This window comes from Micropterus dolomieu, linkage group LG13 (assembly GCF_021292245.1).
Source record: "Micropterus dolomieu isolate WLL.071019.BEF.003 ecotype Adirondacks linkage group LG13, ASM2129224v1, whole genome shotgun sequence".
NCBI classification, from domain to species: domain Eukaryota; kingdom Metazoa; phylum Chordata; class Actinopteri; order Centrarchiformes; family Centrarchidae; genus Micropterus; species Micropterus dolomieu.
In genome coordinates this window covers 13001234-13064613 of record NC_060162.1, presented here as the reverse complement: position 1 = coordinate 13064613, position 63380 = coordinate 13001234, and the positions used below count along the sequence as shown (strand labels likewise).

At 38.7% G+C, this 63380-nt stretch overlaps 2 protein-coding genes across 7 annotated transcripts in view; both read left to right on the top strand.

The window, feature by feature from the left end:
• Window positions 1-7448: 7448 nt before the first annotated feature.
• znf618 (zinc finger protein 618) lies at window positions 7449-46545 on the top strand. 5 transcript variants are annotated; one of them, XM_046066401.1, is made up of 15 exons: window positions 7449-7533; window positions 21474-21759; window positions 23839-23916; window positions 24234-24278; window positions 29259-29348; window positions 29891-29971; window positions 30481-30570; window positions 30910-30999; window positions 31269-31358; window positions 32509-32586; window positions 33875-33919; window positions 34615-34692; window positions 35669-35866; window positions 39272-40371; window positions 40816-46545. In XM_046066401.1, exons 2-15 carry the CDS (start codon window positions 21501-21503, stop codon window positions 41362-41364), a joined length of 2871 nt encoding a protein of 956 aa, XP_045922357.1. In that variant the 5' UTR covers window positions 7449-7533; window positions 21474-21500; the 3' UTR covers window positions 41365-46545. The 5 variants fall into 5 exon arrangements, with proteins under 5 accessions (XP_045922357.1, XP_045922356.1, XP_045922355.1 ...); XM_046066400.1 differs by having other exon boundaries at window positions 21474-21813; window positions 31269-31346; XM_046066399.1 differs by having other exon boundaries at window positions 21474-21813.
• A 14033-nt stretch (window positions 46546-60578) lies between these two features.
• The window catches only part of pappaa (pregnancy-associated plasma protein A, pappalysin 1a), a 108387-nt gene continuing 105585 nt past the window's right edge, over window positions 60579-63380 (top strand). For both annotated transcript variants that reach the window (XM_046067052.1, XM_046067051.1), the window contains exon 1: window positions 60579-61643. In XM_046067052.1, the coding sequence (XP_045923008.1) occupies window positions 61253-61643 (391 nt within the window). In that variant the 5' untranslated portion in view covers window positions 60579-61252. The remainder of the gene's footprint in view (window positions 61644-63380) is intronic.

Below are 63380 nucleotides of genomic sequence, written 5' to 3'. Positions count from 1 at the left end.
ACACACACACACACACACACACACACACACACACACACACACACACACTAAGCAGTGGATTTTAAAATACAAAGTGGCAGTGAGTCTTACAAGAAATGGTAAAATACACATTATGTAAAACGATCATCTAAATGTCTGAACCATATTGGTTCAGCATTCTCCTACTTTTTAGCCAGTTGACTATTTTAGTCCAGACCATAATATCTGAACAACCTATGGATGGATTGCCGTGTAATTTTGTTCAGACATTCATGGTTCCCTGACAATGAATCCTAATTTAACCAATTTAACTTTGGTGATCCAGTCGAAAATGCACTGCAGAAGACAAAAGCAATGGAGAGTGTGGAGAACTGGAGAAGATTGCTGTAGATCCATTCTGACAGTAAAGAGTGTTGTGTTTGAGCCCTTCTCAACTTTCAAAATCAAACTATCATTTCAGTGACATGTGTACATTTCTTTTGCAAGGTTACTAAGGTTGTTTAGAAAAACCAAACTAATTCTAACAGAGTTTTTAGACATTAAATAAGTTATAATATTTCTTTAAATTGTACACAGAGTGGGGATGGTGCATAGATAAGATGCTTGCCTGTGGTGTGGGAGACCTGCGTTCGATTCCCACTGTGAGACGTCCACCATTGTCTCCCTGAGAAAGACACTTAACCCCTAGTTGTTCCAGAGGCGTGCAACCTTTCACATGTATACCAATTGTAAGTTGCTTTGGATAAAAGCGCCAGCTAAATGAATAAATGTAAATTTCACTGGGTGCCTGGTTACACATATCTTCTTCATGATTTGAAAAATATAAATACATTGCATGTAGCCTCTGATATTTTCCATTCCTTGATGATGATTTTAGGTTGCGGCCTTGACTCTACAGTGACCAAACCTAAAAACAACATCTAAGTGCAGAAAGTGGATGACTATAATTAGCTTTGGAAAGGGCACTGCTGTAATCAGATACATTTTGTCATTGTGGCCAGCAGAGGTTTACTGTACAATCATTGTGTGTTTTATTCTTAGCCTCTTCCTTGACTTCTCATGCATATGAAAGCATTGGAGGTTCAGACAGTTCATACTACCCTGTCATAACAATAATTAAATTACTCACTACTCTTTCCCTAATAAGGTGCTCACAATGTAAATGTAGAGATGCTGTTAAAGCAATTATGGGCTTTTTTTTTGCCGCCATGTGCTCTTGTCATGGTTTGAAATCATGTAAGGAACAAAACAGCCAGGAGCCTTTGATTACCTGCAGGTTGAGGACCTACATTAACAAGATCATTCATCTCAAAATAGGCAAAGTGCTAGTCATGTATTGTGGGGTCTGTTTTTGTTACAGCAAAACAGGTTAAAATTACACTTACACATTAATACACAGTAGCACAGATTACAGGTGTAGGATTTATGTGTTACATCAATGAAAAAGGTATAATTTAAACAAGGATGAAATTAAGCACGGTCAGATAAAAACCAACACATTCAACTCCATAATCAAGAGCAATCATGATTAAAGTTGACTGTTTGTTCACATATAAACAAAACATTACTCTACAGCAGTGGTTCTCAAACTTCTTCTGTCGTGCCCCCTTTCAGAAGCCAAAAAAAGTTCATGCCCTCCCACCCCAACAAAAGCGGATTCAGTTTTTACCAATACAACAATACAGGTGATTGAAATAAACAAGATTCAGGGTAGTAAAATAGCATCGGAGCACTTTTTTTTTGTGTGTTGACATATAAATCATATTTATGCAACTTTAGGTCCGCTCTACATACTCAACGCCCCACCGGGAGGGGCCGCCCCCAGTTTAAGAACCACTGCTCTACACTGACCAAACCGAAAAAAGACTGTTAATATCAACAGGCCATATTTCTACAATATGCCTTAAAATGTTTAATGTTAAAACATTGTGTGACCTGTGTAACATGAACATGAAGTAATGGATACATGAAAACTTTGGAGCTGTAATACACTGGAAGGTTTATTTTTTCTTTTGTGTTTGACAGAGCTAGCTACTTTCCAATTCAGTCTTCATGCAAAGCTTACCTTAACATGCCACTGCATGTCTACATACTTGACACCATTATGTGAAATATATGTTGATCCCCTATTATCTGACTCTGTGTGAGATGGCAAACAAGCATATTTTCCAAAACAACTGCTCCTTTAAAAATGTTAGACTAAAGTGTAACCCAGCTTGTTTTTTTGTTTTTTTAAATCAGTCACCTTAGAAAAACAAAAATATTCTACTTTTGGTTTGGGGTCAGCATTAGAATTGAACAGGTTTCCTGATCTTAAATAACACACTGCACGTGGATATAAAAGGCCTTTGACTGGCTTTTGACAAACACCTGCAATTACCGGTGGCAACACAATGAACAACAGCCAGAATGCTTACCTGCTTTTACTAGTCTGCGGTCAGCCAACAACTACTGTTTTCTTGTACCAGAAATATAAACTTGGTACTTAGTGTTTTAACTGACAACAGTGATTGGATCATTCTGTTTACTGATCATGTTGGTGTTATATAAATGTCAACACTGTCATCATACAGTGCTTTAGCTTAAAAGAGACCATCTGCTGTATTTGTGAATGGATGTCAACATACCCTAACAACTGTAAATGCTGTGAAAGGACAGTGTCGAGCCCCCCCTTGTGCGGTTTGTGTGTTTTCATGGGTTGTGCATACATTACTGCACACAAAGTAAACAGTATTTCCATTTCAAGGCCATAATACTTCTTTTGCCAACTCAATATTGAAGGAACTTTTCTTTTTTCATGGAAGGCATTTTGACATGCCACAGCAGGAAAAAGCATGTTATGGGCTGGTATTTCTGAGCATCCACACGGAGACAATAACAACTTCTGGCTGGCAGTCTTTGTGACAATGTGTTGGGCAGGCAGGTGACGTGTGAAGGGCAGGCGGTAGAGATGCAGGTTAAACGTTGAACAAGGCAGACCGACTGAGTTCTCTCTTTGGGATCAAAAAATAAGCACAAGCAAAACCAGGCAACAAGAGCTACTTCATAGGATGTGATTCAGAAGTTGGCCATAGTGTGAGTACCACTCATGTGAAGAGACAGTCAGGCGAGGAATGGAGTGAAGAGCTGGGGTTTAAATACTACAAGGCATTGATTGCTGGATGATTGTAGGATGAGCCAGTCTGTGATTGGTCAGCCAGGGAGGAGAGATTAACGCGCCACACCCAGACAACACACACCCATACAGAGAAGCCAGACAGATGACAGACAAAAAACACAATGGAGAAACACTAGGGGCTGAGAGGGTGGCACTGCAGATCATGACAAATAATGAATTCCATATAGCTGCTTTGCTTTCAGGGGCTATATAGCGTATGCTTGCTCAGTGTCATGCTGTCATGGCTTACTACATTATAGAAAGGAGCCATCATTAATGCTATTAATAACACCTGTGCTGTTCCTACTATAATAAAATGTCTGCTGGGAAAAAGGCCTGTTGCAACCAATGGTAAATAAAGCTATTAATAAATAGTATTCAGTATACTTATAAATTGATTTCGAAATTATTTTGAATTTAGAATACCATAGCTCACCTTGAACCTGTTTATGTCTACCCGTACATTGCACACATACTTTACTGACCCTGTTTTTTCCAATATGGAAGTTATGTTGGAAACTATAGCCATAGCCACAATGGGAGTCAGTAAGAGACTGCTGTTTGTTGATCAGGTTTGTCCATTATACGTCCTTAAAGTGAGACTGTATAATTTTTGCTGAACAGCGGCCGCTGTAGCCTCAAGTTGCAGGTTCTGGTGAAGTATCAGTCTAATGTTTGCTAACATTAGCTAACATTAGCTTAACAGCACTATGCTTCTGGTGATACCTGAGTGTATTGAAATAAATAAGGGTGAGTTTCATTGCTTATGCATTCAACTTTTAATTTGTAAGTGCAAGATTGAGTTATTTCTCCTTTCAAAAGTTGCATAGTCTTACTTTAAGAGTCATGCGGAGCTATACGTGAATGAAGCTTTATACATCTTGAGATGAAGAGAATATATTGCAGTATGATGTTGACATCACACACACATACAAAAAAATAAATAAATGCAAGTTTCAGTACCTTTCATGGAGCAGTGGCAGTATATAGCATACAAAAGTAAAGTACCTAATCTGGTCATCTTTTGACAACAATTCTTTCAGTGGCACAAAAGCACATTTTCTGTAAGTTCATGTTCTCTTTTTCTGGGTTATTTTTTGTACATATTATGGAAGACCTACATTGTGATAACATTAGTGTAGGGGAAGTGTCTCCTATTTTTTTTAATGCAGAGCTCTTGAGATGCAGCAAAGGTCTGGCTGCTCTCAAGCCCAAGTAGGTCACTGAGAGAAAATAGCATCCTTGTTGTCAGCCCCACTCACCTGTTGGTTCTTCTGCCACTTTTTTCCACTGCCAATTTTTCTTAAAAAAGTAGGCTGAGAGGAGGTCAGGCCAACCTTGAGCCATTTAACGGTTTTAGCTAATTTAAAATGCAGCAACCCCTGTCTTGACTGGGACCAAAAATGTGATCATGTCGCCCATATCATCCAGCATTATTCTAACATCCATGAAGAATTTGAATTGCTTCAGTGTCAAGACACTTTGCTCCACACCTATGAGGTTAACCGGTCACTAAAGAGTTCAACAAGAGATTATGCTTTCCCTGAAAATGCTGGACTCTCCTAACTACGATATTAGGAAACAATTTTCCTTCGGCACCTCCGTCATGCTGATATTTACTTAACAGCCCCACCTATAAATCAACAAACTCGCATTCAACAAATCAAAAGTCCAAGCAGCAGGGGGAGAAAGAGAGCAAAAAGTGAGCAGGTTCTAATATACAGATGCAGTGCACTCACTGGCCACTGCACAGCAGCAAAGCAAGTGACTATTTACTGGTATGCTGGTGCTCTCTGCTGGACAGAAACGATAACTACAACAAAGAGGGGAGTAAGGATTCATTCAGTGTAAAAGTCAGAACAAAAGATAGACATTGAGTGCAGAACATAAACACTTGTATATGATTTGCACTAAATCACACCAACACCAGTTACTAATTTTCAAGCACATCTGGGATGAAATAAGCATACAAAGCAACTCTGTATATCTGATGAAAACTATTCCATCCATATAACTAGAGGAAAGTATATTGAATACGTATGGTTATTTTTTAATTTTATATAAAATTGTGCTACTTGGATACTAGAAACCATCTCTCAACAGTCCGAGACACCACTTTAGGAGATGGAACAAATACTCACATCTAACTCTAATGACCACAACAACTATCGTTCAACAGTTGGAGCACCAACAAAATAGTGGTATCCATCACCTTCACAATGACCCCACAGAGGTTAAATACCAGGGACTCCCTGCCAGTCTGAAGAACAGAACTGAAGATGCTTCTTGGATCAGAGGCGAAATGTCCTCAAGTATATTCAGTCAGGTCTAGTTCATTTAATCCTCCTTGGATAACTGTGACCTGGATGACTGAATCTTCACAGACAGGCTTTATGTTTAGAGATGTTATTAACGTTATCCCAAGTTGCTAGTGCAGCAAACTTTCCTCTAGGAAATTTTGCTGCATTCATTTGACCCCCTATACCCTCATATTCCCTCCAGGGCCTGCTGCAGAGAAGCATCAGCAAGAACTTCATGGTTCCGTTTTTGCCAAGAAAATTACTTTAAATTGACTTTCCAGATACAGGTGTGTTTAACCTGAAAAGACTTGTTACACCTTCAATTTATTATGTCACTTCTAAAAACAACTAGTGCAAAAGATTTAGTTGTGTCATAATAAACCTTTTTATAACACAACTTATTTACTGTTATTGTATATATAATCTGCATTGTGAGGATTTGTTTTCACCTTGATATTGGCCATGATTGATATAAGTCTTTTTTTCCTGTCATGAATGTCAAAACTTTCCCAAATGATAGATAGATAGATAGATAGATAGATAGATAGATAGATAGATAGATAGATAGATTAAATTATGTTGAATTAATGTATTACACATATGTAGATGTATTTCTATTTTGCAGTTTGCAGATTTAAGTGCCAATTATCGTGGCTCTAACTTATTGTGGACTTCACTAACTTTCTAATAAATACACACCATAATTACTAACTCACTAATTAACTAATTACAAATTAATTACTTGATTAACTGGATAAATGAATGATTGATTAAAACATTAATTTAGAGACTCATTAATCTATTAATTCTTCAAATGAATGAACATCGCTTATGAGAGGTTTGCACAGACTTCCTTTAGATCACTGAATGATGAAACTAATTCAGTGGAGAATAAAAGGCTTGAGAAAGCACAAAATAGCTTTAATGTCTTTATGTTTATTTATTTCTGCTCATGGAAACTGTTGATATATTGCATCTGAGATGTTGTTATAGTAACTAATATATTATTTTATTATTATAATTGTTGTTGTCTGCATGTTTATTTATATTATTGTCAAGTCTAAATAATTCAACCCACATTTACAGCCTATACCTGCACAATAAATGTATTAGAATAGTTAATTATATTGTATTATTATTTGACAAGCCGAAGCTGGTTCTTTAAACATTCTGGCACAAAAACTTTTTTCTATAAATAAAAACTAAACTATTTCAAAAGAAAAAAAGGTTGTTAATTCTCAGAGTAGAGGTTTGAAATCAAAATTTGTTGGCCAACAAAACCTTGCTCTTGGTAAGTCATAGACTGTATATAAAAAGTATGAGTATGAGGTCAGAATGAGGAAAACAGCAGTAAACAGCAAGAACATCAGTGGTTTTAGGGAATTAGTTGACACTTATGTTTTGGCAAAACCCTGGCAAGAATGTCAGTTGTGGTTTAACTGTGCACACATTTATAAGAAGAATTAGAGACTTTTCTTGAACAAATAAGCTTGATCAGAAGCTGTTATCTGAATAAAAAAGTTCCATGTCTGAATAGTGTAGAGCTGCAGCAAGAGTCTGCCATTATTATATCTTCAGTTCACATGAGAATTTTTTCCTCCCCGTAATTTCAGTCTCTATTTTCCCCGAGTAACTTCATAGTCGGCCAACCCCTTTTCTGTGCTCTTCCCAGACTTTTTTCCTTTTTCTTTCTTTTTTTCATGTAGGCTAATATACAGGCCGGCGCTGCAATTTCGGAATCTGCCCTTGTATATGGCGGACGAAATTTCCACAGGAGGAACCGCAACACAAACCGTCTGTGCAAGGCAGAAACGGAGAGCCTGCACGGACTAAGTGAACCTCGGCAAATTCATGAATCATTACGCCATTACTCTTTACTAAAATGTAACGTAGCGTGTCGCGGATGGGGGAAAAACCCGCTGTGGTGAATTTTTTTTTTTAACATTTGGAATTTCTCATAACTAATTCACAATTTTTTTCGGGGGGGGGGGGGGGGGGGGGGGGGGGGGGAGAAGCAGTTGTGCAGTCACCTCTGGTCGTAGCGGAAAGATTTCTGGAGCGGGAGCCTGTTTCGCATGAGCTGCATCGTTTTTGGAGGTATGTCAGACCACTGTTTTCTTTTTTTCTGATTTAGAAATCCTAAATTTGAGAAATTTCAGTAGCGGATGTTAAGTTTCAATCCCCTCTGCTTAACAAACGAGACCTGGCAGTCTTCTTACACTGCCACTAAACCAGGTGCAGGCTTTGAAGCCATCCGAAATAGACCTAATCTGTTGATGTTTTTTTGGACTGAATTTTCGTAATGAAGTTTCCGTGTAACTGCTGACTAGTCGTGTGTGCACCTAGTTTGTTCTCATATACACTGCCTAGGTGGGAACACAGTGTTTATTCCGATAGAGCAGCAAGGGGACCAGGCGATAGTGGCAACATGAAGGACGACGAGGGGAGGAACAATCTGAAACACAAAAACCTCCTGCAGCCATGTTTTGTGAATTTTCCAGCAAATTTGAGCAGGGCTCCGGAGTTGCTTCCTCTGAAACTCTCACAACACTAACGTCACTTTTGGTTGTATTTGACGGCTTGGTATTCATTGTAGATGGACAAGACAAGCAAAAAAAACAACGTGTCCTCATGTCAAAATACATGTCGAATTGTATATTTAGAAAGATAGAGGTTTTTAAATCTGGGTGTTATTGGCGCCACCTGTAGGCAGTCATTTTGAGAAATTAAAAAAATTGTAATGAGACTAGTTTTGAGACTTATTTTTGTTTAAATTGAATGTTATTTTGTGCTAATGGGGACACCGGGGACACGTGTTCAGATGCTTTTGGAATGAATAGACACCATCCGGAAATTATTGTCACAAATGAAAATGGAAAAGTATCTTGTGCCTTTCATGCTAATTAATGCAAAGTGACCTTTCACTGTGCAAGTTAATTGTGTTCCTCCTTTTGGTTTTAATAATGATGAATATTCTGGACTTTAATTATTTTGCTAAAGGTTTAAGCAGTTATTAAAAAAACTGCATGTCACTTGAGAAGTCTTTTTAAAGTGCCTGGGAGATGAAGATTAAAAAAAAAAGACAAATCTGCTAAATCCATGCTCTATGCTTTTTTTAGTCCAGCATACACATTAACTGTAATTTTCCTGTTTTTCCTTGCTTGTTTGTGTATGACCGTGTACTTGCGTGTTATGACAGATATACAGACATGGAACAATTTGGACTTTTATTTCTAGAGATTGGAAATACGTAAGCGGAAAATAACTATCCAGAGTGAAAATGAACAGCACTGGAAGAAGAAAGAGCATGTCAGCATAATTTGAGGGCAGGAAAAACAATCACAACCAGTGCCTCCACTGTTTATATTAATCCTGCAGACGCCAAACAGTTTCCCATCTTGCATGGCTTGCTTTTATTTTAATGTAAGGGAAACTGCGGAGGCCATTTTGCTGTGGGTAATTTTAATGCTGACCTTCAAATCTGTATAAATTCAAAGAGCTGGTGGAAATTGTTTGGTTGGTATGCAAAATCTGGGTGTAAATTCTGACCTTTGCTTGGAAAGTCTAATCAAAATGCAGGAGTTTCAGTTAAAGGACGGAACCGAAGAGAGGCAACCAGTGTCATGAGTTTAATAGGATTGGATCACCCTGTGAGTGATGGGAATGTTTATATGTAGAATACCTCAAGGATCAAGTAATAAGTTATAAAGCTCTCAGGAATAATGCTGCAGTGTTGAAATGAAAAACACCTTAAACCCTGATATGGTTAATGGGAACTGTATTTCGGGAGTGTTCTCATTTTAAGTGAGGTAACAGGAATGCTGGTCTGTCTGTACTTTAATGAACAAAAGCTTTGTTTCACTGAGGATATTCAGAAGGAATAGTTTGGATGGTGAGGTGAAACTTGTCCCTCCAGGCACTGATAAACCCAAGATGGTGAGGGATCATTTCACAGCCTGTGGGTTAGAGTGTTTTAAACATACTTGCTGCTCTAATTGTCATTAACTTAGTACAGAGGTTTTGTTTTCCATTTAAAGGGTAAACAGTTTCTGTCTTTGATGGCATGCCAGTTCTTTTCCATTAATGCACAATTACAGATTCATGATTTGTGCTTAGATGTGTCAAACATACATCCTTTTTTAAACCTAGCAAACATCTTATGTTCCGCCATTGTCTAAGTGGCATGTTGAAAATGTCGGAAAATGGCTTCACTTAAATTAGTCCCTGGAGAATTGGCTTTTGAGGGGATGGGGCTGCTGCATTAAAAAAAATTCTGTGCATTCTGTGCATATTTTCCCTGCGTCTTCCTTTTTAAAAGTGAACCTTATTGGTTTCATGAATAATGCATAAGGACGTTCAATTGCCGCAGCAATGAAAATTAGGCCTGTTTACGTGCAGTGGTTATGTACACAGAAGCTTCTTTTTTTCCTTGACCATTTTCTGAAGGTAGAGCAGAGCCTGAGTAGCTTTTCTGAAAATACAAATTTTCAGCAAAGCAAATCTCATTTCTTTGAGTGAAAATGGGAGGGGTGAAACTCCCACGGGTTTAATGAATCCATAAATCACAATAGTGCCAGGTTTGCTGTGCCTGCATCAGTGTGCAGTGTAATTTTGATTTTCATCAAAAATTTAATCTGCCAGCCTACAAGGGTTTAGCAGCAGACCGGATGCCGCCCTGAATTTCTAATTTTAGGGCCCTGATCTTTCAGGATTTATTTTTGTATAATTCAAGTCTGCTTTTCAATATCTCTTGTTATTAAATTTTAATTCGTGGCATTAACATATAGATTGAAAAGGTTTTTATGGGGGTTTTGAGTGTATGCTGATGGAATTTTACTAGACGACACACTTTCTTTTTCCAGAGCATCCCGTGTGTGTGAGGTGGGGTGGGGTGGGGGTTTATCCATTTCTCTGCATTATTGCTTTTTGAAATCATTGGTCATACACCATTTTGGAAGGCATTTATTACAGAGGACAGGAAAATGTGCATTTGATTAAAGAAACAGGGAAAGCAAAGCATTAAGTGTGAAACAGGTTTTGGTCAACCCTTGCTCCTCGTCACTGACGAGGCTTTGGATAATACAAACATGCAGTGAAAGCAGTGATTGAAGTGACCCCCTCAATCCTCCCATTTTAACTGATTCCTATTTTTAATCCCTCCAGAGTGGAAACATTTTCCTGGTCCTTAAACAAATTTGTATTTTATATGGAATCTCTCTTCCAGTCTACTTAACATGCAGAGCACTGATTTTTTTTTTTTTTGGCAGTGCAAGGTACAATTCAAAGAAAGAATAATCTCTCTAAGTTAGAAGCACAAGATTTTTTTCCATTTTTTTGCTTTAACCAAGCACAGTGATTGATTTACTTCATTATTGTGCAGCGGCAGATACAGTACTGCCCAAATATAGGCCAATTATTTTAAGTACCTCAACAAAGTGCTGAATTCTGAACAGAGGTATGTCCTAGAGATGTTTTTCTTGTATGCCTAACCTCTTTATTCTGTAACCCTAGATACATTTAGTACAGTGATGTATTATATATTGTTAATATTCATGCATTGACATTTTAAAACACAGCTGGGCCAATTCACAAAGAGAAAAGTAGTTGACAAATTGACATAAATCTTACTTCTGCCTATTATGGTGACACTATCTATAGATCCTTGATATGCAAATAGTATTTGAAGATTTAATTTAACTATATTTTCTGGTCTTGTGGTATTGTTTATCTCTATTGGCCTTTTTGTTCCATTGGATTAGGCTTTATTTGCAAGGAACATCAAAGAAACGTACATCTGGTTTAGATTTCCATTCTGCATCATGCTGTAGGTTTCAGTATATCAGACTATGAAAGAACGGAAGGCCAGGTGGGTAAAGTAGCATTTTGACTTTTTTGACTAATCAGAGAAGAACAGGCCACAGCAGTCATGTCATATATTCATGGTGTGCATTCAGAATGTTACACTGGAAATAATACATTGTTGACTTAGGGATTGATCTAATTCATATGCATATTTTCTTTCCATTATTTAATTTAACTGCAGATGATAAGTCAGTTAATGTTCGTTTAAGAAGACAAGGACATGCATTGCCTTGTTACCCTCACAGAAGAAATTGTCCGATCAATAAGGAGCCAATCAATAGCGGCCAATATCCATTGCAAATTACTGTAAAAAAAACAAACAAACAAAACAGTGTCATAAAATAGGCAAACCATAGAATTGTCACTCCAAAGTTGATTTCATTGCTTAACCCATCATGGCTGCTTGATCTCCTTCCACACACAGAATTGAGGTGGCCTTGTGGAACGCTGTGGGAGATGTGTCCATGTGGGAATCCAGTCCACCAACTCTATCCTGTCAGCTACAGAATAGGCTGGTAGTGCTCACTGAGCGCTGGGGACCTTTTTGTTAGCGTGTTATGAGCAAATGGTGCTTGGAGAAAATTTCCTGTTCGTTTTCTAAAGAAAAGCAGACTTTATCGAGATAAGGGAGATACTTGAATGTAATGAACGATGGTGGAACAAGGACTCTGGTATGGAGAATATTTTTGATCATAATTGAAATTAAAACTCAGATATAGGAATAATCAGGCCATAACTAAACTTAACAACAAAAAGGAAATTGAAAATGCACATTTAAAATGTAAAATTGAACTAGGGTTGGGCCGATAGACGCTGCAGACAACACAATGTTGAGCCGCCATCGTGATTGTAGGAACTGCTAGACTCAAATGCTGATTTTTCGGTCACTATTGCCGCATGTTCAGTATGTTCTGCCGCATATCCCAGTGAAATTTGGAGTGAACCTGATTTGTACCTGTAGAGATCAGAGAACTCTTTTGGCCAATCAAAGGAAATCTGTTGTTTTTTTCAACCCAGTTGGGCGCGTGGCCGCGCTCACTTCTGTATGATGAAAGCTACAGTAGCTTGGAAAATAGTGACATGAGGCACTGAATTGGATGAATTTACCTTTTATCAGTGTTGAGTAATGGGAAACGTTCATTCTGAAGGAATGAGTTATGCCGCATTCAGACCAACCGTGAATTTTCGCCGGTTGGTCTGGACGCTTTCCTCGCTGCAAGTGTTCACACACAACGCGAGAAGGCGATTTTAATGCGATAACGTGAATAAACACAACTCGCCATTACTACAACTGTATGAACCCAAAGTAAAAATTTTGCTGTGATTAAATAGCAATAAACGGATTAAACTGATGCAGAAATAACTACATGATGCAGATTTGTTAAACATATGAATTCACGCTTTGTCAGGTCTGCTAGCAAGACAGCAGGACAACAACTTCTAAAATGTTTGTTTTCTGAATGGAGTTCGGATCGATCAGGGCTATGCTATGCTAACTTGGTCACACTAAAGTACAATGATAGCTGGAATAAAGTTACAGACACATGTTTTCTGAACTCACCAGGTAGTTCAACCTCCTCGCTTTCTTTTCTCCAAGTAATGTCCAGTTTAGTCAGTTTTGTATATAAATATGAAGTCCTAGTCCGACAGAGCTAATGACGCTAACAACAACACTGGAACCGGATGTGCACGGAAGCTCCAGTGAAGATAAATCAACGTTGAAATCTCCAAAACTAAAGTAAAAAGCTAATTTAATAAAAGCAGTTAACTCCGAGCTCCTCCCGCGAGCAAACTGCATAGTTGTCCGAGAAGAATCCGACTGACTACGGGTGTTTATTTCTCCAATGGTTGCAGCGCGGCTGCCGAGATGTTTAGAGGGGAAATGTTCCTTAACTTTAGCAAAGGCCCCCAAACAAAGATTTTTTTTTTTAAGGGATCATAAACCAAATAATTGGGAACCCCTGGTTTAATTTTTTAAAATGTGTTGTATTTTAAAAGTTATATGTTTTGTTTTTTTTTAAAAGTAGAAACTTTCTGTCAAAATAAATTTAGTGGAGTAAAGACTACAATATTTCTCTGAAAATGTAGTGGAGTAGAAGTAACATAATGGATATACCACATAATTTTAATTAAGTACAGTTCTTGATTAAATCTACTTAGTTTCTTTCTAAGTAAAGTAGTATTATAGAGGAATATATTAGTATGTTTGAGTAGTGGGTTAGCGGCCGCTTTTACTTGGTTTCTTGTGTTGAAATGAGTTTGAAAGTGAGAAATGTTAAAGGTGAAGTCCAACAACGTGACCAATGATAAACCATTATATAAAGTGAACAACGACACAGCAAGTAATGTAACTAAGGTTAGCGAAGTTGTAGGTTAGCAAACTGTGGCTGCAGCTGCTGCTGCAAAGCGAACTTGCAGAGATGACAAACGGATCCAAACAGCTGTACTCACAACTCCTGCTACTGTAGCAAACATCACAACAACAGCATGTCTTGGCAAACTAGAAAGTAGTCATTTAATGTTACCTGACACACAAATTATGGCTGTTACAGTGTTGTGGGGTGGGGTGTGGGCCACTTTGTTTTCAATTTGCTGGGTACAAACACCAGATTTTTTTTCCAGCGAGATGTTTGCTAAATGTGACAAAAAGACATTGGATTAGAATTGCGTACACCATCCTTAAATAGTAGGAACCAATCACCGATTGGTATCGGATGAGCTGATCCTAATGATGTTAAATTGGTGATTGGTGCCAGACCAAAAAAATTCTCCAAAATGACCTTTGGATCGCATAATAAGTGACATGATCAATGCATCTCCATTTAGTGTTAACAATGCATCAAAGTTATGACTCACCATATTTGTGCTGTTTTCATTTGTTTTGGCTGGAATGTAAGCTGACAGAAGGCCTTTACCCAATCATTCATAAAAGAACAATGATGACACATTGCTTTTTGTATGCATGGGGGATTAGTCTTGTCACGGTAGAACATTTTCATACCAGTGTAAGCTCTGTCAGAACACCACCAAATACCGGTGTTGTCGACTTTGAAATTGCATCCCTTAGGCTACGTTTTGAAAAAAGGCTGAGCCAGAGAAGCCTGGCTTTACTGTATTTTTCGTGACTGTTGAGTTTGCACAGAAACATTATTAAAACATGGCCAGTGACTTTTAAAATAGTGTTAAAAAACCACAGTCTAGATGCTGTACTTAAGCTTTTCAGTTTAGACTCTATAGGTCTAGTAAAAGTGGAAAACAGGTCTCACAAAAGTTTAATATTCCATATACCTTGAGTAAACTTGCAGAGAGAAGCTGGCTCAAGGCTGAACCTAAACTTCTGCCATACTGGAGAAGTTTGACAAATTCACTCCCTTAATCTGTAATTACATCATTCCTTTCTCCACGAGTCAGTTAAATGTAATCCCTTTCACTCGCAGGTGCTATTTGTTTTTGTGAATATCATTTTTGTTTTCACAGAGGCTTTAATTATAAATGGTGCTGCATGTCTGTAGAAAGGCTCATGGAATTAACTGGATTTTTACTGAAAGTTACATGACAGTAAGGACGTGTGGAATTACATTGATGTAGTATTGTGGACTGGATAACACCAGTGATAGTTCCCACTGCAACAAACCTTTTAAGGATAATTTTTTAGATATTTTTAGAGATGAACATCAGCAAAGCCTAGCTTTTATTATAGGTATGTTCTGCAACACAATGCTTCACTGATATTATTAAAACAGAGATGGGTACATGTACTGTTTGGACATCAATCCACTAGAAATAAAACATTTATGAGCATTTTTCTTGCCTTATATCCACAATTTATATAAAATATGAAAACAGTTATGCCAATGTGTTGCTCATTGGATCGTTTGCTTTTTCAGCCAAGAAACCACTGAAACAATCAATTTTCTGCTACAGCATTTCATACCAGAAATAGTCAGCTCGATCAAGTGGGCGGAGTCAAAGTTCTGGACCCAGGCCACTGATTTCTAGCTTTAGATAAAGAAAAAATTATATTTTCATAGATATTGTCTTTTGGTACACAGGAGTAACACAGGAACACTTTAAACTGGTGGTATATACCTGCTGCTCCAGTATGGAGACCCAGAGTGTTAAATATTGAATACAAAAACAAGACATTATGATTGGTTGTTGCTTTGGTCCATAAATAGGCTGCATATATAGTTAGATTAGACATTTTTGTGTTTCATAGTTCAACTTAAATATGTTTTTGTTTTATTTGTTTATACAGTACTTGCATATTATTGGGACTGCAACTAACGAGTATTTTAATTATTGGGTGATTGGGTCTATAAAACATCAAATAAATGAGAAAAATGTTTCCCAATAATTAAATTCAAAGTGAAGGTCATATTTGACTGTGTAAAATAGCCTGCACATTTCTATTATATATTCTTATTTCCTTGTCTGCTGTTTTCAGTTTGTTAATTTTCTTAATTGAATTTATTTATTTATTTATGACATTTATAATGTCAACAAAACAATATTCTGCACATCATAAAGGTAGATTTTATGGCAGAGCTGTTTTATTGAATTTCATTAGATTCTACAGGTGTACTTAATAAAGTGGCCACTGAATGTACATGGGGCCTAATAGCGTTCTGCCCTTTTCATGTAGTTTTAGCTACTTTGAGATGTAAAAAGACTTTGATCAATGCTCATACCAATGACATACCAGTCACACCAACTATGATTCAGAAAAGACATTGTATACCTTCACTAGGTTTTGTCGATTTGATGTTCACCAAAGCTATATGCATCAGCATCTCTTCACCTAACCAATTCTGTTGTGCAAGTCTGATCTGCTCACAAGAAAGAGTTTTAAAGAATGTTTAAATGTAGATTTTAACTTTTCTAACCATGATTGGAAATTCAACTCATCTATACTGAGCTGCTGCCAGTAACTTAAAACTTCCTGTGGCTGTTTTTTTAACAGCTTGAATAGTGACCAATTTGTCTGTAAACTGTAACTGTAAAATGTAATACATTACTTTGTATTTTTCTACTAGTGAAATATGGCCTGTGTGAAAATGTTTCATGCTGGTGTTATGTCCTTCCCAGAACAATAGCCCTGCTATTTCTTACACTGACTAACTTTTTTTCACGAGGAGCACCGTAGCCCCTAACTGAAAATTTTAGTGGCACAGGCAGAACATTTAGGGGCGCACACCTTAAATCAACCTGCAACCCAATTTTTCACATTTTCCACATTTTAACTGTGTAACTGATAAATTCTTTGGTAATTAATACAGAAACTACAATGTGCTGTTTCATTATACTTACAGTCATATTTTAATTGAATGGACGCAAATGCACATACTGAAAGTGGCGATACCATTTCATTTGTGTATCTGTCTCTGCATATTTTATGTTTTTAGATGCTCTTGTGCTTCATAAAGGTGTCGTGTTTAAACTGTGTAGTGCCAGTTGCCTCAGCAAACTTGGTTTTCCCTGCCCGTAGTGGACCACATCTAGTGTAGTAGAGACAGTTCATGTTGTTTGTGTTTTTGGTAAATCGAAGCCATGTAAACTCTCAGCCAGGTGTAGATTGGCACAATAATTCAGGCCAGGAATTTGGCTCTATCCCAGGCCACCCTGTTCACGCAAACCACCAGACCGCTAATGTTGTAGACTAACCCTATCTGCTGGTGTAACAGGTACCAAACTAGGTATAGATTTTGTTACTATGTTCATCTGGGAAGAAAGTTATCCTCGTTACAAAATACAAACATTTAGGACTGACCATTAAAGTAGCCTATCTGAACAGAGTTTTCAAGGTGGCTATGAGTGCACCCAAGAAATAACCAACACCAATCATAGCACATACAAATGTACAAGGCTAGACACAAAAAACGATTAGCCTACACTTTTGAAAATGATAATGACATATAGCCCTCAGAGAACATTTAGCTACGACAAAGGAAAGTAAGTCCAAAAAGCACTCCTATAGCCTACAGAAGTTCACTATCCGTTAAGCAAACAGCAGAAAATAAACAAATCTATCTCTCAATTTCTACTATAGATATTTTAATGTTTTCTATTGGCTATAAAGAAAATACAGTAGTAGGTACAGACAGAGATTAAGCAGCACTCAGAAGCCGTTGCCATGGTTTAGTATAGGCTTTTAATGTAATGCAGACACATGCATCACATATATGAAAATTTAAAGATCTGTGGCTTTAAGTTGTAGATATGAATCTCTGTTTAAAGCTGTACGAACCTGGTTTATACACTAGGGTAGTTAGTATTGAACAGCTTACTGGTTAATTTCTGTAGTGAAGTACGGTAGTTGGGGAAACACTTTCTCATTTCAACAACAGTATTTATTTTCTTAAACAGTGTTAAAAATGCCTAACAAGGTCCCATAGATAACCTATCAATATAAACACAGCTTATTGGCTAGTATCTGCTCACAATTTCAGGCTATTGGCAGTGTAAATCGAATTACACAGGTTTCTGCAGTTGCTGTACACCTTATACTACTGGTGAAACCAGTCACTGTGGCAAGACTAATGGGAAGGGAAATTGAAAAACCTGAAATGAAAATCCTTTAAAATGAGATGAGGAAAAAAACAAATGCTTAAGAAATACTCTGCATTGAAAATGGAAAATTGAAAAGGAAAGCCTCTTCAATGAAACTAAAACTAAAAAATGAAAAATGCTATGAAAATACTCTAATAAAAGTGCAAATGGCAATGTTTGCCATTAAATAGATGCTTTACCATGATATTTTACCCCAGGGAATGAATCCTGGCTTTGGTGAAAACAAATCAGAAATCAGATTTCCCCTTGTTCATTAGAAGATACAAAAACTGACTAAACTTACATGAAATATGCTGTAGATTTTTATGGTACACATAATTTACAACATAAAACCTACCTTAAAATCCAAAAAGACATGTTCAAGCTTATTCCATATAAAGGTTGTAGAATGTATTAGGAAATCAACTGAATTGAAAACCTTAAAGGTTTTATCTCACCATTATCCAATTCATGGGCCTGTTTGCTGAGGCTTCTCAGAGATGTCATATAGGTAGGTAGGTTTATTGTAACAATATAACAAGTTATAGAGTGAAATTGTGTTTTGTAACTCCCATCTGTTACATAGCAGACAATATACATTAATACAGAATCAATCATAAAAAATGGTAAACAGAAATAAACTATATTCAGTGGAGCGGTGCCTAGGATGAATTAGAGTTTAGGAGTTTGATAGCTTGGGGGAAAAAGCTGCTCTGCAGTTTGGTGGTGTGGCAGCAGAAACTATCTATATCTCTTCCCAGAAGGCAGCATGGTGAACAGGCTGTGGCCGTGGTAGGTACTGTCCTGAAGTATCCTTTGGGCTCTGCGTTGGCACCTCACCGATACCACTGATGGTCGGGAGATGGGTACCAATGATCTTCTGTGCAATTTTAATCACCGACTGCAGAGCCCTTCGGTCCTGGGCCGTGCACATCCCATGCCAGTTAGTGATGTAGTGTAGTCAGGATGCTTTCTATTGCTCCTCTGTAAAAGCTGTCAAGAACTAGGCGTGGGAATTTGGCCTTCATAAGTTTCCTCAAGAAATACTGTCGTTTCTGAGCTTTCTTCACCAGTGTGGAGATGTGAGATGACCATGTTAGGTTGTCTGTGATGTTGATTCCCAGGAACCTGAAACAGTTCACCTGCTCCACCTCAGCACCACTGATGTAAACAGGAGTGTGTGTCTTTATCTCCTTCTTCCTAAAATCAACGATCAGTCCTTGGTGAACAGTAGGCTGTTCTCTGAGCACCACTCCACAAGATTATGAATTTCCTCCCGATATGAAGTCTCATCGTTGTTTGAAATCTGGATGATGATTGTGGTGTCATCCACAAACTTCACAACAGAGTTCTCTCCATTGTTTTACTCAAGGTGAGTGAGGGCTGAGTGGAGGGCAGTAGGGGTGGGAATCACCAGAGGCCCCACGATACGATATTATTACGATATTTATGTTGCGATTCGATTTTATTGCGATTTTAAATATATTGAGATATATTGCAATTTATTCTTCAATTAACTTCCAATTAGGTCCCTAAAGTCAAACTTTGTCAACATCTGTTTATCTCAGTTTGTTCATATCACTTTTTCAGTCCTCTATATGTTCCTGTTAAGTTTTCTAGTGGACTAAAAAAGCAATAGATTTTATTATTCCAGTACCAAAATGTTAAAAGTCCCATCTGCAACTTATATAATAAAATTTCGATACTTGACGTCTGTGTATCGATACAGTATTGCCATGGCAAATATCACGATACTATGCTGTATCGATTTTTTCCCCCCACCCCTAGAGGGCAGTGGAGATGGCATCCTCTGTGGATCTGTTGGTTCTGAAAACAAACTGGTGAGGGTCCAGGCTGGCTGGGATGTTCTTTATGTGCTGAAGACCCAGTTTCTCAAAGCATTTCATCAGAATGGGGGTGAGAGCCACAGGGCGGTAGTCATTCAGGCTAGACACTGCAGACTTTTTAGGTTCAGGAATGATGGTGGCTGTCTTGAAGCAGGTGGGAACCCTCTCCTGAGACAGTGAGATGTTTAAAATTTGAGTAACAACATCAACTAGCTGATTGGCACAGGTTTTTAGTACACTGCCAGGAATGTTATCAGGCCCAGCTGATTTAGTCATATTCACTCTCAGCAGGACGCTTCTCACATCTGCTGTGGATACTGACAGTGGCTGGTCCTCTGGAGGTGGAGTAGACTTTACAGCTGACTCCTTGTTGAGGAGATCAAAGCGAGCATAAATGGTGTTAAGTTCATCTGGTAATGTGGCCTCACACATGATGGGAGCTCCTGCTTTTGTAGCCTTTGATGTTTTTGATGACCTGCCACATATCTTTGGTGGTGTTGGTGTTGAAGTCTCTGTCCAGTCTCTGCTTTGCCTCCTTGATGGCAGCTTTCAGTCTCGCTCTGGCGGTGCTGTAAGCTTCTCTATCACCCGACCGAATAGGCACTTTTTTTGCCTCTGGATAGAGCCCTCACCTCTCCATTCATCCAGGCCTTCTGATTGAGGAATGATTTTATCATTTTAGTGATCACCACATCATCAACACATTTGCTGATATATGATGTCACTGATAATGTATATACCTAAAGGATGATGTGGCTCTCCTGGGTGGTGGCCTCTCTGAACACACTCCAATCTGTGCTCCCAAAACGGTCCTGTAGAGCTGCTGTAGATTCATCTGTCCACACTATCCACACACATCCAAAGAAAGGTGCATTTGGGCTATGAAAAGGTTTGTTGTTGCTGTATTGGTGTGCTATTATTAGAAGACCAATTTTCCCTCTTTCCGTAATATCAGTCATTCTGGCATAACTCTGTTTTGCTTGGTTGCATTTTGAGCACATTCTCTTGACAAGGCCTTTTATAGCCTTGTGCTGAAGTGGCAAGTTGTGTAATTTGGATATTTCTGAAATTAGAGCATTTGGTTCCACAAAGCTGTGAATTTATGTCATCAAAGGTCACTTATGAACAGTTAAGCCACTCTGTCATGGCTATCAAGAAAATGTTGTCAGTTCTTTTCTGTCTTCAAAATTACACCGCCACAGATATATTGGTGGTGGCTGCTGTGCATTTTGAGCTTGCACATCTCTTGACCTTATTTAGAAAAAGAGGGGTGGTTGTCTCACAATTTGATTTTTATTTTTTTTAAGACTTTCAGTAGTTGTCAGATGCAGGCTATTTAATTCAGTATATTTATATAGCGCCAATTCATAACAGAAGTAATCTCATTGCACTTTTCATATAGTCTAGATCTTACTCTTTGTAATATTACTTACAGAGATCCAACAATTCCCACCACGAGCAAACACTTGGCAACAATGGCAAGTCAAAACTCCTTTTTAACAGGCAGAAACCTTGAGCAGAACTCAGGGTGGACGACCAACCTAAGTCACCCTCAACCTTGGTACATATGTTTGTATCTATATAGTAACATAGCTGATATGTTTTTTTCTTGGATATTGGTTGTGATGTCGTGATTGTTTCAAAACAACACATCTGTTTGACCTGACAGCGCTGATATTCACTGATGCTGTGTTGTGTGATGCCAAATCAAGACTTCAAATTGTTACAGGACAGTACAGTAAAGTCTCTGTCTCTCTGTTGCTTGTTCCCCTGGTACAGAAGCACAGGCTCAGAGGAGGTGGAGTCATGAGTGCACAAGAGACACCCAATCCTGGGAAGGAGCAGGCAGACGGTGGGAGTACAGCCACAGATGGCCCCTCACCAACTTTTGCCCCAAAGTCCAAGAGTACTAGTCCACCACCTGTCACAGTAAAGAAAGAGCCTGGGACCTCGGAGACGAGTAATGGGAAAGTGGGTGATACCAACCCTGCTGAGATCTGTGTTGTCATTGGAGGAAATGATGGAGGAGCAAGTGGAGTTGGATCCCGTAGAGCTCAGCCCGAGGGTATGTTTGCCCTTGGTACTCCTCCTCCAACGAAGAGCACAGACTCATGCATAGGTGTGTGACTATACATATGGATATACATGTGCATTTACTGACTGCAGTCATGTCTGGTATCTCTTGAGCCTGACCTTGCTTCCTGACAAAACAACACAAACAAAACTGCACAGCATGTAAACATGGCATCAAATTCAGCAGCAATGTCTCTTCTCAGACACCATGTTTTGATTACTCAGGATAATCCACAATTTTTATTGAAGCTACTTTCTACAGATGAAATGGTCCATATAGAAAGTACTGACAGTGTGTTGTTGCCGTTTAATTTTTTAAATGTAATTTTCCAATCCTGTGAGCACAATTGAAATTCCATTCACCTACATTTTATGTAGTATTTATTATTGGAGTGGCAGCTGAAATCTGTAAGATCTTAAAACCTGGGTGAACAAAACCAAGACACTCTGCATGGCTAGAGGCTGTACCATGAGGGGTAAATAAGAAACTATTTATTTTTTTATTTGAGTGAGCTGGGCCTTTTTCAAGGAGGTACTCTTTGTTCATGTTTGAGTCTGCTATCTGCTTATTTGCAAACATGAAGCGCTTACAAGTACATTTACTCAAGTACTGTACTTAAGAACAAATTTGACGTACTTGTACTATATGAGTAATTCTATTTTATATGTAGCTTGATACTTAAACTCCACACCATCACAGTGGCAAATATTGCACTTTTTATTCCTCTACATTAGTTTGATAGCTATAGTTACTAGTTACTTTACTAACATTTTTTCATTCCCTTCCTGTCCAGTGAAAACCATATATCTCCAGATAAGGTGATTTTGAATATGAGTGTTTCTGATAAACGGTTATGTGTTCCTTTAATAGGTTAAGAAACTTATCCTACTTCTTAAGTTAAATAAACTACAGTTTTTCAAAAACCCCTTGGCTGGAAAATGCATTGTCACAAAGCTGAAAACAGGCCTGTTTTCTGAGCTCATGAAAAGTTGACTTTTTTGAGGTACATTGTTCTCACGGGACAGTGAAGCTATGATGTATTGCTGTAGATTAAACTACCCAACAGTATATAAAGTAGTTAAAATTAGCAAGCCTTAAACAACTACAGCAGTAAAGTGCATCACACACATTAATGCAGCAATAATATTAATCCCACATCAGCACAAATAATATTAAGACTGACAGGGATCACTTTCCTGCATAATGAGTTTTTTTTTTTTTTTACCTTTGATACTGTTCAGTATATTTTGCTGTTAATACTTCAGTGTTTTTACTTCAGTAAGGCTTTCAATAATACTACTTTCATGGAGGTTATAATGTTTATAATATTTAGAGTACCCTTTTATATAAATAAGGGGGAAAATATTTGAAAGACCTCTCAATGTAATGCAATATAATTCAACAGTACCACGAATTACAGCCTCCAAAATGGCCCTTCCTTTAAAACAAAATTCAAATAAACATTATAGCCTTTACCGCAATGGTTTTAGTAAGAAATGTCCTATAACCAAGAATTTGATCAAAATTGTATTGGGTTTTCAAGTTGTACCTGAGAACAATCATTTCTGTGTTTCATAATCTTAATGGAGCTCACATGCAGCACAGTAAACATGGAGCACAATAAATATGCAGAACCCTAGACAAAGGCTTGGAAGTGGAAGCTGGCTTTATATAGCTGACACAGACCAGTTAGAAATACCTTGATTGGTCGTGATACCAATCTTGACTCCTGACATTCATATTATTATTTCAATCAATTACCCAAATTTGTAGGGAATTGTCTCTTTTTAGGCAACACATTTTTATGATGTAGAAAACATTTAATATAATGTAAACATTGTGTGGAAAGTAATGTTTACTTGGTGCTTAGAACATTAACTGTTTATTGGTATATTGGTTATACTCAGAAGTAATTGGGAGATGGATATTTACGTAGTTCAGATGGGGATGACAAAGAATGAGAGAAAGAACTATTGTACATTTTATGACCTACAAATATGCTATATATGCATGTACTCCTTATGATACTGTCACTTTGTTTTTATGACACTGTTTTGAATTCTCATCCAGGTTCCTATGTATGTGGGGTATGTGGGAAGAAGTACAAGTATTATAACTGCTTTCAGACACACGTCAGGGCACACAGAGGTAAGACACCTTTTTTTTAACATGTGTATTTGGTCTTCATGAAAAGCCAAATAATAACTGGCTGTTCGCTGTGTTTTCCTCTGTTAACAGTGTGGTCCTAAAATTATTCACTTCCTCTACATAACTCATGCATGTCCTGTTTTGGCCAGGAATTGCATTTGACTAGGAATTGTATTTAATAAATTTATTTTATTTCTTTTTTTATTGTCTCTGCTTTAATGTGAGAGATGGTGATTTGAGTTGGAAGTTGGAAGACGTGAGCTGATGTGAGCGCAAATTCATATATTCACAGATTTCTTCCCTTTTTTAAACTATAGAATCTGAGAGCATGGTTGGAGATGGTCTACCCCAGACACCCAACAGTGAGTACACTTTTGCACACTCATCCAGTGAAGTGAGTTTATTAGCATGCCAAAGCTGTTTATTTGTTGCTCATTTAACGGACATTATGTTGTTTAACTAGCTGTCTTTTAGATTTTCATTAAGCTAAAAACAATCTACCACAACTTATAACTGACAATACGTATGTCTCTATGTGACTCAGCAGGGTAAAAGCCATATTATTTACCCTTATTGTTTCCTTCAGTCTTGTCTACTCACTATACTCTATACCTTATACCCTACTCACCTTCCCTTAGGTGACATTGTAATATCAAGTACCTGGAAGGCAACATCCAACTTAACCCCAACATCTCTGTCACGTGTGGAAACGATGTTTTTTGGTGATAAAGTTAGTTTTATTAAAGTTTAACTGAATTATTTCACACACCTGAACACATATTGTTTGACAACACCAGTTCCTTAATTACCAATTTAACTGAGGTAAACGTGGAACAACTTACAAAAATAAACGCTGGCCTGCATGAGTAGGGATGTTACTCTTTTAATTGCATTGCATATCAGCTGCTAGGGCCTCTATTTATCAGGTGTCTTAAAATCACTCCCTGGAATTACAGTGAAAGTTTGATTAAAACTAAAAATACCCCTACCTCTGAGTAGTACTTGAGAGTTATTTATAAAGCTGCTTACACACACTCTCTGCAATCACTACATGAATGTGCACATCGCTTAAAGGCAGAACTATTGACATGGCAGAGAGAAAAGAATGCACAATCATCTCTTATGCAGACAGTTTATTTTTTAGCTTTATGAGGTATACAAACAGAGTGTAACCAAATGGTCTGTGACAGTGTTAATAAGTAGGCCTGAGAGTCTGCTTGGCAAAAAAAACCCAACATGCTGATAGATTAAATTCTTAAGAGGATGGAACATGCTGTAAAGTATTTTTGGTTGACAGCACATAGTTAGACTTTATACTTGATAATGACTGGCATGCCAATTTATAAGTGTATTTTAAACATAACTTTCTTCTATGAGTGGTCTAAGTGGCAGCAAGTAAAGATTAAACAAGCTGAAGCACACTATAACCTGCTTTAATAACAATTAATTTGATATAGTTAAAAAGTGATTGCCCTAGTTAGAATAAAATTGATTCTACATGTGAGTTATCAAAAGAAGTTACGATATGACATTATTGTAACCTTGACTTTAATCCTGCTTAACACCAGATTTGTTCCTGGTGATTGGTTACTATTGCAACTTGATCATTGCAAGCCTGCATTTTAAAACCAACTGACAATAAGGCTGGATTTACCAGTCAGTATGGTTTGTAAAATATCCCTCTGTTGAAGGAGAGTAGGCATAGGAGAATTTTGAAAAGCAGAAGACGACACAGGCTGTAGTGTTGTGGAGGAGTTCTTGGAGTTGAAGAGAGTATTTTGGGAGCCAAGCTAGAACAAACTTTCTGTAGTTCTGACTGAGTGGGCGTTAAGACCAAAAACAGCCCAGCGTTTTGCAGGGTTTGGTGGTGGTGGTGGGAGAGTGTTGCTTCAGGTACTGGTGAGACAATAAAAAGCGACACAGGTAGTCTAGTTTGACTAATAGATCATTGATCTATTTAAATCATTTAAATGAACAGACAGCACAACACTTTATAACACTTATAATACAACTTAAGTTATCACACTGACAACAATTCTGTCTTTCGCAGTGATGATTGCCAGGTAACAGTAGAAATACGGCATTTATATTACAAAGTATATATACTAGGAATGTGTATATTGGATTGGCCGTTGCAGCGACCTCCTAGATGACATTGCATTGTGTTGTGGCAAGAGCAGTAAATTCCAGAATACAACGCCATCATATTGATTGCGAAATCAAATGCAATTCCATTTTACATTACACAGTTTAGTTAAATTGGCAACCTAAATTTGAAAATGAAAATGCAAACTTTGGCATATGAATGTGAACTAGAAAAATTGCATTTCCTGCAGAAAATGCACATGAGAGCTAAAATCAGTTTGTAAAACACTGCTGAAAATTCAGAAGTCTGAAATGAAATTCCTGAAGTCTTCTCAAACACACTGCTTATTAAATTGGATGCAGAACTGTATTAACTATTAATGTGTGTCTGTATGTGTCATTATTTATGTTTCTATATGTGTGTGTAGGGCCATATGAAATGCATAAATTTTTCCCCAACAGACAGAAGCAGCGTGCCCATAAATTACACCATAGCAGTATAGTTTGTTTGGCTTAAATGCCGTGGAAATGCCTATAATTTTAGTGAAAATCCAGATTTTTGTAAATTGCATCAATATTTTTGTAAGATTCCACGACATTAAACATTTTACTGTTACAGGTTACATTTTTGTTATCAAATTCTGAGTTTATGTCCTGTGTGTTTGAGATAGGACTGTAACTGACTGCTCAGTCATTGAGACAGAGAGAGACCTGTGAAGGTTCCATTCAAAGAAGACCCAAAAAAGCAGTAGTCCATATTGGTAAAATGGCCTCACTTTTAGCACCGGAAGGCATTTCTGGACATGCAGATGTGTAATTTGTGTAAAGAAAGTTAAAAATAAAATTTTAATTTAACATTAACAATTAACATTTTAACACAGTTTTAACATTTGTGTTTGGCCCGTGACTTGAATCGGACGGTTTTCAGCTTGATCAGCCAAGACACAAAACAAATTCTAATGTAAATTAGTTCAATGCTGCATTTTAAATAAAAAAAAAATTAAAATAGTGTTATAAAGTAAAAAATAAAGCAGAGTTCTTAACAGTGAATTGAGAAATTGTCCTTGCATTTGTTTTTAGAATTTGTCAGATTGTAAAAACTGCTAGCACGTGGCTCAAACTGGATAATTTGCTGCAAATTCAAAACTGACTTTAAATTTTGTTAAGACCCGAATCATGCAAACATATATTTTTGAATGTGCATTAATATTGCTTCTTGTTTACATGCTCAAATGTTTTTTAACTTTCGCCGCCATTTCTTGCCTCATCTGTAGAGGGGTAGGAGAGTGAAAGGACATAAGCGATGCAGATTACTTGTTCTGCTCTTGCTGATTTTGTTGCAGTGGAAATCTTTGTGCAGCCAGGTGGCTGTTGACAAGAGCACCTAAAGTGGCTCTTGGCACACCACAGTGAAATCCTGTCTGAAGGAAATCTGTTGCATAAACAGCATGGCACACGCGACTGTAAGACAAAATCAGTTTCTAACCTCCTTTACCCAGTTGGTTCAGGCTTAGTCTTTCCACAATAATATGTCTGACTGAGCACCCAGCAGAAGGCCCCTTTCCTTACTCACCCATGTGACAAATGTTTTATCATTTAGCAGCAGAGCGACAACTTCTAAGTTTTCTCCGGTTTGTTCTCTCTCTGTTAATTCAATCAACTTGATTCTCGGCTGAATTCCTGAGGTATCTCAAATGTGTATTTAAATACAAAATATTTTACAGCAGAAAATAAAATATTTTGCTCTGTACTAAAATATGTCTTGATGATCTCTGTAGATGCTTTAAAAAGTAAGATGACCTCTGTCAAAACGTATTTTCAACATTTTGAAAAGTAAGTAAATGGCTGTCCTAGAAATGTGTTAAGAAAGGGCACAGAAAAGCCAACACTGTTAAAAACAACCAGCATCTTCACTTGACAGCAAAAGGGTTTCATGCAATTTATGCTTAATTGGCAACAAAGAAATACAGCTACAGAAAGCATTATTATGGTGCCTAACTGTAATTGCATTTATGAACACCTCAAGGCTTCAGTACCATGTATATTCTATAATTTCCCACCAATTAACGCGATTAAAACTATTATCCACAAATTAGTGGGTTCCTGGCATTTGTCAGTGTAATTAAAGCTCACATAACATTGTTGCTCCATACATAGGTGAGGACACGTTCTGAGTAAATCGATAACACAGTAAAAACATAGATAATTGGTTATAGATGCATGATCTTGCAGGTTGCACTTGTGTCTTTACTGTGATATTTCTTTACACTGGCTAATATAACCCCTTAATTGAATTATATTTAATTCTCCACCTTATTTTAGTGTTTACTCTAAAACTACTTTTATCTACTCACCTTGCATTTCCTTTCAGACACACGCATACAGCTACACCTGCCTCTCTCTGTTTCTCTGTTGACTCTGTTGCTGATGAACAAAGTCACCCAAAAAACTCAACCCACTTCCACCCATGATTCTGTTTTCCGTTCCGTTTGCTGTGTGTAGAGGAAGCTTGTTGTTAATGACGTAGCCTATCGAAACAATTGAGACCACCTCGGTACTGAATGACGTTGGCATCAACCAGGTGTGTTCACAATTCACTGTTGCTTTACCTGGTCCGTGCTTTTAAATTATCCACTGTGTCTCCATGTTCTAACGTAATACCAGATAACTTCTCTCTGTGTGTTTCTCTGCAAAGTCTTAAAATGGGTCACCAAATATAGCCTACTTAAGCGACCGTTAATATACCTGGGTCGTCTTCTCAAGGAAAGCCTATGTGTGGGGAAGAACAGCTTATTTTGGGCTTACAGGTATTACAAATAATAATTAATCAAGTCATTATTACCTTTTCCCTCACTTTACCCCCAGGGATTAATCTAATCTTTTTGTCTTGTTTACAACCTGTCTGTCTGTCTGTCCCAATGCAATGAAATCTTTATTATGTATTTTAATCGTATTTGTTCATTCATGTATCCATTTTTCTACTGCGGAATGACTAAAAACAAAGTTTCTATGTTTCTATGGCACAATGAAATACTTTTCTGCAAATTAAGTGTGAAAAAAAAATTGGAACACCTTAGGTGTACAAGGTGTTAAACTGTGCACCACAGCAAGTTCTGTCATTATTTTATTATTATTAGGTTATTATCTACCCAATTTGCAGTTTTGGATTCACTCATTCAAAAATACTTGTTTTCATTGTCAGTAATATCCATGTCTTTATAACCACTGCTGGTCTCTCTCCATCTGTTCATCTGCAGATAGCTTCCGTTACTCGTGTGACATCTGTGGTAAGAAGTATAAATACTACAGCTGCTTCCAGGAGCACCGTGACCTGCATGCAGTTGATGGTAAACAGGAGTTTTTGGGAAATTTGCATTTTATTTGCTTCTTTGAAACTCCAAGACTTGAACTGAAAAGTCATGTATAAGTGAGGTTCACACTGGCCATACTGAATATCTACTTCCTGAAGCTGCAACAAAAGCTGAGTAGCATAGTAAAAAGGAGTGGATCAGAAAAACAAGTGCCTTTTTGCTAAAAACAAAAATAAAAAATTATCACTATCAAATGAGCAATGGCCTTTCTCAGATAAAGCGTATTTTAGACAGGTTAGTTCTCTCTTTAGTAGAGGTAAATAAGGGTCAATATTTTACAATCTACAGTAATTGCTGTAGTTGCTCAACATTTATATGATTTTTTTTTTTAAATGAATGTGCTGTGAAATAAATGGTGAGCTTAATTGTTCATATTATATTATATAAAGCCAGTGAGTGCTACTAGGGATGCATTTTTTTCAGTTTTTGCTCTAATACACTTTCTGTGATTTTGTTCTGTGAAGTTTAAGTATTCAGTGAAAAACATATTGCCCATCTCCCTCCCCCATCTCTCTCAGATCCATATGAACAGGTAGTGTTACCTGTGGATGGCCTTAAAGAGGAGGAGCCAGTTGAACCCTACCAGAAAATTGGACCAAGTAAGACTGTTTGATGCACTTCTTTTAGTCTGTTCCACAGATATGCCATGGCAGAACAAGATTACAAAATGTACTATACATTCAGAAGCTTAAGCAGCAAATTGCAGCTGCTGGTTTGCATTTTGTGTTGCTAATACCCTCCAGAAGAAATATATTTGATTGGGATTATTTATCACTGTAACCCACTGTTTCAAAGTTTTTTGATTTCATGTGTTTTATGTTATGTTTCAGTGAGAGGGGATAATCACAAATCTGAGACAAGACATACTTAGCATTTAAATTCTAAATAGATTTTAGATATATATCATCCCTTAGATTTTTCTTAACCTAGCATACAGTTTGACACCTTGAAGTCCACCTGTGTCCAGTTCAGTGTGCTGGACACAGTTTGTAATGAACAACCTTACGTCATGGTGATGATCCATGTTAGAAAAATAACACTTAAGCATATAAGCTAACTCCACACTGGAAAGGTTTCAGAACATGAGTCCAAAAGTCCTCCTTCGCAGGGGAAAAAGCTCTCGCCCACCTCCGCAGAGACCTCGGGTTCAACCGACGGCAGCGGGTGTCCCTTCAAACACAATTGGCAGTGTTCGCAGGTGGGAAGCCTGCACTTGTCACTGCACTAATGACTCCTAATGATTAGGGGAATAGTGTGAACCTCCAAGCTCTATTCAGGGAGGCCCCCTGTGTTTTTATGTTCTCTGATATTGGGGTATTGCTAAATGTAAACCATAGAGTTGGCAATTTTCAGTCCGGAAAAGATCACCAGTTCCTTCCTCTTCTCTACTCTATTAGGGCCTCTTGTTTTCTACTTCTCCCTGGTGAAATAACACATACATTTAAAAAAAGGATCTTAATTGATATGATACAGGTTCTACCACTAACATGGCTTTTGATGAAAACAAAGATCTGATTGTGTATTTTCTTTTCTGCAGAAACTGGGAGCTATGTTTGTGAGTTCTGTGGGAAGCAGTACAAGTATTTCAACCCATACCAGGAGCATGTTGCTCTTCACACACCAATGGGTGAGCCCATTTAGTTACCTCTTAAAGCCACAATGTGTAGGATTTGAAAGTCCCTAATTCTGTCATTCAATTTGTTTGTGAAAGTAACCTCTTATAAACCTACATTATAGAGGAAGTGCCAAGATCTAGAATTTTGTGTGTTGTTCACAATGTCAGTCTTGCATTTTTGTGAGGGGGAAAAGAAATCTGTATTGCCATCAGACGTGATGTCACTGGTCTAAGTTGGAGCGTTGAGCTACAGCTGACGTTGAGAATCTATCTTCATGTAGGCTCCTTTGACATGAAGGCATCACGGGTACAGGAATGTGGTAGCATGGATATGAGCAAATTTGGCCACAGCCAAACTGGTAAGATAAAAAGTAAGCATTCTTTTTTTATCCTACATTTTAAGTAGTATTGTTAATAGATTGTTTAGTACTAAGCAATGTTTGCATGCCTCATAACTTCATAATACAGACACAGACACACATACATACACATAGGTGTACCTGCTCAAGGCAGTGACTAGACACAGCCAAGTATAATATTTACAGACCATGTACATTATATTTGTCACTGGTGATGTAGAACAATGCTTGATGTTGATAAAATGGGGAATAAATTCTAGTGAACATGATCAGAAACCAAACACGTATTGCCTGTGATGTTGAATAATTTATTTTTCAATGGCAAAGGGACTCTTGTCGCCCGTATAACCACAGAAGTGCAGCCAGTCAGTTTACTATGATATTGGCATAGCTGGGTTTGAGGGCAGGGACAGTCACAAATATCACAGTGCTGCTGTGAGGGTGCGGTTGAAATTCATAAGAGCGTGCCTCAGTATGGCTAAAGTGTTACACTGAGCCAGTGGAAAATGGATATAAGAGATTGGATTTAAGGTTCTGGGTAACCTTGCCACTGTATTTGTGGCAACCCTGCTAGAAACTATTAACCTTTATAGCACAATTTAAGTCATGATACAATTAATGTTTTTCTTTCTTGTTAGCAAGCATCAAGCAACTAAACACATTAGAAATTATGTTTGAAAACATTAAAACAAAAATTGATACAGACAACAAAAAAACTAATTTTTTTTTTGTCTACTTTAACTAAGCGATGTGAAATACAGAAGATTTTTACATAATTTTAGATAATGTTACTGTGCTTCATGTGCTTTATTGCTTTACCAAAACTTGCCCCCCCCCCCCCCAATCTTTTTGCTAAGATGCGCTCTGCCATAAAGAACTATTTAAAGCATGGCACACACTCAGAAGTGGGTCAAAAAGATGGAACGAAGAGGAGGAATTAAACCCATATTTAAATGTAATATGAACATGCGGATCCTTTGTCAAGGCTGTTAGCGTAATTGATTTGCATGCCACATACTAAAATTAAGATTAATAAATTGCTTGTCTTTGACTTTGCTCTATCTTAACTGTTCTGTAGGTTCATAGCTTGAATTAAGAATATGATGCACATTATTTAGTATGGGCATGCCCCTCATTGTTTCTCCTGAATTTTCACTTACAGACAGTCCATTCAGGCGGAAACTGGAAAGTGCAATTCAGTCTAGTCTGGTTGACACAAACAGCTCGCAGAATTCAAGCGGTGAGCACTGAGTCACTTATTTTATGTGGATGGGTGGGTATTTGTGTGGAAATGTATAATTTCTGCTTGAATGGGGAAACTGGCATCAATTGTTGCTACGTAAAACTCATGTCGAAGATCTCCATTATTATTCTACTCCACACTCAGAGGAGTGTGGAGTAGAAGTAGAAGTGGAGAAGTGGAGTAGTAGAAGAGTAAAAGAAGTGGAGACCTTGTTGAATACCATGTTTGATCACCTTTGGCTCTGATAACAGCTGCTATACATCATGGCAGTGACTTAAAAAGAGGCTTGTAATTAAAAGCTTACGTGAACACAAAACATTCTGCAAAAGTTACAAGTCTTATATATCGCAGTAGAGTTTTCTGTCTGTGCTTTTTTCACTGGTTTGAAATAGATGGTATATGTATTGTGCAACAATCAGCAATATTTTAACAGAATTATTATTTACTATTACTATTATTTTACCAGATAACCAATTAGACCTGATCAAGCCACACCCACACAGTCCCAATGAAGCAGATTAGCTGAGCGTTAAACTCTTATCTAAGGAAGTTTATATTTTCAGACTTTACCTATGTTGCTTATTTAGTCAGGAATCTTTGATGTTATATAGAAGATTTAAGACTTATGACTTAAGATTTTAAACCTACAAATAAACCACCACCTTGAGTGGTTTGTCATAGACAGCATCTGTTATACCCTAGACAGGCAAACATTCGAAATTGTTTTTCTTACACCACATGAGTTTAACTGTCACTTGTACTTGTTACATACCTTGTCCTCACCTTCTAAAGGTGAACTCCCACCGAGCAAGCATTTTGCTTTGAGAAGAAGAAAGAAACCAGGAACCCTACAGTCTTGATAAGGCTCAAACCAGCCCTTGTGGCATCCAGGAATTTTAAAGTTTATTTTAAGATCATACTTGATCACACTTTTAGCTCAGTAAATGTGGAGCTGCCTTTTTATTAATTGACCTAAACAGAAATAGAAATAGTCTGCCGCTTTTTCTGGATAGGTATGGTTCTACTGCTCTGATTACTGTGTTTCTATGGTGCATGCCATGGCTTGTAAAAAAACACAAACTTTTTTAAATAATGAGCTGATGATCCTCCATCTTTGTTTGCGCCTATCTTAGTAAGTATCATAAGTAAATGCTCTTTGATTGCAAATTATGCTTGCCTTAAAAAAACAATAAACACTAAAGACAATGACATGGGAAAAGAGCGGTAGAGAAATGCATACTGTGTCTAGTTTTAACTCCCTCTCTATCCTCTTGCTTGTCCGTAGGAACTCCGAGCCCTCTGGTGGCCACCTCCTTCTCTACAACCCAGAGTAAGTTCAACCCCACCTTCCTGCTCAAAACAGAAAATATGCATGCTGCCTCATTCTCATTCCACCTTTTTCCCCCCTGTTATGCTTCAGTTTTCATTAATCTGTCATTGTTTGGTGCAAATAGTTTCTCTATAATCCATTGTGATTATACAGATTTTCTGCATTTAGCTTCATTATCACTAGGGGATGTCTGAACAGAATCTTTTTGTACACCTGCATTGTGTTCAGACATAGCCGTGTCTTGTAATGGCTGACAACTAGGCATCGGCTGAATCATACTGTTACGAGGTTTTCTTTTGGCGGAAAAAGATTGCTGGAAAAGCTGTTATAAATGTTTTTATTTAAATATGTAAACATTCATTTGTTTATTATGTTTTGCTTATATAATATAGGATTCAGTAGACACGTAATGAAAATGAGGGGAGAGATAGAGAGGGGGTCAGATTCAAACCGGGGGATGGTCAGCACCTTAAACCCCTAGGCCACCAAGATGACCCACCCTAAAACGTTTAAATACTGCAATAGTTATTTGCAAAGTCGCACAAACTGCATCACAATTGCAAAAGATCACAAAAGCAACAACATCTTGGTGGAACTGACTTTCAGAGCTGTTGATCCAGTATAGATCAGGGAAATGTATTAATTTTCTCCTCCGACAAAGAGTCAATGCTCTTCTGGGCCTTGTGATTTTTTAGAACCCTACACTTGTGGTGCCTGTGGCATCCAGTTCCAGTTCTACAACAACCTGCTGGAGCACATGCAGTCCCACGCTGGTGAGTCCACGACTACAAATGCATGTTAAGCTCGACAGGTTAAAAACACAGAAGGTGAACACACCCTCAGTGGCTGAAATGCATGAGAAAGTCTGTATGATCACACATAATTTGTAATTGTTTAATTGAGGTGTAGGCATTAATTCTTCCACACAGCACAACATTTGTGTTTAGAGTTCCAAGGAATATATTGTGACAATGAAGGTTGTTGCAGATCTGGTTCTGAGGCTGCTGGATACGTTTTTTTTTTTGTGTGTTTTGTTGCAAAACCTTTGGTGCATCGTGAGTGTGTCTGTGTTTGTATATACAGTAGGTGCATTGTATTCTGATTATTTTATCAAGTAATCAGTCATTTAGTATATTAAATGTCAGAAATAAAGGCCAATTACAATCTTGCGCAACCACGGCTGAAAGTCATGACAATACTGACAATAATGTCGTCTTGCCAACATATACATTTTACAATGGTTTGAAAACAAGCATAGTAAACAAATACCCATATCAGCTTTAACCACCAAATGTTTGGTATTTTTATTTGATAAATTACTTTAATGCAGTTTTTTTATCCTCTTATGCATGAATCATGTTGCCTGTCTTAGCATGCAGTTAGAATTATAAAGTTATCATGTGGACAGTTACTGTTATCCAGGCTTCACCAATGAAAACAAAATATATTTACATTAGTTGATCATTTTTCATGAATGTTTGCTGTTGGCTCATCATATGTGCAAACTGACTGAGAAAGGACTTGTTGAACTTGTTTTGTAGGCACAGTTTGTTAATAATAGACTCAGGGAGGCCATATAAAGTATTTTTGTCTTTTCCTTTGCTGACAATTGATTTGTTTTGTTTAATTTTGTGTTTGTTTTAGTCTTTACATTTTTTTCCACTTGGAAACATTTAACATACCCTTTCTCCATTTAAACCATACAATGTTGTCACCGTTGCCTGATGTTGCATTTTTGTATCTCCTCAGCGGACAATGAGAACCACACCAAAGGGGACTCTCCCAAAACTTCCTCCGCCGCCGGTCCTCAAGAGCAGCTGTGGAGAGGTGCTCCTCAGGCTCAGGCCCAGATCCAGGCCCAGGCCCAGTCCCAGGTCCAAGCCCATTCCTCAGTTAAACTACAAATCCAGCCTCAAAGTATCTCCCAGAGAAACCACACTCTCAGCCGTAAGTACTGCCATCAACTCAATTAATTTAAAGGTTCGGTGTGTAATGTTTCTGAGGATCTATTGATAGAAATGCAATTTAATATCCATAACTATGTTTTCAGTGGTGTATAAAAACCTTACATAAATGAGCCATTATGTTTTTAATACCTTAAAATGAGCCATTTATATCTACATAACCATGGGCACCCCCTTCTATGGAGGTCGCAGTATTTTGTCGTCATGTTTCTACAATAGCTGACAACCGACAAACAGCGCTACAGACCGCGTTTCGTCATCACGGCGTTCTTCTTCTGCTTGTATAATTCCGGCAGTGTAGACACCCGTTACTACATTAAATGCGCCCGTAGAAGAAGAAGAGGGAGGAAGAATAATAATAATAATAATATACAGTCTCTGAGTAGTCTTCTGGTTTATTAGAAATAAGAAGAGAAGTGACATTTGGACAAATTAATGAGCACACGTGTTATTTAGCACGAGAGCCGACAGTCTGTGGATCTTAATACCATGAAGCCAGAGGAGTCGGGACAGGTACAAACCGCTGACGGCAGAAATCACAGATGTTGTGGACTTCTTCTCCAGCCTGTGGGTTGGCTTTGCCAGTTATGTTAACAAGACAATCAGCTGATCAGTAACGTTAATTGGCAATAAAACCGGAACATTAGCTTAGAGCGTGGAAGCATCAGCCAGCTAAACTTCTACTGCCTTGGTAGAAAAATCATGTAAGGTTAGTTGGATTGGTTTATTCTCCAGCGCTGGCTTTGGCTTGTGGTGTAAAATATGTAGTTGTATTAATTTCATGTAGTTACTCTCTCTCTCCAGCCTCTGTTTTGGCTTTGTTGGTTATGTTCTTGAGACAATCAGCTGATCACTAATTGGCAATAAAACAGTAGTTTACAGCTGGAAGCGCCAGCTGGGATTGGCTTCAGCCCCACGTGTGCGCAGGATAAGCGGTTGACAATGGATGGATGGACAGCTGGAAGCCCTTATCAGACTGCTAAACCTTTCATTGCCCTGGTGTGACCTTACCTTCGTGAGATAGATGATGAATATTATTGGCAATAAAACGGTGACAGCAGGGAAGCTCAGATCAGCAGCTAAACGTCACATTTTACTGCCCTGGTTATTTTTACTGCTAATGTTGATATATAACAAGACCGTGTGCCTATCAAGTGAATAATAATGAATACTTTCCAAATTTGCATTAGAAAAAGGTGTTTTTTGGATATTGCCTTGCCACTGTGAACATAAATGTATAATTTGTACTTTCACACGCTAAATGCCCATTAAAAATGTTGCACCGTTTTACCACAAGCTGAAATTATTGGTGTTAGTACTACTTTGTTTTTCTGTTGTTTTTAAAAAAAATTTAAATAGACATTTTGGTAAGATTTGCATGCTTATCTAATTAAGCAAAGTGAGAGAAGCCTTGATCCTCACCTGACAATGCCTTTGTAAACTTCATGTATTATGTGGTTTATAATGGGCTGTGGTGCAGAAACTGTGAGCTTACATTGTCCTGTCTGTCAGTGGTCATACTTGATGCACTAGATGTGATAGTGTTTGAGATGTTCTTCATTTACTTTGGTATGTTAGTTCAGATGAGCCAACCCTCAAGTTGTAAAATACTGTATTCAGAGTATGAGACATCATGTGGCACTTCATTTCTTGTGGCTGCTGTTTATTAATGAACAAGTAACAATAATATTCAAAAAACATAAACAGGTGCTGGTCATATAATTAGAATATCATCAAAAAGTTGATTTATTTCAGTAATTCCATTCAAAAAGTGAAACTTGGATATTATATTCATTCATTACACACAGACTGATATATTTCAAATATTTATTTCATTTAATTGTGATGATTAAAACTGACAACCAATGAAAATCCCAAATTCAGTATCTCCGAAAATTAGAATATTACTTAAGACCAATGCAAAAAAAGGATTTTTAGAAATGTTGGCCAACTGAAAAGTATGAACATGAAAAGTATGAGCATGTACAGCACTCAATACTTAGTTGGGGCTCCTTTTTCTTGAATTACTGCAGCAATGCGTCGTGGCATGGAATGGATTCTGTGCCTCTCCTCTCTTCCTCCAGACTGTGGGACCTTGATTTCCAAAGGAAATGCAAAATTTACTTTCATCAGAGAACATAACTTTGGACCACTCAGCAGCAGTCCAGTCCTTTTTGTCTTTAGCCCAGGCGAGAGGCTTCTGATGCTGTCTTGTTCAAGAGTGGCTTGACACAAGGAATGCGACAGCTGAAACCCATGTCTTGCATACATGTGTGTGTGGTGGTTCTTGAAGCACTGACTCCAGCTGCAGTCCACTCTTTGTGAATCTCCCCCACATTTTTGAATTGGTTTTGTTTCACAATCCTCTCCAGGGTGCAGTTATCCCTATTGCCTGTACACTTTTTTCTACCACATCTTTTCCTTCCCTTCGCCTCTCTATTAATGTGCTTGAACACGGAGCTCTGTGAACAGCCAGCCTCTTTAGCAATGACCTTTTGTGTCTTGCCCTCCTTGTGCAAGGTGTCAATGGTCGTCTTTTGGACAGCTGTCAAGTCAGCAGCCTTCCCCATGATTGTGTAGCCTACAGAACTAGACTGAGAGACCATTTAAAGGCCTTTGCAGGTGTTTTGAGTTAATTAGCTGATTAGAGTGTGGCACCAGGTGTCTTCAATATTGAACCTTTTCACAATATTCTAATTTTCTGAGATACTGATTTGGGGGTTTTCATTAGTTGTAAGTTATAATCATCAAAATTAAAAGGAATGAACACTTGAAATATATCAGTCTATGTGGAATGAATGTACACATTATACAAGTTTCACTTTTTGAATGGAATTACTGAAATAAATCAACTTTTTGATGATATTCTAATTATATGACCAGCACCTGTAGTTTTACTGAATAATTAAGTAACTATAATTTCTTAATATATCTATCTAAAGAAACCCAATTTCTTGACTGGCAACACTCAGCTATCTCATGGGTGACATCTTTGTCCTGTCTCAGGCAGCGTAGCTATACTCGCTTGGATAGGGAAGGGGGGGTGCGATTTGCAACCCTCACCACTAGATGTCACTATAACTTACACTCTGAACCTTTAATATAAAACTGTTTGTCTGTTCCCTTAGAGCAATAAGACACTCTTTCTCAAGTGAATAAAATTCAAATAATCTCAAGTGTATATAATCTAAATTTTAAAATACAAATATAATTTGTTCCCATATTATTGCCATGTCTTTATCATTCTCTATGATTCTGTATTTTGTTTTCCCTTCTAAGATACTGTATGGTTTCTGCCAGTATATCAAATTAAAAACATTAACACTAATTATCTTTCTTATGTTTTGCTCTGCCTTCCTAACTGCCCATCTGCTGTCTGTGCTGGCAGAGAATAATGGACTACCTGAGAAGGAGCGACAGCAGGTGGCTGAGCGCCTCTTACGAGTAATGTGTTCAGATCTGAGCATGCTAAACGTGCTCAACAGCAAGGACTTCTTGAAGTTGGCACAGACCTTAGTGGATACGGGAGCTCGTCACGGTGCCTACTCTACCCGTGATGCTTTTGGCAATATGAGTGCCTTGGCACTGCGCCAGCTGCCCCGCATGTACAACCAAGTGAAAGTCAAAGTCACGTGTGCTCTAGGCTCCAATGCTTCGCTTGGCATCGCTGTCACGTGCCACTCCCAGACATCAGGCCCAGATGCGTGCTATGTTCTAACAGCCTACCAGGTGGAGGGGTCGAGACTGAAGCGCTATGTGCTCGGCGTGAGGGAGGCTGAGCTGAGAGAAGGGCCTGAGCAGGTTCACCACTGGGTGCAGAATGTGCTGTCTGAGTTTGTGATGTCTGACATTCGCACCGTGTATGTCTCAGAGCCCAGAGTTTGGGCAGCAGGATTTGCTGGATCACCGCTTGGTGGTGGTGGGCGGGGCAGGATATGCTTGCGATGTGCTGGGTGTTCGCTCGGTGCAGTTGTACAGGCGGTTCTCGGGAAGCGCAGCCTGCAGGCTCGAGGTCTTAATGAGTTGGCTGAGCTTCTCTCAACGTGCCGAGACATTGCCTCCTCTTCCACGCTGTCTCTTCGTGAGGAACAATGCACCAATACATTCACAAGCACAACTGAGGACTGCACACAGGGCAGCCTTGCACAGTGCCCCACCCCACCTTGCTGGGATCGTATGGCTGAAGCTCTTCTGCAGGTCCATGCCCACTTTGAACAGATTTGCGAAGCTTATGGACGCAGTAAGGCCACGGCTCCTCTCCTCCAGGGTCTCAACAAGCATCTGCTAGGGACGCTGGCTTGTCTGCTGGCACCTCTGCGTCTGGCAGCTCTGGAGCTGAGCAGTCAGAGGAGACCAACCTTACAGCAGGTGCTTCCTGTCTACCTACGCTTGGAGAAGTTTTTTACATCCAAAGCTGGAGAGGCTGGAACCGGCACGGCTAGCAAACTTTGCCACTACTTCCTGGAAGCACTTAAAGAAAACTTCAAGGTACTAAACTCGTTTTGCTCACATTAGGTTTAAAATGAGCATTTTGCTTCAGTTTGTCAAAGTGATATGATTCCTCTTAAATTACTGACATTCTGTAAAGAATCAAATTTAAATCTAACATTGCTGGTGCTGATAAAATGCCAAGAGTTTCAGTATTCTACAAAACTATTCCTTATTTAATTTAACAAAAACTATTTCTCTAATCTAAAATGTTGTTGCCTGAATAATATGCCAATAAAACTGTCAATATTTAGATTTAAACCAGGAACTATTTGAAAATGTGTAAACAAAATTACAGACATTAATGTCGACTTGACAGTCAGATTGGTACCAATCAAGGTTCAATACCCAGCACTAGTAAAAGGCCTTGATATTTAATGGATGCATATGAATAATTGGTATAAGGCACCACTAACAGTCATTGAAATGTTCCTCTTTTTCTAGGTTGAACGAGCCCACCAGGTAGCTATGGTCCTGGACCCACAGCTCAAGCTGCGTTCAGTGCCGGCCTACCAGCATGAAGACATAATCTCCCGTGCATGCGAAATGGCTGCTGAAACCAGGGATGGAGGTATGACTGGTGGTGGAGGTTCAGGTGGCGAAGAGCGGGACACCGATGGCCCACCAACCCCTAAAATAAGCCGTATAGAAGGAGGGGGAAACAATGGCGGAACCTCAAGGGGGGCCTCCTCGTCTTGCACGTTGTCCGGTAATGATGATAGTCAGAGCCAAGTTAGACAAGAGATTTTTAAATACCTGGCCGAGCCTCTTCTCCAAGGCTCACCTGACCTCTTCCAGTACTGGAGCTCAGCGGTGAGTGAGAAGTTCCCCAGGCTTGCTCGCCTGGCACTGTGGCTCCTTGCCGTGCCTGCTGTGGGCATACGAAGTGAGTGTGTGACTGTGTGTGAGCAGAGCCTGGCTATGAAGAGGAGGCAGCAGGTTACCGCTGAGGAGATGAACAAACTCATTTTCCTTCGCTCCAACATGGGCTAGGAAAGACACTTAACCAACCCTAACCAACCAAACCTTCACCTCCAACCAATGACTGAAGACTATTATTTATATACTGTAGGTTTAGACCAACTGTAAACTTAAATGTGTATGGACATTAATATACTTCTCGAGACGGATATTTACAGGAAACTCACATTGTATAGGTTGCAAACACCCATAAAATAATACGGCTTATTACATATTTTATATGGAGAAAGGATTGTTGTAAAGTACTGTGGACAAAATGTAGGGGTGGAACGCTAACTCTCAAAAGATTGTCCTGTTTGATATGCCACCCTTGACTTGGGATGCATGTAAGCAGGAGGAGTTTAGGTCTTATCACGACCAGTGATTTGAATTGGTCCAGCCTAATGACGAAACTGATAAAAGGCTATAATGCTGTTATTCTCACTGGGTAGGCAACATTTTCAGGTAAAGTCAGCTTCCACTGCTTGAACCTACTGTCAGACCTCTGAAAACAATCTTACTAGATTATCAAAGATGTCCAAGAGATATATAGCAGGAAGTACTGTAGCATGTACAGTATGTTGGAGAATGATCATTTTCATTGGTGACAAAAAATTCAAGTGGTGAATCCTCACTGCCATCGCACCTCTGACAATTAAGTGTACAAGGTTTATGATTTACTGTTATGTATAACTGAAAATTATATTTTTCAACATAATCAGCCATAGGAGGTGGAAAAGTAGCTGAGAGCTAAATCATTACAGCTAATTTGATGGTTGCTTCAGTGGCATAAAAATGTAGCTGTGGATTATTTGCATGCACTGCATTCATTTTTCATTCAAAAAAACAGCAGCTGATAAAACATTAACAACGATATGATACTTTCCCTTTTGTTTATGTTACAAATTGGAATGAAAAGTAAACTGACAGTTTGTTTACTTTCTAAAATTAACTCAAAGAGGTCTTATGCTGCTAGATATGGAATTCAAATGGCTAGAATTGCACAGGTGGGCCCACATCATGAAGTTAAGTTGAATAAAATTAAGCTATTGGTTGAGTTTTCTTAACAAATATTTGTTTTTTTTACATGCACAAAGACGACAACATCATATTGGAACCTGTTTGCGGTCAGCTTTTACACTGATTTCATTCAACTATATCGTAGCTGGATTGCACCAACAGGGAATTAAATAACAAGTTGGATAAATAAATCTTCTATTATCCTTTAATACTTGATGGTGCAACCCAGCTTGTATGTCAGTAACTAGATAGTTTCTAGTGCTGGTAATTCAGGAATGTCAGTCAGCTCTGTGAAACAAAAGACCTACAGTCAACTATCAATACATTTCTTTATACTGAAGACGTTTTGCCTGTGCGTTGCCCTCAGATAAACAGCAGAAATGTTATTTGCCTTCAGTTTGGCGAGCTCTTAGGCAAGGATTTAATACATAATTGTATAAATCCTTGTGTGGTTGCCCTGTGCGTGTGTATTTTTTCCAAAGCTTAATTAGAAGTGACTTGTCCATAGGAAAGTTAATATTATTTTATTTATTCTCCTTTTCTCATTTATCATTCTAATACAAGCATTGTCTTCCTCGTGAGCGACAAATGTCCAAATGTTTTCAAGGCAATAAGCTTTATCATAGGGCATAGTTTCCATCTTCATCTACTAAAAGTGACTGTTCTCATGATGTTCCTACAGTTAATTATTAATGGTAAATTATTTTCTGTTTGTGAAATCTACGGGATTTTCTCAGGAATGAGTACACCCAAGCAGGCACCGCCGCTTTTTCCTCACTGTACCGAAAACACCAAACTGACCTCACTGCCGAGGTATGTACTGAACCGTGACTTTTTGCGAAACGTTCCACCCCAAATACAGTTAGTGCCATTTGCAACAAACAAACACAAAAAATGGATCACTGAGTGTTTCTTTTTTTTTCAGGATGAAGCAAATTCTGCCAGTACATTCACTAAAGTCAACACATGCATACTAATGAAGTCATGTTATTTATTTTTTTATGGATTCTAGTATACATTTACATGAGCTAATACCTCCTAAAATGACTTGGATGAATGGAAGTTATACTGTAAATTTGTTTGTTGCCTTTGGTACTAATTAGTCAAGTACTAGTTTGTCATCTCTGTTTTTGGGCCTTAAGTCACTTTCATGCATTCACTTTAAACCCTACAGCCAGAGCCAACATCATGCCTTTTTATTGCTGTTAAATGGCCTTCTATTCACCATCTTTTCTAAAGCTCGTATTTTATTTTATATTTTTTGTTTTTCAATCCTGTAGACTCAAAGGGAAGTGTGGCTGATGGTCGACAGTGTCCTCTAGTGGTCAAATGTGGACTTAAAAATCATGGGTAACTGGTATTTGACAAGTGCTTTACTCCAAAGTTGAACTAAGTGAACATGCTGCTTGGAGTCATCTCTTGGTTTATGAAACAGGTCAGGGATTATTTCAACAACAACAAGTATCAAGCACAAGTATCCACTCTATAAACTTATACTAATAAGGGTCTGTAGCAGATTAGAAATCACATTAGCAGGTCTTCATTGGGAGTCATACCATAGCAGGACAGTATATCAATACTGTGGTATGAAACATTTGGATTTTGTTTATCATACTATTTGTGGTGCAGCTTAAATATTGTTTTTGATGCAGGGTGCAGAACAGTTTAATGCTATAGGCAATGTCTCCACTTTCTTGGCCAGAACTAACAATGTTTTCTTTGCCAGACGCTACACCATCTACCCCATATTCAAATATTAAACACTAATAGTCATAACTGAAGATTATCAGTTGAAAATAAAAAAAATATTATTTTATCTCTCTTTTTGTCATGTTTCCCAGCTTTAGGCCTCATTATAACTTGGGGTATGGTCACATTACATCTCAGCCCAACGAATATTCGCTCAGTTTCCCATCCATTTCAATTGAAGCCTGTATGGGTGATAAATCAAGGGTACATTTCCTGTTTTGGTGTGATCTCCATGGATAAGAGTTGACCTTTGTTCACCTTTGACCTCATAGATGTGCATGGTCAGCCAGTAGGAGCACTAATGACCTGTACTTGGCCTGTAATATGGAGAAGTCACTATTCTAGTCCTGTGGCAACACCTTGTTTTTGTATAATATCACACTAACAGACAAATACTGCTGCATCGCCCTCATAGACGGGTTACAGTTAGTGATCGCTCCGACAAACATTTGTTTATGACCTGGGTCGGAATTGTGACGACATGTCCTTTTTTCGGCTTTGTTAAACATAAGGCTAATGTGACTACCTTTTTAGGACACAGAAAGTAGGAAGTCAGTCAGTTGCACACAGGAAATTATAGGGTATCTGAGTGAATGGTTTGAAGTGGAAAGCCAAGAACAGATCTTGGTCTCACTAAAATCAAAACCTTTCGTAGTACATGATGGAATTTGTTTTCAGCTATATGATAAAACTTTTACAAGAAGAAATGCATAGAAGGTTGAAAATGCTTAAATTATGTCAGTCAAAGGTGAATGGCTCTGCATTGTTTCACAAACTAAATTTTTTTTTTTTTCATAGACCGTAGCCCTCCTTACCTCTCTCAACAGCTTTGATTTAGTGTTTTCTTGAATGTTTTTCTCTCCTTAAAGAGTTATTTAACATCGGGGTGAAAAGCACTGTTTTTCTGCCCTCTCTGGTTGGAGGTTTTGAGCCTGTTTCACCTCTGGGTGTGGTCAGAAAGGTGCTCTGTTGCACCTGAAAACCATCCCCAACAGCGATGTTGTGGGGTCTTAGAGTACACCTGTACGTCGCTGTAGCCAGGTGAGAAGTTAAACCACTGGAGGTCAGCAAAGACAATATTTTCGAGGGGTGTTGAGTTAAAATGGTTTCTTTAAGATGTCTGATTTTTTTTCTTTTTACATCGAGACATCTTTTCATCGTGATAATTTGCATTCTTGAAATTAATATGTATTCTGCTGTTTTCACACTGATTCATGTCACACATTTATATTTTGGTAAAAAAGAAAAATATTGCTGTAAATTATATTTAAAATTACATTTTTTAAGTATCAAATCCAATGTGTTACCTCAGTACTCAAGGTAATGTTGTAATTTAAAGATTGGAAGATCTCCTGTTGAGACAAAATTTTACTTTGGTCAAAGATATAGTCAAAATACAGTATATTGGTTTGCAGTTTTAGCAGTGATCCTCCATTGAACTGATGAAGGGATTTTTCTTACGGTTTTTAAATAAGTATTTTAAGTAGAATATGCTCTGGGACAAAATGCCATTGTTGACGTAATTATGTCAACTTAATTTTACTTAGAAATAACATTCTTTTTGCTGATTAAATTATATCTAAGATATGCATGCTTTTAATAAGAGTACTGATATATAAAGTTAGAGCCACATGATTCACTTGCATCTGATGAACACTGGCCTATGAGTAGACGATACCTTAAGACACACTATCAAGAGTCAGATAAGCAACCTGGACTGAATTTTAACTTTCGAGGTGGGAGTAGCGATGCTGATCATGGGTTGGTGTTCATGGGTTGACATCATCCATTTTCAGTGGATGTCTTATGTAAATACAAGAGAACTGCTGTTTTTATGCCACAAGGGGGAGACTTCATTTCAGAGATACAGTAGGGAACACCAATAACATTATACCTCTATTTTCTACAGTAGCATTTCAAAAGGTTTTGATATAATAGAAAACACAACTTAGATACTGTTATTAGAAAATTGAAATCAGCTGTAAGTTTTATTTTGTTCCAGGATTTTAACTTATTCAGATAATAACTGTAAAAAATGGTATAAGAATGCTAACATGGAGATCTGCTCTGTTTAATTATGGATTATAGTCTGTATTATCAATTCAGGTTAAGAAATTAGTGTTGCTTTCATCCTATTTTACCGGCATTACTTCCTTTTATACTCTGCTAAAATGCAAAAAAATGTGTTTGATTCCATTCATTTTGTCTTTTTTATCGCACTTTGGCAGCAGATTCCTATGTAGCTTCAGATCTGAGTTGTCTTATTAGTAAGCCTAATTTATACTTTTGTAGCAACACTATTTTTATATAATGGCAAAGAAAGAGTTCAGTGTCTTTTTTTTTGTTTTGTTTTTCCTGTGTCATATGTGGCAGCGCTGTTCAATGTTCTTGAATACAATACCCACTGTAGTATGTGATGTGTGAATAAACTCCAAATCTGTCAAACTGTGGTGCAGTTAGAGGTGATAGTTGTCTGTGTATGTATGTGTGGAGGGTGGAAGGATGGTGGAGGACCTGGGAAGTATGTTAATGCCATTAAGTCCAGGTTTATCTCTGTAGTAGTGTGTATTCAAAAGCTTTAAACTGCCTTTACTCACAGTTTGGATGAAAGAAGTTTCCTTTTCAGTCGGGGGGGAGTTAAATCTTAAGAAACAAACTTCTGTATTTATGAATCAAGAGAACCAGAGAAGATATTTCACTATCGTCCTGTTTAAAAAAAAATAAAAAAAAAGAGGCTGGTTGCTTATTTTCAGTATGAATGAGGACTCCCACCCAGAGAGAAATGAAGCAGGGCTTTCCACAGTGGCTGAGAGTGAGAGAGTGAGGGCCCCAAACATATGTAGAGGGGAAAGAGGCCCTATATAAGGGCAGAGTGATTGAAGACTCACACATGGGGAGTGAATATACAGAGGCTGCTTAGAGGTGCGTGCAAGGGTTCCCCAGGGGCCACGGATAGGGCAAAAGAGCAAGGGAGTGAGACAGAAAGAGGGGAAAGAGCAAGCAAGTGTTCATCACAGCCTGCTATGTCTCCCTCCTTTCGCACCCGGGTCAGTCAGCCCCCAAGGTGCAGCAGTCTGCAGCCATGCAGAAACAACCACAATCTTGTCCCCTCCGCTGCTCCCAACACAAGGGCTGACTACCAAAGCCTAATTTGCAGCACATGCGTCCAAGTTTGCCTGCTTCACCAACACCCCCCCCCACACACACAAAATACGACCTCTTCCCTTCCTCCACACCCCACTGCTGAAGGTGACGCTTTTCCACAAGCCATTACTACAGTGACATGCTAAGTTTGTTTTGCTTACGGCACCAAGTGTTTGCGAGCCGGCCCTCATTTTCAGCCATTTAGAAAGAAAATGTGGGGAAAACAACCCGCCCATTGCACAATTGCTTCTGTTTCGTTCTGGGTTAAGGGAAAGTTGCAGATCAGCTCTTTCTCAAGAAAAGTCAGGATGAGTATGTGGGTCTGTTTTGCAATCAGCATACCCACATATAAGCAGAAAATATGAGCTGTTTTTCACTGGATGCCATCTTGCCAAGTTCTAAATGATGAATCTGGGCTTTGACTGCGTTGAGAGAGTGATAAATGCAGCAGCGGCTGAATATAAGGGGGGTTCCCTCTGTGTACTAGTATAGGAACACTAAGTTGGAACACTAGGTGGCACTACCTAGCCTTTTATCAGCTACAGTGCGAACAAGGTAAAAGCATCAACCATATGATTCAATGCAATCCAGTATAGCAACACTACAAAGTAAGGCCTCCGCTGTTAACATAGATTTGAGAACAAAAATCAAATGAAGTAATTTTGAATTGCATTAAGGTGAAGAACTTGACACGCTGTCAAGCTCCAGGTAAGGATGGTCCTGAAAATGAAGGGCCAAGATGTTTTGGGACCAGCTGAGGCTTGCTAAGACCAGCCAGAAGCCCATCCAATATTTTTCCCTTTAATGATTGCCTCTGTGCCTTTGTTTATGGGGTTATTGACTATACATAGCAACAGGAGTCCAGCTCCACTTCTATAATTAAGGAAGGCAGATGAGTTTTGGGTCATTTGGAGTTTTTGGTCTGGAGGATTTACATGTTTTTGCACAGTTAGAGAAATCCAGAGCACCTGAAGAAATCCCCTGACAGCAGGAAATCAGGTAATCACAAAAAAAACAGACAGAGTCAAGTTGATGGCCATGAATTAATGCGCTACCATGCAGCACTTTACCTACATAATTTATGCTTGACTTTCATATTCACCATCTGCACATTCACACTTAAACTCTTCATTTTTTTCAGCTTGTGAAACTGACTGTTTTGCTTTGCTCAGTAAGACACATGTAGCCATCCAGTTGCATTTACAGTAACAGAGAAAGTTCTGTAGACTTCCCTTTGCCCTTGGCTGTTACACAACCAAAAGAGAGACATCCAGGTTTTGTTTTCCAAGCCCAAATCAGGCGGTGCTATGCAGCTTTGCTCCCACCTCTGGCAATGACAAGGCTGGCACCTTCACCCCTGCCCAACCAATGGCCATCACAGCTGTCCCGGCTTGTCTGCTCACTGAGCATTGGAGGGACAGGGAAGGACAGGCGGAAGGAAGTGTTCTTATCCTCCTCTCCTTGTCCTGTATGGTGGACCCGGTGGCACCGGCACTGTAGTTTTTCCTGCTCAGCAGGTGCTGACTTTTATCAGTAGTGACATGAATGTACAGAACTGCCAGGGCGCATCCACCCAGTTGCTGTCAGGTGTCGTTCCCGCTAACACTCCACCTAGCCCCTGACCTCACAGGCACCGGGTGCGCCTGTCTGTTCGCCTGCGTTCTCTGCTGCCTCTGCACACCTGCACATACACGCATATATACACATGCACGCACATCATACACAGACTCAGATTAAAGTCTTTTCCCACAGTAGGCCAAAAAGATTAAGTATGTGGCTCATGTACCTTCTGTATGTTGCTAGGTTCTGCCCAAAGCCACAAATGATAGAATATGATGTAAACTATACCATGATGTCTTCACTGACACACATGATGAGTGTCCAGGTGTTTTGCACTCCTCATATGTTCCAGCACACAGGTGCTGGCAACATCCTCCCTCAAACAAAGGGCACATAGTCTGCGAGGCTTGTGATGAGGAATTTCACTGCCTATTACAGTAGGCAGAGCAGCATTTGAATATTTCATATCTAAGTCAGAGTTATGAGATGACGCTGAAGTGTGAAAATATGATGTTTGCTTGAGAAAGGCAAGTGCGGTCACTGTGAAAAAAGAGGTCAAGGTTAAATTTGCTCTGTGGATATAAATAGCCCTTCAGTGATGTCCCCCTGATCTCACCGTTATCATTTATTAATCGTTGTCATGATCTGGGGAGCACATCCAGCCTCACCATGCAATTTCAGACAGCTGATGACAATGACAAGAGGAGGACTAATATCCACACTGAATTTTAGACCCTTTCAGTGAAGCCCATATATTTTGGGGTTTAGTGAAACAGGCTAATTGGTTTTGTGCAAAAATGTAATTGCCCTTTTGTTAAACTGCCATATTCAGGATTTCTGATGCTGGTCTTTAGAACCATTGTTATTGCCAGGGAATATCAGTGGTTGTGTTCCCGACATGACTCTGCCTTTTGTTAAGTCTTTTTTTCACTGACATAATTTCTCCATTCCACAACTAATTTGCACCAAGAGAACCTAAGGCTTGACAAGTAACATTGCACACACCAATAAAATTGTGCTGTTTGGCTGGAAAATTATTACAAAATATCAGACGTTGAAAGTAATCAACTCGCCTGTCTTAGCTTATTTTACAATCAGTTCCTTCTGCTGCCATTTTTTTCTCCCCTCTTTTGTTCCCCCTCTGTGGTGTCTGTACAATTTTAAGCTGCTCAATCATTTCACCTTCTGCTACACTTTTCAAACTTCTTACCCTGCAAATGAGTTGTTAGTCACTATCACATGGGCTATTTTGACAGCTCACTAAGCCATAAAACATATACCATGTTATGTAACATAGGGAATTTAAATCCATATCATGACCTGTTTGTTTTTCCATGTCCTCTCTCTCCTCCCTATTTTTTCTGTCCCTCACTGCATGTAATTAAATACAATAATATGAAAGAGCATTTGAAATTCTTTTTTCAGAGAATGTATTAACATCTCTTTGGGCTCTTACATGTTTTCACACTTGGCTCTCACAGGTCTGATCATGCAATATTTATATCTCAATTGCTTTTCTTTTGAAAATCTTTTGGTCCATGAATTGTAGACTTGAAGTAGTAGCATGGGCTCACTGAGATCTGTGAAGAAGTTTTTTTTTTAATAGAATATTTTTACATTTAACATTTTACATTTTACTCATTTTACTCTCTTGTTCAGATTTAGATTAGAAAATTGAATACCAATCTTGTATTTGTCGGTTAATCCGAACCTAGAGCCAGCAATCTCTTAGCTTAGGTTAGTCTAAAGATTGAAAGCAGGGGAAAGCAGCTAGCCTGGTTCAAAACTTAGATAAAGTCACTTCCAAAGCTCAGCGATTAACATGTTATATCTTGTTTATTTAATCTCCACAGAAAAGCAAAGTGTAAAAATGACATGTTGTGGGTTTTTTTGAGGATCATGGGCCAAACTGTTTCTTGGCTGTGGGCAGGGATAGTCCTGGGAGTCACTGCCTCCGGCCAAGAAATGGTCACATAGTACATAAGGACCACTTTAGAAGTGGTGGTAGGTGCATTAGTATATTTTAATTAATATAGTTTTACCTTGGGACAGAGCTAGGCTAGCTGTTTCACCTTGCTTCCAGTCTTTATGCTAAGCTAACTGAAAGCAAATAATGTTTGTGTGTTCTTTTTATGTTTTGGTGGTGCTGGGAGATGGAAGGGGATGGAGTATATGATTATAATTGAGACATTTGTTTTATGTCATCTTAAGGTAACACAGTACTGAGGTGAAAGTAATTTTGTGAGTGACTTCTAAGTGTCATCACTTAAGTATACAGTTCTATCTGATTTTAGGGCATTCAAATTGTATTACAAACCTTTTAAATCTGTTTTATTGCTGCATGACATGAGTGTACAGTTAGGATATTGCCCTTAGTTTTAAAATAATTATCTTTTCTCACAGAACAGCCCAGACCAGCTCGCGCTTGGAGCTTGGCTCTCCGCCAACTAATGTCGTGAGGCGTCGCTCCGGAGCTGAGGTAAAGAAAGTACATTTTTAATGATTTGGCATTGAGTGCCTTTCTATTCTATATGCCATCATCTCATTTCCATGATTTGTAACTACTTGTTGGATGGAATGATTCCTGAGGGAGAATAATTCCTTGGGACAGAAGCAGATACTCAATTGAAAATACACACTGGGCAATTTTAATTTGAGCAGATACTGAAAAATGACCCATTTATTAAGCCTGTTTTATAATCAAAGCTAATGGATCATTTCAATTTTCTTAACTCTGGAATTGCTAAAAGGAAACGAGGAGAGGCTGCCTGTGTCTTGTAATTTGGATATATGAAATGAGGTGATTTAGAATTCAGTATACTACAAGTATACTTGTGTAATCATAAGGCTTGTTTGAGTTTCTTTTTGTAAAAGTAAGGTTTTTCCACTGCAAGGATTTTTGATGAATGTGTTATTCTACAAATATTAACCTTATTTTTCTTTTTTCTTTCTTTCTTTTTTTTTTTTTTTTTTACAGCTACCACTAAATGAGACAAAGATGGCCAAAGCATTTATGTGTGTGTGTGTGTGTGTGTGTGTGTGTGTGTGTGTGTGTGCGTGCGTTTGTTCTTGCCATAAGGAACTGATCACTATGCAGCCACAGATCTAAATCTCCCTCTCTGTGTCTCAGATTTGGAGCAAACACAGAGGGACCCAAGGGCACTACAGGTGCATCACGATGACGCACACCACTCATCAATGTCCTAGTCCTTGACAATGTCATTCTAAACTGAGGAAAAAAAGACGCTTCTGGGATCTGTTCAGTGAGGCAGGCTTGTTTACATTCTCCCTTTTCTTACTCATCCTAATTCTTTCTGGCATTCTTTTTCCTCTCACTCCTTTGTTTTGATGGACGCCGGTATCTTATTGGAGGAAACAAAAAGACAAGTTGATTGATCAGGCCGGGGGGTATCGATCAAGCTGATCCTCTGCCATGACCCTTGACCTTTCGATTGATAGCAGCCCCCATAATGAGGCCTCAGAACAGAGACCGTAGGATAGGGGGTTTTGGGAAGGGCATCTGTGGAGAAAAAAAGAAACCCAAGGGGATGGGTGGCGTACACGCACACAGAGCCCAGCTCAATCAACTTGGTGCCATTGTTACATTGCAGTGCCCTCGATAACCCCAATTTGCATAATCGGCTTTTGCATTGTTCGGCCCAGACACATTAAGGTGCGGCCTTACATTGTTGACTGCAAATCTGCACGTGGCCATTGTTGGCTCATCTCAATGTAGCTTAATGCATTGTTTACTTATACTGCAGCTTGTGTTTTTTTGCTTACTGACTTTACCATCGCACTAGATGCATTGTTTCCTTTCCCAGCCGGGGTAAAATATATGTTACATCTTCCGCAACACAGTGTGTCTACAAAAACCACAATGTTATTTACATACTCCACAAAGCACTTTCATTATTTACGACATACCCAAAGACCATATAGGTAGGTAGGTTCTTTACAAAGTCCACTGCATTTTGTAAGCGTTGTTTACCAACCACATTCTAGACATTCCTGCCATTTTTCTGTGGGTTGTAGTTGCCTAAGCTCTGCACCTCTTTGAAACCTGTGAGACATTTGTACCTTGGTTTTAAAGCTCCATATACAAAGTGTCCACTTCTTTTGTTCTGATAAACACATTCATGCTAAAAAGTGTAAAATACACACATACACACATTTTATGCACCTAAACACAGGCTCCCACCTATTGGTATTTCTGCTTACAGGTAAAACACACTTCCATCAACCACGTGTAATCCAATCAAATATAGTCATATAGACACTGGTGTGTAAGCGTGCACACTCATCCACATTTACAGTATTGCACCACTGTAAATATATCCTGCCAGTGAAACACCCGACCTCAAATATATTGAGCGATGATACTTGGTAGTATTAATATAAGGGACAACTTTAATAGATATGAAGCTTTGATATGTGCTCACAAAGGACACTTGGGAGAATGTTGACAGGTACTTGTGTTGATTTAGTTTTAGCCATTCTTGCATTTACAACTCAGTAGCATAAAGCACATATTCAAATTTAGTTTTTGTATTTGAAACTGCAGACTGATAGAGTACGTGGCTGGCCGGAACAGCAAAACAACGGGGAATCCAGCGGTCTCCATATTCCGCTCTGGTTTCCCTTTGTGTTCGTTACTATATTTAAAGTATACGACATGGAGACATCCTGACCTCCACACTGCAGGTGTTTTGTGTGGATGCAAGAAATTGGGCTGAGGCATGCTCTGCAGCCGCGTTACCTCCAGTTGGAAAGCAGTTGAACTGTGGTATACAGTTGCTATCTATATCTTTCATCTGTAATGTTTGAGGTTTTCTCTCCTTAGTGCTTAACAGTGTTACTGTTGCTCTGTGGTAACTGCTGTCAAATTTGATTCATCCCCTAAAAGCCTCTGTTGTAGCCTCATGCGGTGAGTGTGCAAGTGTGTGCAGTAATTTGATTAAGTTTGAAAATCATCTCATATTTGGCTATGAATTAAAGTATTTTTAAAACTCCTTGCAACCATTAACTCCAGAATTGACATATCCTGTTAAAGCCATTTATCTTTGTGTTCAAAAAGAGGGTTTTTACTCATTTGTATTTGAATGAAATTACATTGCTTACATTACATCACATTAATGGATTTTATTGGCTATTTGGGGGCAGCGCAGTGCATAAGTAGATTTATCAGGGTTTTTTTTGTGGACTGTAAAACCAAAACAATGAGTAAAACAACACTGTAAACCTTGGGTGATAATTCTCTGTAGATTAGTCACTACAAGCAACATTTTTCACAATGCAAGTAGTCATGATCAATTGTTAATGTAAAAATATTACTGTACTGTATACTATATAATGATTTAAATTACTTGATTAAGAATGTGATGATGTTTGACTCACAAAAAAAGACAATGTGTTGGTAAATCTTCAAGAACTGGAATGAAAAAAGACTTTCCTTTTTGTATAATTAAGTATAGTTCTCCCATTTTATCAGGTTCCCTAAATAAAGCCTGTGTAGACTAGATATGTTTGACTGTACTGTAGGTATTGAAAGGGCATATGGTGCTCTACAGATCTCCAAATGTCAAAGGGGATTATACCATAAATAATAATGGGTGTATTTCACAACGTGAATGCCTACACAATATACAGTTAATTTTTTTGTGAGTAACATCTTGCAAGTTAAGGAAGTAGGGTTTGAGTTTTAGGGCAATGAGTTCAATGTGTGAATGTAATGCTCACAATTCAGTATGGACCAACTTAGAATGGCTGTTGCATGAATTTCTTATTTGCACTCTCTTCCTCAATTCTTTCCTTGCCCCAAAGCAATCCTTTGGTCCGTCCTAAATGTTTTCAATAAGACCAAGCTGATTTTCTTCCAATGGGCCATATCCCATTCACCTTACCAGACATTTTTCCACTCTTCCTCACCCAGATGGATCAGACTAACTCAAGCAACAACTTCCAGAAATCTTCCAAGAAATAATTTTGTTCCTTATTTCTTTCTTGGAAAGCATTGACTTTCAGCCATCGTTTGGTGAACTGGAGGCCTGTGCCAAATTGTTGTCTGTCCTGGGGGCTTGATGCCTCAACCTGGTTAATACCACTGCAGAAACCACTCTACTTTGTGTTTTTATGGACAAGCGTCACTGCAACTGTATTTCAAGTAGGGCGGCTAATGAGCTTTTTAACCATCTCCATATGGACGTGCTCTAACGTCTAGACGGAGGGCAGTAGTGGTGGCAAGCAGTGCTGTGCTGACTGTGCCGTACTCTGCTTCCCTGCACATATAATTCTTCACCACAAGCAGTAGAGTTAAACCAAGGGCAAGCCTTGGTTGCCGTTGGGGACCCATAATTTGTTATTGTTTACCGCACAGCTTACAACAGCAGCTAAAATGCAGGAAGTGAAGCTGATGAGGAACACACTCCTCATTTACATTTACATATGTAGGATGTTTGTGTTGTTTTCTATCTGTGTTTTGTCTCTCCGAAGAGGATATCATTCAAAATGCCAGTATTGCATTGCGGTGATGATGGGGAAATTGCACTTTTTGAAAACACTGACGCATGATTTTTTATGTGCTGAAGCTTTCAAAAACATGGCCAATGCACTTCCATTTGCCAGTAATAGTAACTTTCTGCCACCTATGACTCTCTGATGCATTTATTTAATTCATAATAGCCCAGTAGTCTGGCAATAGAGAAAGTAAGACACACAAGTGGCAACATGTGTTGTCTGATCAGATACTAGATAAATGATCGCAGAAAAAGTCGACTGCAACAGAATTGAGATTTTCCATCTAAGGCCAAGCAAAATGCATTAACAGGGAAGTTTGACAAACAAATCAACCAAACAGCTTACCAGATGCTGGTGGTAAAGTATCATGCCATTTTTTGTCAACCAACATTTAAATAAATTTCAATAAAGGAAAATATTTTTTTGGTTGTTTTTTTAGCATTATAGTGTGGACAGCAAACATTTAGAAAATGCCCATGCTTATTACTCAGAGCTGCTCTGCAGCTGGAAGCTCTGAGTAATAAGCATGGGCAGAAATCTTTTGAGAAGTAAATTGCATTTTTCAATTTTATCCATGTTCCACTGTCTTAGTTGTGCTGAAAACCAGAGATGATCAAAACAAAATTTGAATGTGGGGTGATTCATGTCTGACTGGAAAGTATGCGTGAAATGATACTGTATATATTACCTTGGTTAGCCTTCATGAGCTGTTGTAGGACAACTAAATCACATGCTTTGTGGTTAAACATATAGCCATTCCAGCATATCAGTTGAGAAAGTGTGTCTTTTGTGTGACAAGATGTCAAAAGTTAACTTGGTGGTGTGTATGTTTGGCAGTATGTACAGTAGAGTGTATGACTGCTTGATTGGTACATGAGGCTACCTTCCACCAGTAAAATCAGGGTTTGGTCTGATGTTGTGTATTAAAAATGTTGTTGACCCAAACTGTATTAGCCAACAACAAGGAGGAAACTAAATTTTTGCTCTAAGAGAATGAGTTTATATTTGATAGCAAACATTGGCCTTAAAGGTCCAGATAAGTGGACAGGTGTAGTCCGACTGAGGTAGAGAAAGAAAAATTATTCTCTGTGGTGAGAAAAGCTAGAGGCAGAGATACAACACAGTCACATCCTCTTCTTTTACTTTTTGTTGCTTTGCAGCTGGAAGCTCTGAGTAATAAATGATGTAGCACTTGGGTAAGGGAAGATAAAGGGGCAGCCTAAAAGTTGGGGCGTGGATACATATAGAAAAAAAGAGACTAGAAAAGTAATATATCATAGCATAGTGATACAAATGCATTTAGGAGAGATTAATAAATTGCGGGCATAAAAGTAGGACACAACCGTGTGTTTAAGTTAACTTCTCCCTGTTTGCTGTGATCCACCATGATCTACCAGCTGACTTAAAATGATTCAATTTGCTGTGTTTAATTAAAGTAAATTAAACAGTAGACTAATAGAAATAACTGACATTTCAGTTTTCATCAACAAACTAAGACATTTTGATGATTTTATGCAGCATAGCCGACAGTAATCTGACCACTCTTCTTATAATATATTTAATTTACCATTCTGGCAACACTGTGATTATATTTTGATTATCAACCCATTATACAATAGCAGTCTCTATTTTTAGTTTGTTCACATTAAGGTATTCAAGCTGAACTGGCTGCCCTTCCATGCTAAGCGCATATAAATGACAGCTGTCATAAGCATTAGTAAAGATTAAACCCGATTTACGCGAATGTATACATTTTATGTAATCTTTGCGATCTTGTGTTTTAAAAGTAACAAACAACACCTCCATCTCGGTTAGCACATCTCTCATTGGGAAGTGGTTTCTTTTTACCAGAAACTGCGTGACAGTTTTCATGGAATCACTGAAAATTCGACCTGGTATGAGTTTGTAGGTAGCATGGGATTATACTCTTAAGGGCTTTAATGGGTATTCTGTAACGGTATTATATTTAAAAAGAGCCTCTGCCTTACAAGGTTCTGGCCACTATTATGGAATCCTATTGTCACTACACCTTTGTAAAACTACTTTTATTTCCCTTTCACATCTTACAACCATTCAGAATTCACTCATATTTACTTTAAACCTAATCTGCATTATTCTTTGATGTGTTAACATTGAGTATATATTATTTTACTCTCTTTCTCCACACACACACACACACACACACACACACACACACATACACGAAAAAAGGCAAAAGCATTTAGGTTTGCGCTTCAGAACAGTAAACAGTCACAGATTAAGCTGGGTGCATTAATGGATTATAGGACAATGTTTTTTCCCTATTTGACTCACACAGCTCCACAGTCACTCAGATGGCGTATTGGGATTATTGTACAACACTGCAACCACTTTTCTCTAAACAGAATGTGATAGGGAGACAGCAATGGCTGCATCACCATGTGAGCACAGTGGAGCTAAAGATAAAGTTTGTTACTTATGATCTACTCACTATTAGACACAGAGATTAATATAGATTCCTTCTTAACACATCTTCATACAACATTTAAAGAGCCATGAAATGTGCATATACATTTGCTCCATTCTACTGTTGAATGTTAACTCACTGAGATGTGTTCATAATTCACCCATCTCCCAATGCTGTCACTTTTGGACAGCAAAAATGCATTAAAAAAAGTTTTCATGCATTCATACATGAATAATCCAACAGTGTTGTACTGTTAACTACAGTTTACTATATATATTAGACATTAGAGATGATTGCATGACAAAAAGATCAGATACTGTGACTGATAATTGGGAGTCTCTTGCATTTTCATTTGGGTTGTAAATCCATTGTTATTATATATTATCATGATGTACCAGTCACTGCTGCATGTGTCAACAACAATGTTTTATTCACCATTGACCCCTGACTGATCTTAACATTGTGCTCCTTTGAAAGCGATGCAGTGGGTTCTACTTTATGGACTGAGTCAGATTTCGTGTGGGATTTGCAGAATTGCACAGGGGCTCCATGACATGAATCATTACAGGTCATTGGATTAAGATGGGATGTTGTGTTCCTGGACCATCAAATCCAGGAACAACTGGGAATCAGTCTGTTTTGAAAAGGAGTGATATTGTGATGCTCTTCTACTGGCAAATGGTAGAGCCTTAGGCATACATTTGGAACTTTGTGCATGTTGATTGGTCCATGCTTTGAGTGTTAGGTGGTGGGTGCAGGACTATATTTAAAACAATTCAACTCAATCTCTTTGCAAAACAAAGGGATGGTGAATGTCCTTTATGCGAACAGATCTTTTCACCTCCATCGGTCTGTACAAAGTGTACTAACCTGAAGGGATGCTGACTGTAAGACATTAGGTCATCTTTTCTATCTTCAGCCCTCATGTTCCTTTACAGAGAGAGAGAGAGTGACAGTCTGATCTTAGGCGAATAAGTGAAGAATGTAATTACAGGAAAAGAGAAGTCTTTCACCTTCTGTCATGATACTTTAGCACCTATGTGGCTTTGCATTTCCATTTTCCTTCAGAGTAAACTTCTGATCTCAAGTACGTTTTATGAAAATCCACTTGCAGTACATTGCAACACTAAATTACAATATAGGTTCATATAAATATAGGTCAATTGATAACGTGCATTTTACCACAAAGTGTGCATCAAACAATCTCATGGGAATCAGGAGTCTTTGAGACAAGGACCCAAACAAAAACTCTTTCAAAGAGACTGAAGTGTTGCCACACAACCTAATCTGAAAGGACAATGAGTGTTAACAACCTGTCATGTGAAGGCTTGCACACACAAAATTATCCACTGTCTCCTTTGACGAGATTTAAATCTGTGGTCCATGTGAAACTCTGCTCCCAGCAACTTTCAAGGTCAAAACACCTGTCACCCCAAATTCCCCACTCCCCGGATCAAGACACAAAAGGAAATATATGGCCCAAAGTCGCAACACCACATGAAAAAGAAAGCAAATATTTAATGTTTGTTCTGTCTCCCCTTTATGGCAGGTGGCATGTTTTGGCTGTCTAAACACACATTTACAACAAACAACTGTGGGAGGAGCAGAGAGGAGAGAGTGACATTCCAGCAAGTGTCCCTACTGAAAGCCATTAATCGGTAAAGTCACTGTCTTCACCATATCAAAATACTGTCTGAGTAACAGTATCATTGACCAAAGGATTGTTTTCATTTCTCTCAGTGGCTGAGACTTAAGGAGGCTTTGTCACTGGTGTCACAGACTTACAAACCTTATTTGAGAGTCCCATCCATCTAAAATGACGGGTCAGTAAACACTAGGAAGAGTGAGTCAACCTGAAACTAACAAATCCTTTACATTTTTCTTTTTCAACTTAGGTTCGGGTTATTTGAGTTGGCCAGATATAGAAAAACAAAACAAACAAAAAAATCATGCACAGGTAGAAGATACATACTTATTGCCATTTTGTGATTAAAAACATCAAACTATGGCTTTTAATCTGGAAGAAGGAAGGACATATGATCCATCAAATCAAGTTAAGTAAAGAAGGGACAAGAACTGCTATGGCTTTGCCATTGTTCTCCCATTTCTTCCTTGATCTACTGCTTACTTTATTTTGAACAGACATTAATGGGAAACATGACTTTGACGGGACAGTTAGGCCAGAGTTTACAGAATACATCATACTTTGCCAAAGTTAAAATGGAGCACTTTCCCAAAGGTCCATGAGCAGCCAAATAGCCTAGTTATATATTCTGCATTGCATAAAACAAAGTTGTTTTTTTTTTACTGTTTACATTTCGGCCTATATATATGATATTTGGCATGATCTCTACATTAAATCTCAATATCTGTAGGCTATTATATACTTATTACTTATTATAAAATAACATCACCTTTAAGTAAGAGCTTCCGGGGGGGGGGGGGGCAGAGCAGAACATAAAGGACTGGAATCGTGTTTCATGTCCCAGACTGCTTGGTTGTGGTCCTGTGTTGCGGATGTGTTTAAATTGTAACCGCTAGAGGGATACATAGGCTATATGCCTTTCAAACTCCGTAAACACCATACTATCACTATGTGCCATAGAGAGAATTACCGTCAGTGAGAGTTGCCTACCTGTGTGACTTCCCACTTTGAAAAAAACACAGCCCCGGAACATTTGAAACATGAGTTGTTCTTTAAAAGACTTAGACAGAAACTGCCTCTAAAGCGGACGGCGAGCTCCGACTCCTCCAAGTGTATCTGTTCCAGGCAATCAATGAGGACCGCGATGCTTACTTCTGCAGCTCTCTGTCCCTCTTTCTCTCATTCGCCTTACCAGCTATTATAGTGCATTTCAACTTTTGTACAGGCATACAAACAAAGGGAAGTTTGGATTCCATTTTTGACCACAATTTACCTCTTGTTTTCTGTAATAAAAATGAGAGGTCGGTTTGTTGTCACTTTTCTTTGGAATTTAATATGTGCCATTTCTTATGCTGTTTTACGGGTAGGATAAGGAAACAACAAAAAGGTGTGACAAGAGCTAGCCGGACAACTGTGGATTTCTGCGAGTAACTCCTACCGTCCAAAGGGGATGAGGGGGGCATCGGCCGGACCCCCCTCTTGATTGATTACTTATTAGTCATCCCTTTGGCTAAATGGGACCCATTGAAAAGGCACCGTGGAACACATACATGAATCAAATATTCCTGTGTCCCCTGAATGTCTCCAGAGTAATTTTGCTTAAGAGAGGGGGTCGTGGCTTAGCATTATAAAGAGGGAAAAACAGCATAGCTTTATGGGTTTATTTAGACAGTTTCTACGGTTTGACATTCTACCGCTGTAAAAAGAGAGAAGGAAAACTCGAGAGGATTCCAAAGAGCAGAACATTGAGGACATACATTTTTTTCTAGTTAATTCCGTTGTTTCTTTTATTTTTTTCCTCTCATTTTAAATATTTTTTTTGTCATTTTCTCTCCCGAAAAATGAAACTTTGGACATCTCCCTGGGTGTCTTGCCTGGTGATTCTCATCTTGTGTTTTGGATCAGAGTGCGGGACAGTCCGGAGAAAGGGGAGATCCAAGAGGGAGTTGGTGCGTATTAGGGAGGCGAAAGCCACCATCCCAGGGGCTTGTGCCACACGTCTGCCCCGGGGCAAACGGTCTTTGCCCGGCTTGGAGCGACGGGTGCTTCGCCAGCGTCGGCGCTCCTCTCACGCGGAGGAAAACTCTCCAGACCGGGGAAAAGCTGTCTATTTTACCGGCAGGGGAGATCAGCTACGACTGAAGCCTGGCGTGGAGATACCCAGAGGAAATTTCACTCTGGAGATGTGGATCAAACCGGAGGGAGGTCAACGATCACCCACAGTGATTGCAGGTAGGATAGTCTACACATCCTCCATCCAATTGTCACCCCAACTCCTTTATTAGTGTAACTCCAAAGCGGGTTAAATTGCAAAAGGAGGACTAAACATGCAAATGTGCAGTATTTTACCCCAATGTCATGTCTATCAAACAAAGCAACATGCAGTTTCAGCGAGTTGAAAATGAGTTCATCTATCAGACTAGACAATGATGTAATGCTCTGTAAAGTACAGCGGATATTTTAGGTAGTGCAAGCATAGGGTCAATTAAGATTGTGATCACATTTAACTTATCTTATATAGAGAAAATCGCTGCAATAAAATTTCATTTTATAAATGATTTTCCTTTAATTTTCCCACTTTAGAATGATGATTTATGTGGGTTACGATCGTAAAATCTAAACGGGGACTAGGGGCAGCAGATATAGGCTACTGCATCATTTGACCGGCAGCTGATGTCACTGTGCGTAAAATGTAATTTCTCTGAACCGACTTGGCTATTTTAAAACTATGATGTAATGGCCAAAACTTAGTGAGCGAGCACAGTCTCGTCAGGCACAAAGCGGGAGAGATGTGTTGTATATGTGGGCGCTCAAAGCACGCGCAGCTCAAGCCGCAAGCTTGAGTGCCCCCCAAAATCGACACCTTTGGCCTGGCTACCGGAGTTACGGGACAGGGCTGGAGAGTTCCAGGGTTTCCCCTCCTGCCCGAAAATGTCCTGCTTGTGTTTGTGCTGTGGCGGTGTGCTTTCATGGTGACCGATGGTGGTATGCACAGTATCAATGGTTTTTAGGCGAGTTTCAAATTTAAGGCAAAATCAGATAGTGATGATGCTCTATCCACTGACTGCGCAGAGGAGGACACACAGACACATGAGTAGATCCCCGTCGTCAGAGGAAAGCTCGCCACTCTGTAACTGTCATCTGTGCGCACTCCTTTTTGTCCTGCCGGATCTGCAGCCATGCATAAAGGAGCATCAGAGGCGTTAAAATGTTCTGCATCATCTGTTTAGACCAATAGCGCTTTTGTGCATTACAGTATAGTTTAGACAGTTTTTTTGTTGCTTTTCTTTGCCGATAGGGAGCGTTGCATACACAACTCATTGCCTGCAACAGTACTTAAGCAGATGGCTGCCTTTGAACTGAACTGAACTGAATTAAACTCAGTCCTCATCTGCCTCCTGTATGCCAGTTAGCACGTTTGGGGAGTTTACTGAACAATATGAGTAAATTTACATGCTCCTTTATTTTCTGTCTGTCTGGCTCCCCCCCCCCCCCCCCTCCAAACACATCAGTTATGTGTGTAGATCTGTGCGTTGAGATACAGTACACTTTTAGGTAGTGCTTGCCAGTTGGCAGGGACATGCTCTGCAAAACCAATTCCTTGTAAGATTCTCAAACTGGGGGAGTCGGGGGTGAGAGGGTCTGTTGTGACCTGAATGACTCTTAGATTTAGAGAGGATGGACACAATAACAAGAACATCTGTACAGTAAAATCCATTCCAGTACAACAAAAACACAAACAACAACCTCCACAGTGATCATAGAGTTGAATCTGTCATACACAATCTTGATAGAACATTAAAATGAACATTACATGCTTCACAGATGTGCTATGGATCACATTATTTTGTACAGGTGTTGTTGTTGTGCCCCGCCCCCCATCTTGTACTGGTTTCTGCCAAGCAGAGATTACTATTCATGTATAATCTTGTGTGTTCATGTTTTTTTTATTGTTATTTTTTTTAAAGA

Bases quoted from the DNA above. Each gene is read 5' to 3' on its own strand.
- znf618 (XM_046066399.1), top strand. From the start codon at position 21,501: ATGAGTGCACAAGAGACACCCAATCCTGGGAAGGAGCAGGCAGACGGT. The intron at 31,359-32,508 runs GTAAGCATTCTT...TTTCACTTACAG, and splicing joins CCAAACTGGTAAGATAAAAA to ACAGTCCATTCAGGCGGAAA. The intron at 35,867-39,271 runs GTAAGTACTGCC...CTGTGCTGGCAG, and splicing joins GAGAAACCACACTCTCAGCC to AGAATAATGGACTACCTGAG.